Source organism: Diceros bicornis, chromosome 10, assembly GCF_020826845.1.
Source record: "Diceros bicornis minor isolate mBicDic1 chromosome 10, mDicBic1.mat.cur, whole genome shotgun sequence".
NCBI lineage: Eukaryota > Metazoa > Chordata > Mammalia > Perissodactyla > Rhinocerotidae > Diceros > Diceros bicornis.
The window spans coordinates 80,772,378-80,844,466 of NC_080749.1; the positions used below are offsets into that span (position 1 = coordinate 80,772,378).

The 72,089-nt window shown below is 37.8% G+C and overlaps 1 protein-coding gene across 2 annotated transcripts; it reads left to right on the plus strand.

Moving 5' to 3' along the window:
• Positions 1-5,555: 5,555 nt before the first annotated feature.
• On the plus strand, positions 5,556-58,924 carry LOC131411002 (cytochrome P450 20A1). 2 transcript variants are annotated; one of them, XM_058549642.1, is made up of 13 exons: positions 5,557-5,681; positions 11,429-11,478; positions 12,097-12,263; positions 14,643-14,785; positions 27,344-27,511; positions 33,540-33,618; positions 37,916-38,031; positions 38,748-38,802; positions 41,750-41,870; positions 45,519-45,630; positions 46,836-46,900; positions 58,352-58,441; positions 58,574-58,924. In XM_058549642.1, exons 1-13 carry the CDS (start codon positions 5,610-5,612, stop codon positions 58,722-58,724), a joined length of 1,389 nt encoding a protein of 462 aa, XP_058405625.1. In that variant the 5' UTR covers positions 5,557-5,609; the 3' UTR covers positions 58,725-58,924. The 2 variants fall into 2 exon arrangements, with proteins under 2 accessions (XP_058405626.1, XP_058405625.1); XM_058549643.1 differs by lacking the exon at positions 27,344-27,511 and having other exon boundaries at positions 5,556-5,681.
• The last annotated feature ends 13,165 nt before the right edge of the window (positions 58,925-72,089 follow it).

A 72,089-nucleotide genomic window follows, 5' to 3' on the forward strand; every position in this document is an offset into this window, starting at 1 on the left:
AACTATCTACTGGGGCTTTGGGGAAAAAAAGGAGGAGGATTGGCAATAGATGTTAGCTCAGAGCCAGTCTTCCTCAGCAAAAAGAGGATTAGCATGGATGTTAGCTCAGGGCTGATCTTCCTCACACGCACACACAAAAAGAATAAAACAAAGCAAAGCTGATGGCACTATTGCAAAAAATAAAAAAATAAAAAATAGTATATATGTAGATTTAGACATAATACGAGTAAATTGTGATACCAATTCTTCATATTACTGTCCAGACCTAGTTACTGCTCTAAGAGACGGTGAAAAAAATCACAGTATAAGTGATACAACTGTTATGATAAATTTAAACTACTTTATGACAATTCCTACAATTACAGTTACCTGTGGACTTCTTCCTCTACAGCAAGGGTCAACAAATTTTCTCTGTCAAGGACCAGATAATAAATATTTTAGGCTTTGAGAGCCATATAGTCTATTGCAACTCCTCAATTCTGCCATTGTAACATGAAAGGAGCCATAGACAATACATGAATAAATGAGCATAGCTGTCTTCCCATAAAACTTTATTTACAAAAATAGATGGGGCCCTGCAATCCTTAGTTTGCTGACCGCCTGTAAAACAATATGCCAGGTAATTTCTGTCATCTCACCTTGAATAAGTGTGGGCCAATATTGAATCCAGGCTTCAGTTTACTAAACGAGCACATTCAGATCCAATCTCAGGTGCTCAACCTAACATTAAAATCCCAAATCCTGAGTGAGTGAAACTGTGTAAATAAATTTGGCCTTTGCTAGCCTTTATATTCTATTCTTTTTAAACAGATACCTCTAGAATCCACTCCAATACAGCACATGCTTCCCAGGTTCCCTCTTTGTTGGCTCATAAACTGGCCCCTATACACGGAGGGCAAGGAGAGACCAAAGAAAGAGGCAGACCACTCCAAATTGGTAAGTGGCAATTTTAATAAGAAAAGGAACTTACTTACAAGACTTGTCTTGGGTGGTCACAAGAGGAGTAGCTCTCTACACTCACCCACTAAGTCTTCAAAGTTGATACAGAGGCCTTAACTGGGTTCAGTCACATATAGCGTCCCGATGGTCTCAACAACCCCTCACTCTCTCAAGGCTGTGTCTTCGGAACAGCTCCAGCTGTGGGAATGGTTGGCAGAATTTACATTCCAAGGACAGGGGAGGGGGGAAGCCTCTGATTGCCTAGGTCCAGCTCGAGGGTCAACGTGTGGTCATGTCCCCTCGATGACCTCCTCCAACACTCTGATACAAATTGGCAAGGTCTTATTGCTCCTTTGATGGATAAGCCAGTGTTCTGCCCCCTGTCCAGCCAATAAGAGGGTGCATTGTGTGTAGAGGATTTTACCAACGAAATGTCTTCTGCTTTTTACTATCACCATGTGCTGGCAGTTGTAAACAAAGTCAGTGATAAACCACTCCGCTCTGCAGGGGGCGCTCCCTCACCTACCTTACCTTCTCTTTCTTAGAATGCTGCTGTTAGGGTATTTCCTCCAAGAACTGAACTGGCAATTCTCTCCATGGGCCATGAGGAGCTTAACTCTTTACAGGCCTGGAGATAATGAGGAGAAATGGGAGTTCTTCTTCCAGATATTAGGCCTTTTGTTGTGAAGTAACTGACCCAGGAGAAATCTCTGAAAGGCTTTTCTGTGAGGGAAGCTAGCTTCCTCAGACGGAACAAAGACCTGCTTCCATCAGCAAGGGAGGTTCAGAGAAACTGGGGGTTCATCTCTGTTGCTCACTCACTAAATGTCCTGATCTTCCTTTTCAAACAGGGCCCTAACTTTAGAATAAGAGACTGGGCAAGGTTGTGATTTTCACCGTAACTCTACAACCTGCACAGTTAGAGTTGGGGCCTGGAACTCAGCCCTATCAGCCCTGCAGCTGCACAAGATAAGGGATTCTTTTGATGCCGCCATAGAAGCCTTCTGGTTCTTTGTCAGTCCCTTATATCGAGAATTCAAGGCCTTAAGCTTATTTTTTTCCTTTGACAAGATCTATAACGCAGTTGGAAAGAGCCATGCACTCCACAATCTTTTGGAATCCCCATTGTTGCCATCAGGAGTCACTTGACGACCCAAAGTTTTGTCCTTGACTGGCATTCCATCCCATGCCTCCACCAGTGTTAATTTGAATAATCTGGTTGCCATTGCATGCGAAAGACTATCAAGGATGGACATCATTCACGAGGTCATCAAATATGTGTTTAACCTGGTCCAGAATTCCATCTTGTTTCCAGGAGCCACTCCTGGTGCCAGCTAGAAAGGGCTAACAGGAAACAGCATCTAACCCAGATGGTTCAAAAGACTTTAATGAAGGAACTAGACAGAGACGTATGGGCAGGGGTAAGGGCACCAACAAGAGATGCTGAAGCATCCAGAGACTAGCAACAGGGGAAACCATTATCACTCCTGGGTCTGAAGGGCCAAGGAGAGAAAATAGTATTATGGCTGCTTAGAGAGGATTGGAGGATCATAGGAGGAGCCTCTCCCTCAGAAGCTACAGGAGTAGAAGGATATAGCCCCTGCAGGATAATATGGCTCAGAGCTGAGAGGGAGCAAAAGGAAGCTTCTGAACCTGCTTTCTTCTAGCCTCAGCCTCCTGATGCCTCCTATTGGTGGAACCCAACCAGAGCGAGCTCACAAGGGAGCCCGGGGAGCGGTCTGTAGGAATTAGCTCCAGCTATCACAACAGAGGGGAGAGAATGGATCTGATGGTGGGGGGGAGCTGTGGGAGAAGGGAGAACAACCAGCACAGAGGTTTCCATTTCCAAATCTTTATTTTCAATAAAATGGAAAAATGACCTAACTGACATGAGAAAGTGAGGTAACAGACCATTAAATATAAGTCTAATTATAGTTAATCATATATATATAATCATAGTTAAATCATATTTTATATATACATAAATGATTTTTGGCCTGTATCTCAAAAGGACTGCGAGAAATTAAATGATGTTGCTGTAATAATGTCCCATCTTATTATGTGAAAAAGGTTTTCCAGAGCTTACATTTATTAAAACCAAAAACAGGAATAGAATTGATAATGAATCCTGGCTAATTTTAGCAATAAATAATATTCATTCATAAATACATGAACTAATTGAAAAAAGTGCCCTTCCATCTGAAGAGATGCATTTCCAATAAAATTTTACTTATATCTACTATTTTACCAAATTCTGTAATTATTTATTTTTTGATCAATTGTGTAATAAAATTGTAATAACTTGATCCTGAAGAAATATTTAAGAGTTTTAAAACTTTAAATACTTAAAATTTTAAAATATTTCATTTAAATCTTTTAAAAATATTTAAAAATATTTCATAGGACTTTTAAAACACAGGAGTTTTAGAGTCACAGAATTGAAAAATATTTTAAAATTCAACATGTGTACGTGTTGAAGTATGACAGGTGATGAAAAAATGACTTTCAAGGATAAAAATACTTTAGGATAAAACTCTGTGGGATAAGTGAAATGGAAGTAAGTTCGGAAAAAGAAACCACAGAAAATTTCCGACTGTTCACAAAGAGTTTATGTATTTAAAAAAAAAGCTTGATGATAGTCATCATATCACTATGGTATTTAAATTCCTTTTTAAACATTTAAAAGAGAGATATAACAACTTCAAAATGTGAATATTAACAACATACCAGAAATCTAATCCTTTAAGGTCAAGATGAAAATTTTAGATGTCAACACAAAAATGTGTGAAAGCATACGGATGTATGGTTTTTCAAAATACTTTTAGGGAATATCTGAGCAAAAGGTTGAAGAACAAAGAAGAGGTATTTATACAGTTTTAGAGACTTAATCTCTAAAATATTGTGTCCTGCTCAACCTCTGTAATTTTTTTCTCTTTTTCACAGATTCTCACAATTCAGAGGGTCTGAGGTCAATTTAGAACTAAAAGAGGAGTCCTGCAGATATCCTGGAGGGTTGGTGCCAAGGGTTACTGCTATGTAGCTACATCAGGCATTTAAAAATCCAATGTTTACTGTTATGAAAACCTATTTGGAACACGATTTTGTGGGAAACGTATTTAAAATTCTAAACAAGAGATTTAAAAATGCACCTTTGAGGGCCGGCCCCCTGGCTTAGCGGTTAAGTGCGCGTGCTCTGCTACCGGCGGCCCGGGTTCGGATCCCGGGCGCGCACCGACGCACTGCTTCTCTGGCCATGCTGAGGCTGCGTCCCACATACAGCAACTAGAAGGATGTGCAACTATGACATACAACTGTCTACTGGGGCTTTGGGGGAAAAAAAGTAGGAGGATTGGCAATAGATGTTAGCTCAGAGCCAGTCTTCCTCAGCAAAAAGAGGAGGATTGGCATGGATGTTAGCTCAGGGCTGATCTTCCTCACACACAAAAAAATAAAAATAAATAAAAAATAAAAATGAATCTTTGAAACACACCTATAAGCAGAGAACTAGAGTTAAAATGACAATTTCTGCCAAATTAAATATGAAATAGCAGTGTTTTGTTACCTTCGCTATAGATGTCAAAAGATTTGGCATTTTCAATGAGATGTTTCATAATTACGTAATGTCATTTATCATAGACGCTCCAAAATGCAATCTGGAATGATTTCTCTGGCCGAATTGCTGCCTTTTTTCTTTTTTGACACTTTATATTATTAAACTATATAATCTATCATTTCTCTTCGGACCCTTTCACTGAATGGAGCACCAGTAAGTAGCCGGCCTTGTCTTACATTATTCATGTCAAAACTTCTGAGTCACGTGCAATGGAAGAGAGATTCTAGGGTATTTTTATGCACAAAACAACTAATGCTAACAAGAGCTGTGCTAAGTACTTTTCATAAAATATCTAATTTAATCCTACAGGCAACTCTGTGTGGTATTATTTCCCCCGTTTTACATAGAAGGAAATGGAAGTTTAGAAAATTCAGTTTACTGAATCTCTAGCAGAGCCAAGAAATCATATCCACCACTGAGCAGCTTGCCGCCTTCAGTCACCAGACAAGGTCAAGGAATCACATTCACCACCTCTTTTGCGAAACAAGGACCACCTAAGGGCGCTTCACTCAGACCCTCGCCATCCAGGTGAGCTCTGGTCAACGGTTCTCACTGCGTTGACCGGCTTTGTTAAAACGCAGATTGCTGCCCCCCGCTCCCCCCCAGAGTGTCTGACTCCGTAGGTCTGGGGTGGGATGGAGAATCTTCATTTCTAGCAAGCTCCCCGGTGATGCTGCTGCTGGTCCCGGGACCACACTTTGAGATCACTAGTTTAGAGGTTTGGATCTTAAGTCCACCGGAAAAGTGTTGGTCGGGGCAGAGCGATGACAGCGCCTAAAGTTTCTAGAAGCCTGGGACCCGCTCCCCGAGGCACCTCAGTCCAGAGTCGCGGACGTGTCCTGCAGTCGTGTCCACCGCGACCCCGCCCCCCGGGTGGCGGCGCTCCTCCGCGCGCCATCGCTCTCCCCGCCCTCGCGCCGCGGCGTGGCCACGCCCCCAGCGGCCATTGGCTCGCAGGGCCGGGCCACCGCCCCCGCCGCCCCTTCCCCGGGGCCTGCCAGGCTGAGGCGCTGCTGCCCGAGCGCGGATCCGAGCCGCGGCTCCGGGCGGAAGGGCCATGCTGGACTTCGCGATCTTCGCGGTGACCTTCTTGCTGGCGCTGGTGGGAGCCGTGCTCTACCTCTACCCGGTAAGCGCGCGCTCGGCCCTCAGGGGCGCCGGCGCCGCCCCAGCCCCCGTCCTCCCGCCGCAGCCCCCGCCCCGCGCGGGCACGGCTCCCGGAGCACGTGACGCCGCCGGCGCGCGCACGGCCCGCTGGGAGGGGGCGGGCGGGCGGCAGGACGACCCCTTAGGCTGGGGGCAGGGCGGGGGTCGGGCGGCTGGCTGTGGGGCCGCCGGCGCCGGGCAGCCGCGGAAAAGCTGAGGGCTGGGCCTACGCGTCCGGCCTGCCGCGCCCGGCGTCGCCACGCCTCCGTTACCCGGCGGCTCTGAAGTGCTGTGGGTGGCTTTTTGGCCCTAACCGCCACCCCACACTCCGTTCTTGAGCGTGTCTGGGAGGAAGCTCCAGGGCGCTCCCTCCCCTCTCCGTTCCCGAGGATTCTCCCAGCCTCTTTGTGTCGTCTGCCTTTCCTTCTGTCTTCTGATCTCTCCCTACCGGAACCCAAAGTCCTCAGGGTCCAGATTCACCAAAAGTGAATTTTTGATCATCTTTAAGTGGGACTGTCCTTTGATTAGCTAATAGAAGCGACACTGTATTCTTTCAGCCAGTTGTGTGCCAGACACGGTTCCATGTGCTGGGAATACAGCATTGAACAACCCAGACAGAAAATTCCTGACTCATGGAATTTATATTCTGGTGAGGGGAAACAGGCAATATAAACAAATGACGTATGTATAGTACGTTAGTGTGAAGTGTTATGGAGAAAAGAAGTGTTCGGGGTAGGTAGGATTGTTATTATAAAGTAGGATGGTCAAGAGATGAGAAATTTGAGCAGAGACCCAAAGGTGATGAAGGAGCGAACCATTCAGATATTTGAGAAAGCATTCCAGGCAAAGAGAACAGCAAGTGCACACCTTCAGGGGGAAGCACACCTTCAGGGGGAAACACGCCTAGTGTGTTCCGGGAAAACGAGGGGACCAGTGTGGGTGGAGTGGAGTAAGTGAGGAAGAGCCTAGGTGCAAAGATCAAGTTAGAATGATGGGGAGGAAGGGCAGATGTGAGTTGTAGGCCATCTTATGGACTTGGCTTTGACTCTCAGGTAAGCCACTGGAGTTTCAACAGAAAAGTGACATTCTAATTTTAAAGGAATTTAAGTTTATTAGTTAAATTTTAGGAAAATCATTTTGGCTGCTATGTCAAAAGAATAGACGTTGGGCCTGGGACAAGGGTGGAAGTGGGCAGAGTAGATAGGAGGCTGTTAGAATTTCACTGAGAGATGGTATTGGCTTGGACCAAGGTTATGGTAGCAGAGATGGTGAGAACTGGCCCATTGTGAAGATAAAGCCAATGGGATTTCCCAATGGATTGGGTGTGAAATGTGAGAGTAGAAGGAAAACACCAGACTTTTTAGCCTGAGTAGCTGGAAGAATGGATTGACTCCAGGGAAGATCAGGGTTTTGTTGTTGTTTGTTTTTGTTTAGTTTTATTTTGATGGGAAGTAGTGGGAATTCATAGAGATTGGAGTTTGGTTTTGGATATGCTAGATTTGAGATGCCTCTTAGACATCCACGTGGAGATGGTGAACTGGATGTATAAGTCTTGAGTTTAAGAAAAAAGTCCAGGCTGGAAATATAAATTTGGGAGCTGTCAGTGTAAAGATGGTATTTAAAGCTAGGAGACTTGAGGAGCTAGGAGATGGAGTTGCCATCTCCCAGGGAGTGTAGATACAGGAGAGAAGAGGTCCAAGGACCCAGCCTGGATTCTCCAGTGTTTAGAAGTTGAGGAAGAAGAACCGCAAAGGAAACTGAGAAGGAGCAGCCAGGTAAATGGAAGGAAGCCAAGTGTTTTATGCAGAAGAGAGTAATCAGCTAAGTGAAATGTTGCAGGTATGTCAAGTAAGTTAAGACTTGAGAATTTAGTAGCATTGATAATACGAACAGTTTTAGTGAAATGGTGGGGGTGATAAACCTAAATGGAGTGGGTTCAGAGATAGCCAGTATAGACAACTCTTGAGAGTTTTGCTGGAAAGGGGACTGGTAACTGAAGAGGGAAGTGAGATGAAGGAAATTTTTTAAGGTGGGAGAAATGACGTTATGTTCATATGCTGATGAGAACTGTCAAGTCATGAGGGGAAAATTGATGTAAGAACAGAAGAGAGAATTGCTGGAACAATTTTCTTGAATAGGTGGGAGGGGATGGGATCTAGTGCAGTGTGGAGGGATGGGGGGGTACATTTCCTTTGGAGCACAGACAGTTCATCCATAGTAATAGGAAAGGTGGAATATATGGGCACTAATGTAGGCAGATAGGTAGATATGGTGTGGAAGTTATCTGCTGATTGCCTTTATTTTTTCAGTGAAAGAGAAGCAAGGTTATCAGATTAGGAGAGTGATGGACTAGGGAAATGTGAGTTCCAGGCAGCTCCCTTGAAGTTCATGAAATTAAAATAAGACTAGTCAGCATGGCCATGTTTTTCTTCAGCTGTGTGGGTTCAGGGGTGGTTGACAGAAGGTTGGATTTAGTCAGAATTGGTGTTTTGCTGCATGGTTATGTTAGAAGGCTACAGGGCAAAGGAGTGGTTGTGATGACTGACCGTGGAATCTAACCTGGGTAAAGTGGAAGATTAGTATATGAGTGGGTGAGTTAAAGGTCTTTTTGGGGTAAAAATAGTTTTTAGAGTCAAGATATTAAAAATAGTGAGAAGGAAAGAGAGGAGGTGCTTAGAGATTTGGATGCTTTATGTTAAAACTCTGGAGATGTTGAAGTTGTTGGTAATGTCCAGATCTAGTGTTTGACCATGGGAATGAGTGGCTGAGGTAGGGTGGAGGTTTGAGTCGGGGAGAGATGGGTCAGGAAAGAGGATTAACTTCTGTAGGAATAGGAATCTGGGGGATGAGGGAAGACCTGGGGATGGTAGTCCTGGACTTGGTGTGGTGTCTAATGTAGGTAAGGAAAAAGATCATAACAACATTATTCTGGATAGTCTCAAGGCGGATTGGTAGTGGTGAGGCTATGATTATCAGGGAGATTGAAGTTTTGTGGGGTCTTTCCAGATGCATGCCAATTTTGGGATCCCTCTCATCATTTTAGTTATTTGGGATATGTGGTTATAGTAAAGGGCAGGAGAACATTTTACCTGGTGTTCTGGGCTCACTCTTCGTTTCTGCTAATGAAGTGTGGAGGTTGGTGTTGGAGCCATCTTATCCAGAGTACACAGACTTCTGAGGCTCCCTCTTCATGCCCGCTGATGGAGCTGTGGAAGCCAGGATTAGCGGGGTGGAGAGGGGTTGTACTTACTATTTGCACATTGTTAGAGACTATTTGCACTTTGTTAGAGTTTATTCACTGCTGCCTATCAATAGTTTTTCCCAAATGTTTCAGCATTTCTGTCATAACATGACTCAGTGAAGTCATCCAAATATTCAAAGACTTCAGTTGTATTTTCTTTCCCATTAAACTGTTGTTTCTGGAGCTCTCCATCATCCTTCCCCAGTCAGTGCTGGTTACCATCTTGTTTGGCTGCATAGCTCTTGTCCTTTTACTGTCATTGTGGGTATTCTCTTCACATGGTTGTATACCCTTTTTCCTGGATGCCGTATGATTCTCTCTCTCATTTTTTCTTTCACTTCCTTTATTTGCTGCAGTGTATCATTTTCCGGTAGCTTCCTAAGAAAATGTGCATGGAAAATACATTTTATGAGATCTTGCTTGTTTGGAAATCTTTCTGTTCTAGCTTCACATTTGAATAATAGTTTGGCTCGGTATAAAATTCTGGGTTGGAAATAATTTTCCATAGGATTATAGGGGCCACTACCCCTTGGCCTGTTGTTCTTGAATCTAAAGCCTCAAGATCTCCTTCCAGAAGAATGGTAATCACAGGAATGGAGAAGGATGCTCTGGGTGTCTAAGGGATCTGTATACTGACTTATTACTAATTGTTAAAGTCTTGTGTCTTATCCTGCCTGTCTAATTACTGAGGGCAAATCGGATTGCTTCTTGTAGGAGTCCTCCTCTGTAGACCCTCAGAGGAGGCCTCTCAACCATGTCAGTTAATCACTCCGCCAATAGCTAACACTTTTGAAAAATTGGTTGAGTTGTTCATCCACTATTGTCTTCTCTCCCATTCTCTTTGTGCTTGCTTCCTTCTTTCTTATTTCTTCACTTGCATTTGAATGGAATTTGAGGAGGAAGAGATAATAGATGTATGTTATCAATCTACCTTGTTTAAAGAGAAATTAGGAAGCTTGTTTCAGTCATTAATAATTTTAGCCTAGAAAGTAGAAAGTAGGATTTTTTATACCATTGACTTTATCTTTTTATAATTATGGAGTGCTTTCCATCCTTTTTTCCCACTGTTTATAATATTAAACTTGACAAGTTTCCATTATTGATGAGATTGGCTTAGGACAAAATTATACATTGTAGGTGTCATTGTCATCAGTTAAATGAGATTTACACATACTATTACCTAGATAACATTCTTGTAGAATGTAAAACTCTTCAGTTAGTACCATTCAACCTCATATTTCTCTTTTGGCATACGTATCCCAAAGGAGGAAAAAGTAAACTTGTACAAAGATTTTCATGGAATTACTTATAATAATGAAAAAACAAAAGAAAGAAAAGAAGTAGCCCAAATATTTTATAGCAGCATAGAAGGAAAATGATTAAGCACTTCCAGCTATGTGATGGAACACAGTTTAGTCTTTATTTATTTTTTATTATTTTTTTGCTGAGGAAGATTCACCCTGAGCTAACATCCACTACCAATCTTCCTCTTTTTGTATGTGAGCCGCCACCATAGCATGGCCACTGACAGGCGAGTGGTGTAGGTCCGTGCCCGGGAACTGAACCCAGGCCACTGAAATGGAGTGCGCTGAACTTAACCACTAGGCCACTGGGGCTGGCCCACAATTTAGCCCTAAAATGTTCAAATAAATAAATAAATACTTATTCATTTATTTATATAGTGTTAAGTAGGAAAAAAAGGGCAAAATGCCAAGTAGATAAACTCTGATACTAGTCAAAATCATTGACAAAGTTCAGAGTTGATTCTGAAGTTGAAGGTTATTTTAGGTTATTTTTTCTATAAATATTTAGTTTATTTAAAAATCATTTTATAAAAAATCTTATTATAAAAGTAATATGCTTGTTGTAAAGTAAAAAGTAATACTGACCCCAAAACACAGCAACTGTAAACCCAGTACAAAATTGTGAAAAATTAAAATTCCCCAAACTTTTCCCCAGTTCATTCCTTAGAGGTTGTCACTTTACAATTTGCTATGAATTATTTTGTTATTTATTTTTAAACCAGATACCTCACTGACTGTATGACACTGATAATAAAGACTGTGTTAAAGCAAAAGATGAATACCATATTGTATTTTGGTAAATTCTTTGACTAGAAAGACGAGAACTATTTTAGGAATGAAACTGTTATAAACATGACATTGATTTTTTTTTTAAACCAAGCCAGATGGGACCATATATAGACTCAGAATAAAGAAAAATGTACTTGATTATGTATTAATTGATGTAGAATGGATATTAAATTCTTCAAACACTTAGTTTAATTGACACAGAGGAAGAATATGGGGATAGTTCTTTTCAATACAAAGCACTCAGGTTTTGTATTTTAATTTAGAAATAATTCCTGAGAGTCAACCAAATTGGAAAGCTATCATTTAAGGTCCTGCAGAAGTCTTGGCAAAACACATCTGACTTATGGGGTATATGATAATTCCTTATACTAAACTATTTTAAAATTTTTTCTTAAGGCTTCCAGACAAGCTGCAGGAATTCCAGGGATTACTCCAACTGAAGAAAAGTGAGTAGTTATTTTTTTGGAATCAAGTAGAGTCAACTCTTAATTTTTGATATCAAAACTAAACCATATTTTTAGGTTACTCAGCTTATTTAATTCCTTTGTTTACTCTAAACTTTAATCTCTGGGCATACAATCTAAACTTTGTGAAGAACAGAAAGGAGGGTTGTATAAATCAAAACCTTTGATTGCTTTCACTTCCCCTAGCCAGAGAAAGTTGAAAGTAGAAAGACAGAGTTAAGACAGAAGAAAAGAAGAAAAAAATTGCCATAGGTGATCTGATGATTTAAATCAGCCTATGATGATGTATGTCTGTTGCTATCTCAGAATGAGGTGCTGCAAAAATTGGATAGTTTTCCAGTGTCTAAGTCAGATGTTCCTGTGTAGCTTTCTTATTTGGTTTGAAGTGTTATGAATTCTCAAAATATCAGACAATCCATATCTAAATATAACTACAGAAAGTGAGAAGTCAAATATAATTGAGTTTTGGATTTTCCAGTAATTTGAATTTCATGTACCTTTGCTCTCATCGGTTGACACAGTTAATTCAGAATCAACTATTGTTTTTCTGATTTTTCCAAGTTAAATTGATTATTTTGTCAAATGTTGCTCTTTCCTCAGAGATGGTAATCTTCCAGATATTGTGAACAGTGGAAGTTTGCACGAGTTCCTGGTTAACTTGCATGAGAGATATGGGCCTGTGGTCTCTTTCTGGTTTGGCAGGCGCCTTGTGGTTAGTTTGGGCACTGTTGATGTACTGAAGCAGCATATCAACCCTAATAAGACATGTAAGTTTAATTTTCTTTCTAATTAGCTGATCCTTATCTTTTAAGAATAGAAGTCTATAGATGAAGACCCATGCATTGTTCTTGGGTAGGAATACCTAACATGTATTGAATGCCTTCTACTCTGTGCTTGGCATTGTATTGAAGTCTTTATATTTATTACCTCATTTAAGACACAGTATTGTAAAATGGTTATTTTTTCCTTCAGTTTATAGGTATATACAATAAAATCCCAGTGTAAATTCCAGCAAGATTTTTTTGGGAACCTGAAAAAATAGTTCCAGGGTATATCTGGAAGAATAAAGGTAGAAGAGTAGCCAAGAAACATCTAGAAAAGAACATTAATAAGGGGAAGATTTATACCATCAGATAGAACAGTGTATTATAAAGCTAGATTAATTTAAAGAATCTTGTACTTTGACATGACTAGACAAATTGATGGAATAGAGTGGGTAGTCCAGTGGACAAACCAAGTAAAAATGATAAAGAGCATTTTGTAATAAAGGGGAAAGATAATAAATGGTTTTGGGAAAACTGGTTAGCTATTTGGAAAAAATAAATCTTAATCCCTTGCTTACTCTTTATATCAAAGTAAATTCCAAATGATTAAAATTTGGAGTCATAAAAATAGTAGAAGAAAATATGGTTACATACTAAATTTTTTGAGGGGGTTTTGAGAAACCCTTTCTTACTGTGACATGAGATCTAAGAGCCATTAAGCACAAGATGAGTAAATCTGTCTACATAAAAATGAAAAATTTCAGTACACTAAAAAACACCTTGAAAGAGAGGTGGGAAAATGTTGGCCATATATTACTACTCATAATGTGAGTAGTTGATTACTGGATTTCTGTAAAATAAAAAGGTACCACGAAAACGTTTAGAAGAGAAATGGGGAATTTACCACCCATATATATAAAGTAAATAAAAACTAATAATTAAATAAAAGTAAAACACAATTGCAGAAACAAGGTAATTAAGAAAGAAGAAATACAAATGGCCAATAAGCAAATGAAAAGATTTCAACCTCACTAATAATCTGTGGGATGCAAATAAAAATGAGATTTTTACCTATTTGACTAGAGATGAAAAATATCAGCAAAATTCGTTGTTGATGAGGGAATGGAGAAACATGGAATGTAAAAGTTTTACAAACTGTGGAGAGAAAGTTGGCAGTGACTTTTGACTTACCAATAATATCTGAAGGAATTTATCATAAATTGATAATCACATATGAGAAAAGACATATTAGTATTATTTATAATAAAAATTTGAAGCAAACTTAAATATCTATCAATGGCTGAATAAAAGAATACATTCAGGCCTTAGTATAGTGATAGAGACAATTTATTTTGTTTATCAAATACTTCTTTAGCAATTACTATATGTCAGCACTATTGTAAGCCTTTTACAAATATTAACTCATTTAATCCTCAAAACAACAATATGAAGTAGGTATTACGATTATCCCCATTTTACAGAAGAGAAAACTGAGGCAGAGAGGTTGTCGTTTGCCCAAGGTCACACAACCAGTTAGTGATGGAGCTAGGGCTTGAAGCTGGGCAGCCTGGTCTGAGTTCCTGCTCTTAATCGCTGAGCTTTCCACAACATGGAAGCATGGCTCTGTCAGGAAATACAATGATGCGTGAAACCAGACTTGGTCTCCGCTCCTATGGAGTTTATAGTCTAGTATTGGGGAGTGGGGCAAGCGTGTAAACAGTGTTCAGAGGATCACACCAATGAACTGAGAGAAGTGCTCTGAAAGAAAAGACTGTAGTTTTTTGTGAAATCTGACAGATTTTTGTCTGTTTCTCTCTGTTAAGAAATGTTAACAGCTGCTAAAAAATCTCAAAAATGTTTAACTGTGAGTATCTCTGTGGTGAGATTTAGATGAATTTTATTTTCTTTGTATTTTACTGTGTTGTTTTGTCTACAATAAAAATGTATTCTTTTGTGTGAAAACAAGATAGTCATTAAAGAAACACTTAAAAAATGAATGAAGAAAAGAAATTTTTGAACTCAGCTAAATAATTTTAATTGTAATACTTGACAGTTATGCACAAACATCAATTTTGTTTTAAAATCAGTGGAATGAGATTTTTTAAAAATCAAAGATATTGTTGTCATATAGATAGAAAATTTATGTAAGTAATAATGATTTATGGTGGAATTCCCAGTCAGGATATTGTATTCTTGCCAATTTTTATTGCCTCTTGAACTGATCATATTTAGGAAAGGCAGTTAAGGGAGTTGTGAAAAGAAGTTGCCATGCTCTCAGCTACAATCTCATACCTCCCTGATATCTTTGTTCTTTTGCTGGAGATTTCTTTTTTTTTTTGAGTAATTGCTTTGATTTGGAAATGTTTAATTTGTCTGTTTCAGCGGACCCTTTTGAAACCATGCTAAAGTCGTTATTAAGATATCAATCTGGTGGTGGGAATGTGAGTGAAAACCACATGAGGAAAAAATTGTATGAAAATGGTGTGACTAATTCTCTGCAGAGTAATTTTGCTCTCCTGCTAAAGGTAAGGTGATAAGTAGTTTGGTCTGGAGTTCCATAATACAGATAATAGTATATTTTTTGACTATTGGTGTGTCTTGTCTTTGCTACTCTTTTCTTACCTGTCTTTCTAAACTGATTTTTATTCTGAAATTCTAAAACATTCTAAATTCTAAATTCTAAAAAAAATAAAAACAAAACAAAGATCTTAACACCTAGACTCCCTATGTAAGTCAGAACGATGGGAGTGGAGAGAACCTGAAAAAATTTCTTTCTTTTTTTTTTTTTTTGTGAGGAAGATCAGCCCTGAGCTAACATGCTTGCTAATCCTCCTCTTTTTGCTGAGGAAGACCAGCCCTGAGCTAACATTTATTGCCAATCCTCCTCGTTTTTTTCCCCCAAAGCCCCAGTAGATAGCTGTGTGTCATAGCTGCACATCCTGCTAGTTGCTGTATGTGGGACGCGACCTCAGCATGGCCAGAGAAGCGGCGCGTCGGTGCGCGCCTGGGATCTGAACCCAGGCCGCTAGTAGCGGAGCGCGCGCACTTAACCGCTAAGCCACGGGGCCGGCCCTGAAAAAATTTCTCTATCGATAGATTTGTTCTTTGTTTTCAGGCCAGACTCTAAACCAGTGTTTCTTAAAACATGGTCTGAGCTCACCTGAAACACTCCCTCACTAAAGATGCAGATTACTGGGGCTCTACTTGGACGAACTGAATCACTAGGAGGGGGACCTGATGTTTTTGAGACACTCCACAAGTGACTTACAAAGTTTGAGAACAGTACGAATCCATCTACTTGCTTTTTTTTTTTTTTTTTTGTGAGGAAGATCAGCCCTGAGCTAACATCCATGCCAATCCTCCTCTTTTTGCTGAGGAAGACCGGCCCTGAGCTAACATCTATTGCCAATCCTCCTCCTTTTTTTCCCTTTTTCTCCCCAAAGCCCCAGTAGATAGTTGTATGTCATAGCTGCACATCCTTCTAGTTGCTGTATGTGGGACGTGGCCTCAGCATGGCCGGACAAGCGGTGCATTGGTGTGCGCCCGGGATCCGAACCCGGGCTGCCAGTAGTGGAGCACGCACACTTAACCGCTAAGCCACAGGCTGGCCCCCATCCACTTGCTTTTTGTCCCTGAAGCTCCTTAGGTGAGCCCAGTGTGCTGTGTGACAGTTCTCTGTCCCCATAGGACTGTTCCAGACCTTCACCCGTGTTGTGGTATTGCCAGTCCTGCCCAACCCCTTTTCTTGATGTCCTAGCCTCCTGCTTTGCTGAGACTGTAGAGTCCTGTATATTTGACTCCCCCAGTATCCTATTCCCCACCAACAAACTCTGTCCATCTCAGTCCTTTGTTGTTTCTTCTCATTTTAAATATTAAAGAATCTTTCCTTCTGTCCAAAGCTAATCCATCCATTTGTGTCCTTTAAAAATAATGTAATTTATAAAAGTAATATGTTGCTGTAGAAAACATGGAAAATCGGACAGTATAAAGAAATCACTCATAATTTCACTATAGATATATATATGGTTTGAGATCATACTGTATGTAAAATTTATGTACTTTTTCACCTTAAAACATATCATAAACATTTCCCCATGTCATAAAATTCTTCTAAAATTATGCTTTTTTCTGAGTTATTTTACAAAATATGGACAAATTTAGAAAAGTCCTAAGTAAAAAACACTTTTAATACTATCCATTACTCAGTGGTAACCATGTTTAACATTTAAAATACTTTCTGTCATTCCATTCTTTTCTATGCACAATAGAATTTTAATCAGCATCATACTATATGGATAGTTTTAGACTCTGCATTTTTGATTTACCATTATATTGTAAGCATTTTTATAACACTAAATATTCTTTGAAGATTATATTTGAAAAGAATCTCTAATGTCAGTTTTACCTCCTAAATACTTTTTTGTGTGTCTGTGTGTGAGGAAGATCAGCCCTGAGCTAACATCCGTTGCCAGTCCTCCTCTTTTTGTTGAGGAAGACTGGCCCTGGGCTAACATCAGTGCCCATCTTTCTCTACTTTATATGGGACACCACCACAGCGTGGCTTGACAAGTGGTGCATCAGTGTGCACCCGGGATCCGAACCCCAGGCCGCAGCAGCAGAGTGCGCGCACATAACTGCTATGCCACCAGGCCAGCCCTGTACTTTATAAATTGATCTACTTCTCCCCATCAGCAAGGCCACTGTCCTAGTTTAAGCTTCCATTTTACCTGAATTCCTTGTTTCTCTACCTTCTCTCTGCTCTTCTCCCCCATCTGTTTTCTACCATCTGCAGGAATTCTTAAACTTTTTTAATGACATATACCCTTTGGCAGTTTTGGTGAAACCTATGGGCTCCTGAGAATAACATTTTTAAATGTGTAACTACAAAGGAAACCAATATAGTTATCAAAATGTTATTTTAAAGAAACTTGTGATATTGTACTATATGTGCTTCATTATTAATGCATTAAATAAGATCCAGCAGTGCTTCCAAAAACAATGATTTTTTTTTTTTTTTTTGGTGAGGAAGATTGGCCTTGAGCTAACATCTGTTGCCAATCTTCCTCTTTTTGCTTGAGGAAGATTCGCCCTGAGCTAACATCTGTGCTCATCTTCTTCTGTTTTTTTTTTACATGGGACATACATGCACAGCATGGCTTGATGAGCGGTGTGTAGGTCTAGACCCGCAAACCCTGGGCTGCTGAAGCGGAGAGTGTGAGCTTAACCACTATGCCACCGGGCCAGCCTCAAAAAAACTTCATCATTTTAAAGGAATAACATTATTAGGGATAACACCATTATTTTGAGATTTTTGCAATAACTGTAATATGATGTAAACATATTTGAGATTTGTATTGGTGATAAAGTCAAAGGGCCTATATTCACAATGAAAGGAAATGCTAAATTTTATTTAGAGGTTAGTGAAAAATAAAGGTTTTTTTCCCCTCATCCAAGTTCACAGACTCCTGGATTCTATGCAGAGACCCTTTGGTATCTGTGGACTCAGAACCCCTGAGAATAGATACTTTGAAAATGTAAACTATTTTATCACTCCCTTGATCAGAAACCTTTACTGACTTCCATTTGCTTCTGGGACAAACTCCAAAATCTTTGCTGTTGTCTTAAAGACCAGGCGTGATGGCCTGCCGACTTTCCCAGCCTCGTTTCCCACCTTCTCCTTTGTGTTTACCCTCCAGCTGCACTGGTCTTCTTTTAGTTCGCTACCTTGTTCTCTATCCCAAGCCTCCATATCTGCTACTCCCCTTACCTTGACTGTCTCCCCTGACCATCCACACACCTGGTTAATGGGTGCTCATTCTTCAGCTTTTAGTTTAAATGTCACTTCCCCAGGGAAGCTCTCTCTAATCATCCCACTATCCCTAGGTAGGTCCCCGTTTAGATGCTGTCATAACACTCTGCTTTTCCTTCACAACACTTCCCAGTTTGTAATTACATATTGTGTAGTTCTTTGAATTTCTGTCTTCTAAATTCTATGCTCCGTGATGGGAGAGACTATTCTATTTTGATTACTATACATGAGTCTTGGTGTAGAATAGGCCCTCAGTAAATATTTATTTCATCAGTGAATGAGTACTGACCAAGTTAAAGTTCCTCAATTCATTGTCTCCTCTTTTGTCTCTATGGGTCTATTCTTGCTATTTACTCCCCAGAAATATTTTTCCCACCTTGCCTGGCTAACTCCTCTTCCAATCTCCAGTTTAATTTGCTTCCTTCCCCATGCACCCTCGCTGAACTACCTTAACATCCTGGATGTGCTACATAACAAAGTCAAATCAATTTTCTTATCTCTCTCCTTTCTTAGATTGTGTTTTGCTTCCCCTTTTCCCTAATCTTTGTACTTCAAACAAAGCTATTTATTTTGTTGTATGTTTAATGTAGCTCCTCGGGGAAGAGATTGTTGTATAGTGCAAAGACTATTAAGCTTGGGCAAGAGGTTTTGTGTCTTGCTTCTGTCATTTGGTGTTTGCGTGGTTGTCTGCGTGTTACTTGGACTTTGTGAGCTTTTATTTCCTCATCTTAGATTGAGGATAATAGCATCCACATTACAAATTTGCTATGAGGATTCTATGAGATAAGGATGTAAAATACCTAACAGCAGGTCTTAGAACACACTAACTACTCAAGAAATACAGTTCCTTCCCCTTTCCTTGATAAGTAGATTTTCCTGTCATTTGTTTGCTGCTTTTTTCTCCCACATTCTTCTGTTCTGTTAGCATTTCTCCTTGCTTATGTTTTTCCTGCTCTGCTGAAACTGCACCTCCTTATCAGTGTTTCCAACTTGGCTAATGCATTCCCTCTCTCCTGCAGGGTTTTGATAGGTGATGGGCCTATATCTCTCTCATTTGGAGGGTTACATAGAAGTCCTTTCTACTCTTGGAGATTAAAGCCACATTCACTCACAAATGCACAAACACGCCCCAGGTCCCACTTACTCTCATATTATGTAAACTAAATAGTTTTTAAAATCATGGAAAATTTAAAGAAACATAAATAGAGCAGAGTAAAATGACCATCTGTGTCCTCATCACTAAACTTTTAACAGTTATCAAACTCAATCTTATTTTATCTGTACCCCTGCTTTCCTCTCCTGTCCTCTGTCTGGATTGTTTTAAAGCAAATTCCAGACATCATACCAACAAGGACATGCTTTTTAAAGGGCCTAAGAGTGTTTAGGGTATAATAGCCCCTTGGTTAGTTTTATTTGGAGTTATCACCCCAAAATAAGTTGTATACTTCATATTGACGCAATAAACCTTTTGCCTTTTTTTTGGGGGGGGGGGGGGTCTAGGTCTGAGTTCTGTGTTCTGATTCTTCTCTAATCCTCTTAAACCCCTACCTATGAGTTCTGGCTCCTTTTTGCCCTGACCATCTCTGCTCCGAGACAGTGTGTAAACCTCCACTCTAATTCTGTGAGTGTAACTTCTCTCTTCTATGTGCTTCAACCCATATACTTCTGTGACTTTTGGGCTAAATTCTGATGTAATAAGGTTTTCTGGATTTTAAAATTTATAACTTTTGTACAAAATCTTCTTAACTGACAGCTTAGTAATAATGTTAATAGCCAAAATTACTGAGTTCATCGGTTTAATGGCCTGTATGAACTCGTTTAATCCTCACAAGAACTTTATAGGTGGGCACTGTCACTTCCCCCTGTTGACGGGTGAAGAAGCTGCGGCTGCGGCAGTGACTTGTCCAGCGTCATACGGCTGGTGGATGGAGGGCCTGGGATTCCATCCCAGTCGTCGCGCCCATCACTTCTCTGTAGCTTGGTTCTGCTACCCTGGAATGTAGTTTTGCTTGCTAGTTTTTTTTTCTGTTTCTTTTTTTTAATGTTTTTTTGAGTATTGCCGTCACAATAATATTCTAATTCCACCTAATGGTGGAATTAAAAATCATTTGCTTCTCTGACCTTCTAATAATTTCACAATAATTACTGAATAATTACCAAAAGACGTTTTTCAAAAGGAAAGTTTATATTCTTTCTGAAGAACTGATATGTACTCCAGAATCTTACTTGTTGAATTGTAAGTCTGCCTCCAGGTAGAATTTTATCTCAAGACTTATTTTTCTGTAATATAATTTTATGTTAGTTGAAATTAGCATGTTATTTTAATATGAACATTCTGAAGAAGTCTATAAGTTATATTGTATCTTATTCAGGACACACGATAAGATTAATAGTGTACATTTGTTGGGTCTTTACAGTTTATATATCATAAATATGTGATTTATATGTCATATAACTATAGCTGGTAAAAGAATATTTCAGCATAGACACATTCTTGTTATTTAACCACTGGGTAGTTTTGTCTTTCATGTAAATGTACATCTATCACACATGACAAAATTGGAAGGGCTATTCGTAGAAATCTATTAGGAATGAAAGCATTTATCGTAGATTTGGACATTTCTACCAATAGTAAGTCAATATGTAATACTGTACTATCAATGAAACTCATCAACAGATTGTTAGAATTCCCACTCAATATAAACTAGTCAAGATTCACAAACTAAAAGAGATTCACATAATCCTCTAGCAGATCTACTTGATATGCGTGCCTAGAGAAAAATCCTGCATGAATCATTTATAATATTTGCATTGTTTTGTAGAGTACTGTGCAAAACAAGTGGATTAAGCCATGAGCAAATCACAGTGCAGTTGTGTGATACAAGTGACAGTATTGGTAACAGAATTTTTGTGGTCATGGCTGAAAAAAAAAAAGACTTTACCAGAATAGGCTGAAAATATTTACTCTGTTAGTTAAATAATCAGCAGTAATCTGATACTGTGGGGAGATACTCACAATAAAATCTGAGTGACATATTGTCTTAATAGGTTTTTAGGAAACCATTTGAGTCCCAAATTTGGTGTTTGGGAATACCGTTTATGGTTTTTTTTTTTTTAAATGTGTATTGTCTTACAAAGGAATGGTCACCAGAGAACTGTTTGACTACCTATCACTCAGAACTGAAGGAAGGTATACCCTGGATTTCATTTAAAAACCAGCTATGTGCAAAAAGCTCTTACACATTATTAAGAAAAAGATATAAGCCCCAATAGAAAAATAGCTAAAGGAGTGAACACACAGTACACTGAGGAAAACATGTGAATAGCCATTAAATATTTAAATTTGTCTAAACTCTACCAATAGTTAACAACAAAGTAAGACAAAGCAATGTTGAGATATTTTTTACCTGTTAGACTGACAGAGTTTTTTTTAGAATGACAACACCTAGTGCTGTCAAAGGTGTGGGAAATGGGCACTTTGATTTTGCTGCTCGGAGTGTAAATTGGTACATGCTTTGTGCGGGGAAGCACAGCAATATGTATCAAAAGCTTAACAAATGGCTAATTCTTAACTCAGCAATTTTCATACCTCAAGAAACCAAACAAATAGATGCATGTACAAAGATGCCTATTGAAGCATTGATTGTTGTAGTGAAAGTTGGAGAATACTTAAATGTCCAATAGTAGAAGATTATTTAAGTGGATTAGAATGAAAACATTAAGAAAGATGGCAAAGACGTTTGTTTATTGACATGGGAAGATGATTTTAAGATTGTCTGTTAGTTTGCTAGGGCTGGCATAACGAAGTACTACAAACTTGGTGGCTTCAACAACAGAAATTTATTGTCTCACAGTTCTGGAGGCTAGAAGTCCAAGATCAAGGTGTCAGCAGGGTTGGTTCTTCTGAGGACTGTGAGGGAGAATCTGTTCCATGCATCTTTCCCAGCTTCTGATGGCTTGCTGGCAGTCTTTAGTGTTCCTTGGCTTGTAGATTTATCACCGCAATATGTGTCTTCATGTTTATAAGGAGGTCTCACTGTGTATGTGTGTGTGTCTCAGTGTCCAAATTTCCCCTTTTTATAAGGACACAGTCATATTGGATTAAGGCTCACTCTGCATTGTTGAGTATTTTTTATCAGATTTTTTTCTTTTTTAAAAACCAAAAACTTTGTAAAAAGCCAAATTTTATAAAGTGAAATATCTAATGTTCAGTGACTTTACATATACAGTTATGACACACATTACTAGTAAGAGAGAATTGAATATTTAAAGAGGTATCTAATGATAACTTTTGAGAGAGTTCTTATTCTCTGTCAGAAACATAACTTATTCTTTGAATAGAGGCAGGACAGTCATTGTGAAAAAGAGCATTGTTAAATTCACTAAATATTTATTGAGTACCTAAGATTTGCTGGACACTGCTAGGTAGTAGAATTACCAATATAAAAAGCTATCCTTCAGAAGGTTTATGTCTAATGGTTATCAAATACTAGGTCTTTACCAAATATTATAGTTATGCTCAGTAAAAGCATTCCTTCTGTTAAATGTTGGAACCCGTCTCAAACTCTGAGTTTCTCATAGCAGACTTTTTACTACTTTGTATTTCTTACTCCTAAATCTACTCTTGGCCCACATATTGACCCTTAATCTCAGAACACCTTCTATTTTTTTTTCCCTCTCCAAACCCCTAGTACATAGTTGTATATTCTAGTTGTGAGTCCTTCTAGTTCTTCCACGTGAACCGCCACCACAGCATGGCTGCTGACAGATGAATGGTGTGGTTCCATTCCTGGGAACTGAACCCGGGCTGCTGAAGTGGAGCATGCCAAACTTTAACCACCAGGCCATCAGGGCTGGCTCAACACCTTTTTTTGTATGGTGAGAAAGATTCACCCTGAGCTAACATCTGCTGGCAGTCTTCCTCTTTTTTTTTTTAGCTTGAGGAGGACTACCCCTCAGGTAACATCCATGCCCATCTTCCTCTACTTTTTTTTTTGTGGGATTTGTATGTGGGATGCCTCCCCAGCATGGCTGATGCAAGTGGAGTAAGTCCGTGCCGGGGATCCAAACCCACGAACCTGGGCCACTGAAGAGGAGCACACAGAACTTTAACCACTCGGCCATAGGGCCAGCCCCTCAACACCTTCTGTTTTTGAAGTTCATCAGTCTTCTGGTTGTAGTTTCCTTCTTACCCGACATGAACATAGTTGGTTACCCTGAGGATATATTTTCTTATCTTCCTTACTTATGTAGAGAGAGGCATAGTGGTTGAGAGCTTGGGCTCTTCGTGGGACTGCCTGTGTTGGAATAGGAACTCTGGTTTTTGTTGTGTAGCCTTGGGCATGTTACTTTTTTTCTGTTGACACATTTCCTCATTTGTAAAATGGGGATAATAACAGTTACTTGTCTCATAGTATTAAGGATTAAATGAATTGGTACGTTAGTAGGTGATTCCAAACACTTTCCACAGTGGTTTTACCATTTACAGCCCCATGGCACTGGATGAGAGTTCCACTTTTTCTGCCTCCTCATTGTTCCTTGGTCTTGGTAGATGTATAGGGGTATCGCATTGTGACTTTAATTTGCATTTTTCTGGTGGCTAATAAAATTGAGCATCTTTTCATTTGTTTATTGGCCAGTCGGAAGTTCACTTTGGTCTGTTTCAAGTCTTTTGCCTATTTTTCTTTTGGGTTTTCTCTCATTAATTTTTAAGAGGTTTTTAAAAATTCTGAATTAAAGAACTTTGGAAATACACACACACACACACACACACACACACACACACACACAGACACACACGTGTATATTGTAAGTACTTTCTACTGTGGCCTGTTTTGTGTGCTCTTAAGCTTGTCTTTTAATGAATAGATACTAATTTTAGTGTAGTACAACTTATTTTTTTGCCTTTATGGTTACTGCATTTTGTGTCCTATGTAAGAAATCTTTATTTATCCTAATGTCATGAAGATATTCGTCTAAGTTTTGTTCTGAAAGTTTTACATTTTACCTTTCACACTTGGATCTGTAATCCATTTGGTATTTATTATTGTGTAAAGAATGAGGAAGGGGGTTAACATTCATTTTTTTGCATATGGTTATCTGGTTGACCCAGCATAACTTATTGAGAAGATCATCCTTTCTCTCTTATACTGTAATGTTACCTTTAGTTACCTAAACCAGGTGACTGTGTAGCTCACTTGATTTGTATAAAGTTACCTTTACCTATTATGGAATCTTCCAATCCATGAAAGAATACCCTTCCGCGTATCGTGGTCTTTAGTTTTTCTCAATTATTATTATTATTTTTTTCTGAGGAAGATTGGCCCTGAGCTAACATCTGTTGCCAATCTTCCTCTTTTTGCTTGAGGAAGATTCTCCCTGAACTAACATCCAAAGATGTCAGGTCTTTCTGTTGTCTGCAGTGCGGTTGGCTTTTGGCTGCCATGCTCCTGAGCTGCGGAGAGAAGGGAGATGGAAACATCGCAGACTCCACTGTCTTACTGAGGTTCAGTTGTTTCTGTTGGATTGACTTTTCTCAGTGGGTTCTGAGTTTTGGTTAATTGCATAGTACTGAAATGGTTGATTTTAGTTGTTTGTTTTCTTCTTTTTTTTTTTTTTGTGAGGAAGATTAGCCCTAAGCTAACATCTGTTGCCAATCCTCCTCTTTTTGCTGAGGAAGATTGGCCCTGGGCTAACATCCGTGCCCATCTTCCTCTACTTTATATGGGATTCCGCCACAGCATGGCTTGATAAGCCGTGTGGTGGTCCCTGCCTGGGATCTGAACCTGCGAACTCCGGGCCGCCGAAGCAGAGCATGTGAACTTAACCCCTACATCACCAGGCTGGCCTCCTGGTTTTAGTTGTTTCATTATTTTGCACATATTTTCATTGTTTTGGGGGGAGAGCAAGATCACCAAGGTCCTCACTTCACCATTCTGGAAGTCTTTTTCTCTTCCGGATCATTTTAAAAGAGAATAGTAATAGGAAACATTATAAAGATAAAATAAATTTTCAAAACTACGATAGTGGCATATGTGTAGATCAACGAAATAGACAATGTTCAGAATTAGTCCCAAATTCATATAGGACTTCAATGTATAATGAGTGGCGTTTCTAATCTGTGGAAAAAAGACGTGTGTACTTAATGATGAGACAGCAATGTAACCATTTGTGAAAGTTAAATGAACAAATTAATCAATGGAATGCACACTTTAAAAATTCTACCTTAAGCATAAAGATCAAGGCTCAGCATTAACGTGTGGTACTTGGAATAAATTCTGACAAATGGCTCAACACTAAGGCTGTAAATGCTGAGGGTGCCCGCTTATCGCATGGCGTTAGGCCTGACGACTTAGAAAGGCCTCTGTAGAGTCAGACATTCAGGAGCAGAGGGAGGGATGAAGAAGGGAAGGTCTGGCAGCTCAGTATCTCAGTGAGTGAACACTGACACTCGGTTGGGCTTCCTGTTTCTGTGCATGAAGGTGAGATGGTTGCAAGTTATGTATTTTTCTTAGAATTGTTTTGAGGCAAAAATCCCATGCATTAAGAAAAATAATGTTTTCTGAAAGCAAATATTTAGAAATATTTAGAGAAGGGGCCGGCCCTGTGGCTTAGCAGTTAAGTGCACGCGCTCCGCTACTGGCAGCCTGGGTTCGGATCCCGGGCGCGCACCAAGGCACTGCTTGTCCGGCCATGCTGAGGCGGCGTCCCACATACAGCAACTAGAAGGATGTGTAACCATGACATACAACTATCTACTGGAGCTTTGGGGAGAAAAAGGGGGGAAAAAAAAGAGGAGGATCGGCAATAGATGTTAGCTCAGAGCCAGTCTTCCTCAGCAAAAAGAGGAGGATTAGCATGGATGTTAGCTCAGGGCTGATCTTCCTCACCAAAAAAAAAAAAAAAAATTTACAGAAAGGAAATCTTATGGGTTTATCTTATATCTGTTAATGTTTTATTTTTTTCTACAGGAAGGCTTTTTTTTCCCATTGTTTACCTTCACATTCAGAACTCTGTTGTTACCTATAGGTAGAATTTATATTGGCTCTTCTGTTTTTACCTAGAAATAACCTTGCTTTAATGGTTTGTTTCCAAAATCTTATTTTAATCTTTTAGTATAAAGGAAGCTATGTGACTTCATTAATAACTATAGAATTCTAACTTTTTTTAAAGTACGTGGAATTATTTTGTTAGTAACACAAAAGTAACTTTTTAATTATATATTTATGTTCCATTTTAATCATTATTTTCCTGTTTTCTTCATACTTCACCCAAGTCTCAGAGTTCTTTTAAAGTATATTAACTGGCTCAATTCATTAATCTTCATACTGTGGAATCATTAAGGCTTCCTTTCCTTTCTCCAAAAAAAAAGTGTTATATTCCATATACTTCGCTTTAAGTAGGTGTAAACCTATGCAGTGCTAATCTTTTCATTTTGATTGTTTATTCTGTTTCTCACAAAATTTAATTTTAACCCTTTATACTGTGTCAAAACTTTCATGGAATTGATATGGGAAAGGAACTTAAATTTGAGTTCCTAACATGAAAGGGGCATTATATATATTACCTGACAAAACCGTTACTGCATTATGTGACATGGGTATAATTATCCCAGCAACCATGCAAGGTACGAGATGTCATCTCCATGTAACTGTTGAGACACCTGAACCTTGGAAAAGTTAAACAAATTGCTCAAAGTCACATTTCTTCTAAGTGACAGAGCCAGAAGTAAAACCAGGGTTTTTCTGACTCCAAGCTTTTGATCTTTTTACTACGCATTGTTTTTATTCCACAAGGGATTTAATAAGTGTTTGTTGAATGAGAGGATGACCAAGAGACCCTGAGAGGTTTCTGTCACTGCAGTATGTCTAGGACTTTTATATATTCGTATGTTTATTGATTGTTTACTGAATCGTAGGCACTCTGTGGTGAACCTTTACTATTTTTAATTAGATACTAAGATTTTAGTCTCTTAATTTCCATTAGGTTTAAGGTGTTTCCAGTCTGTGATCTGTTAATTTATTTTTCTGTTTTTATTGTTGTGGTTGTTCATTTTGCTTTGCAGTTCAGCCCTTTCACAGACTCTGAACCTGAGCAGTTGAGGATGTAGGTATAGGTGGAGCCGTGTTAGCCTGACAGAGCAAGTAAACACCTGAATGCTTACTTTGATTACAGAGTTGAACTGTGTACTCTGAAATGAATCTCTTTGCTGAATTTTTTCTAAGATTTAGCGAGGGGAAATAGTAAATCATTGTGGTTTTCTGTTGTCTTTCAGCTTTCAGAAGAATTATTAGATAAATGGCTCTCCTACCCAGAGTCCCAGCATGTACCCCTCTGCCAGCATATGCTTGGTTTTGCTATGAAGTCTGTTACACAGATGGTAATGGGTAGTACGTTTGAAGACGACCAGGAAGTCATTCGCTTCCAGAAGAATCATGGCACAGTAAGTGTAGGGCCAAATTTAAAATTATTCTTTCATCAAGTTGGATAGTTGAATAATGTAGACTTTGCCTCTCAAGAAGACAGTTTAAGATTCTGTAGTACAGGGCCGGCCCATGGCTTAGCGGTTAAGTGCGCGCGCTCCGCTGCTGGCGGCCCGGGTTCAGATCCCAGGCGCGCACCGACGCACCGCTTCTCTGGCCATGCTGAGGCCTTGTCCCACATACAGCAACTAGAAGGATGTGCAGCTATGACATACAACTATCTACTGGGGCTTTGGGGGGAAAAATAAAAAAAAAAAAAAAAAAAAAAGATTCTGTAGTATAGAATTTCCCTGTTTTGGGCTAAAAACAACAGTGCATGCAAAGATAATTGTTGTCTTTTTAAAAATTTAAGAAATAAGTCTTTTAAGCAATTACTTTTTTTTTTTTTATAATTTTATTAATTTTTTCCCCCAAAGCCCCAGTAGATAGTTGTATGTCATAGTTGCACATCCTTCTAGTTGCTGTATGTGGGACTCAGCCTCAGCATGGCTGGAGAAGCGGTGCGTCGGTGTGCGCCCGGGATCCGAACCCCGGGCCGCCAGCCGTGGAGCATGCACACTTAACCAATAAGCCACGGGGCCGGCCCAGCAATTACTTTTTGAAATTTAAAAACTGCATGACTAAAGAAATTTTCTTTTAATACTTAGCAAATATGTTATAATACTGAATTCTAGAATAAAGAAAAAAACTGTATTTAATAGAACTAGACTGTGTCCTATATAGAAAGAAGTTAAACAAAGCCAATGGAGCATTAAAATGCTAATAAAATGAATGTGATTTGAAGAAAGCCTAATTCAGTCTAAAATTGATTTACTGTTTGCCTTTTCTAGATTCACATGTGGAATTTATTTATTTTCTATTTTTATCAAGCTTAACATTAAATTTGTTTGGTTCAAATCATACTTATGTCATTTACTGTGTTTTGAATCTCTGAGAAAGTTATTCCTTATTTTATTCAAATGTGTAAAAACAAGTTAAATTATCAAGATAGTGTGTTTAAAATGAAAATCACTAGAAACTGTGGTTTAACAGCCTGTCACTGTTTAATATTATACTTTTTCCCATTAAAATGATTTTATTAGTAGGGCTGGCCCGGTGGTGTAGTGGTTAAATTCGTGCGCTGTGCTTTGGCAGCCCGGGGTTTGCAGGTTCGGATCCTGGGTGCGGACCTATGCACCACTCATCAAGCCACGCCGTGGCAGCATCCCACATACAAAAAAATAGAGGAAGATGGGCACAGATGTTAGCTTAGGGCTAGTGTTCCTCAGGAAAAAAAAAAATTTTTTTTAGTTCTGTTTGATGATTAAAAAATATACATTTCTTATAAAACATTCATATATTCAGGAGTGTAAAAATAAAAGTGGAAAAATCACTCTAAGTTCTACTTCCTAGAGTAAACTACTCTTTGTACGCAGGTGAAATAAATTGGTTAAGGAATTCCTAAAATGTCTTCGTATTTTAATGAAGAATCAATTTTTGACTCAGTTGATATGTGATTTTTTTCACGTTGGTGAGAGCATTTTTTAAAACAAGACCTTCACTGTCGTTTCCAAGATTTTATTCTACCCTGCTATCTATACCTATTTTATGCTGGCGTTTTCTTTCTCTTCCTTTTTCTTTCCTTCCTTGTAACTTCAAAGTAGAAATAATTTCAAACTTACAGAAAAGTTGCAACCAGTACAAGGAACTCCCATTTCCCTTTACCCAGATTCTGCAGTTGTTTACATTTTGCCTCATTTGCTTTTGTCATTCATTGTCTGTCTGTCTGTTCATCCATCTGTCCATCCATCCGTCTACCCGTCTAGCTATTCATTCCTTCCCCCATTATGTGAACCATGGGAGAGTAAAGTGGAGATTTTGCCTCTTTCCCCCTAAATACTTCAGTCTCTTATTTCCTAAAAACAAGGATATTCTCTTATATAGCAACAACATAGTTTTCAAACTTGGGAAATTTAACGTTCATACAATAGTATTATCCAGAGCTCATGTTCAGATTTCTTTACTTTTGGTGGTCAAAATTCTTTAATGTGGAACAGTTTCTCGGCTTTTCTTTCTTTCTTGACCTTGACTTTTTTTTAAAGTACAAGCCAATTATTTTGTAGAATGTCCCTCAATTTAGGTTTGAGTAGATTCAGGTTGTGTATTTTAGCAGGAATCTGCTATTTTCTTAATGTTACTAGAAGTTATTAAAGGAAAGTTTTCAGACCACAAACCCCACGGCTGTGGCTTAAAATCCTTCCTGAGATGATCTTTTAACGTCTGAAGCACCAAGGAGTTGCTGTTGTCCAGTCATGCACAGGAATAATAACCAGTTTGTGAATGCAGAAGCAGTGACAGCTGCGTCGTGGCTGCTGCCTGGCTGACAGCAGTTGGAAGATGTCGTCAGTTGTAAGATGCATATTGACCTCACAGTTGTTAAACTGTGAAAAAATGTACACCCCACATTTGGTTGCGTACTGAACTGCCCTCCAAAAACATTGTCTCAGTTACTTTCCCACCAACATTAGTGTGCTCTTTCCTTGTGCTTTTGACATTGAGAATTATTGATCCTTTAAATATTTGCCTATCTAATAAGTAAAAAATATTTCATAATCAAAACTTTCAATTCTTTTGGGGCCAGCTTGGTGGCACAGCGGTTAGGTGCTCACACTCCGCTGCGGTGGCCCGGGGTTCACAGGTTTGGATCCCGGGCACACACCGATGCACCACTTGTTGAGCCATGCTGTGGCAGCGTCCCATGTAAAGTGGAGAAAGACAGGCATGGATCTTAGCCCAGGGCCAGTCTTCCTCAGCAAAAAAAAAAAGGAGGATTGGCATCCAGTGTTAGCTCAGGGCTGATCATCCTCACACACACACAAAAAACTTATAATTCTTTTATTGTTTGTGAGGTTAAACATCATTTAATATTTTTGTGGAACACTTGTATTCATGTCCTTTGCCAATATTTCTATTGTGGTGTTTCTTTTTCTTATTGATCTGCAGGAGCTCTTTATTTTTATCTCTAGTTTTCATTTGCTTTTGTTTTTATGTATAGTGCTTTTTTTAAAAGACTTTATTTTTTTAAAGCAATTTTAGAAAATATAATTGAGAGGAAAAAAAATAAAATTGAGAGGAAGGTACAGAGACTTCCCATGTACCCCCTGCTTCCACACATGCATAGCCTCCCTATTATCAACATCACTCACCAGAATGGTACATTTTTTGCCAAGGATGAACCTACATTGACAAATTATAATCATCCAAACCATAGTTAACCTAAGAGTTCACACTTGGTGTTGTACATTCAATGGGTTTGGACAAATATATAGTGACAAATATCCATCATTATAATATCATACAGAGTATTTTCACTGCCCTGAAAATCCTCTGTACTCTGCCTCTTCATCTCCCCCCGCCGACCCCCAACTCCTGGCCACCACTAATATTTTTATTGTATCCATAGTTTGGCCTTTTCCAGGATGTCATATAGTTGGAATCATACAGTATATAGCTTTCTCAGATTGGCTTCTTTCACTTAGTAATATGCATTTAAGGTTCCTCCATGTCTTTTCATGGCTTAATAGCTCATTTCTTTTAGCACTGAACAGTATTCCATTGTCTAGATGTACTATAGTTTATCCATTCACCTACTAAAGGACATCTTGGTTGCTTCCAAGTTTTGGTAATTATGAATAAAGCTGCTAGAAACATCTGTGTGCAGGTTTTTGTGTGGGCATAAGTTTCCAACTCCTTTGGGTAAATACCAAAGAGCACCATTACGGGATCATATGGTAAGAGTATGTTTAGTTTTCTAAGAAACTGCTTTTGAGGATTCTATTGATAGGTCCTCTAGCTCAGAGATTCTTTCCTAAGCTGTGACGGAATAAGCCTACCGAAGACATGCTTCATTTCTGTTACAGTGTTTTTTGATATCTAGCATTTCTTTTTGCTCCTTTCTTAGGATTTCCATCTCTCTGCTTGTATTGCCTATTTGTTCTTGCATGCTGTCTACTTTATCTTTTACCTAAGGATACTTTAGAGCCCTTATTAATATTAATCATACTTGTTTAAAATTTTAATTTAACTATATTAATCACAGTTGCTTTAAATTCCTGGTATGAAAATTCCAACATCCCTGCTACATCTGGTTCTGATGCTTGCTCTGTTTCTTCAAACTATGTTTTTTGCCTTTTGGTATGCTTTGTAGTTTTTTCTTGAAAGCTAGGCATGATCTACTGGGTAGAAGAAACTCGTGTAAATAGGCCTTTAGTGATGTGGTGGTGAGGTGTGGGGAAAGGGGAAGCATTCCGTAGTCCTGTGATTAGGTCTTAGTCTTGTAGTGAGCCAGTGCCTTTGGACTGTGAACCTCACAAGAGTTTCTTTTTTTTTTATTTTATTTTATTTTATTTATTTATTTTTCCCCCAAAGCCCCAGTAGATAGTTGTATGTCATAGTTGCACATCCTTCTAGTTGCTGTATGTGGGATGCAGCCTCAGCATGGCTGGAGAAGCGGTGCATCGGTGCGCGCCCGGGATCCGAACCCGGGCCACCAGCAGTGGAGCGCGCACTTAACCGCTAAGCCACGGGGCCGGCCCTCACAAGAGTTTGTCAGTTTTTTTCTCCCCTGTTAGGTGGGACAAGATGGCTAGAGTAGGCTAGAGTTTGGTATTTCCTTTCCCCCACGTGGAAGGCCAGGCCTGACTGGAGTTGGATGTTTCCCTTCCCCAGGTCCATTAGGCTCTGATAATACCCCAGCAGGTTAGGCTCTGGCTAACTACCTTCCTCTGAGGGCAGGCCTTGTTAAGAGCAGAGTGCTCTGGCTTATTTCACATTGGTTCCTTTTTCAATCCCCCTGCTGGAAGCCCAAGGGGATTTTTCTTCAATATATATCATGGGAACCTGGTCAAGCTCCTGGAGGTAAATCTCACAATATTTTGGGGAGCCCCCCATGACTGGGTCCCCCAGGAGTTTTTAACTCTCAGAGTTGTATATTACTGAACCTCCAGCAGTTCGTCAATACAGTTCAGGTTTTCCCACCCCAGCACTGGTTCCTAAGGTGGTTGTCGCTTGTGAGTCTATTCCAGTAAGACGTGACTCCCTGTTTTTTCCTGTCTCTCCAGTCTTGGGGGCCTCAGTTTGCCCCGAGTTCTCCCATGTCTTAGCGGGCCAAGAAGAGTTCTTGACTCCTTCAGTCTGTTCAGCTTTTTGTTGCTGTGTTGGAGTAGCTAAATGAATTCAACTTTTCGTTGTGAATTTTTGCCCTGATCTCTGTGTCATGCTTAGAAATTCCTTTCTTGCTTTAAGAGTATTCCTAATATAAACATTTACTATACCTTTTTACAGTACTTTTATAGTTTAATTTTTTACATTTAAGTCTCTGAAAGGTTTATCTGTGTTAGGTAAGAGTTGAGGACTCTGAACTCTATTAATGATTTTTCAATATTTAGCATTCATTAATAAGTGTTGTGTTCTTTCCCCAAGTTCTTTCAGAACTTTTGAATAATAAACAAGTTAAAGTTTTTTCAGGGGCTAATTACCCAATTTTGAAATAATTGGAAGCCTATTCTGTTGTTTACTGTGTCCAAACCTTGACTAATTTTTAACTTTTTTCTGGATCTCAGCCAATGCTTATCAGTATCACAGGTGAAGTAAAAATTTGGAATTCCTTATGAATTTTATTTATCCACTGGTGCAATTATAATAAAAAATTGAGAATTGACTCTATTGCCATGTTCTTTTCCTCCCCATTCATGCTCCTTTTAAAGAAAAGGAACTTTTGACTTTCCAATTATAATTGATTTGGAAATGCCTTCACTGAAATTATTAAAATATATTTCTGCCTTATCCTCAGAGACGATGGAATAAATGAGTATGCAGCCCACTTAAAAGGGAGAACTTACTTCTCAGATCTGTTGGTGAGACAGGAGTTCCTTAATTATTAGCTTAGATTGCTCGGTATTATTTAGAAAACCTACTTATTGGATAATAGATATGTTTTCCTATTTTCAGGTTTGGTCTGAGATTGGAAAAGGCTTTCTAGATGGATCCCTTGATAAAAGTACAACTCGGAAAAAACAATATGAAGATGGTAAGTGTCGCCACTCTTAATTTTTCACAAGGACAAAAGAATATGTGCCCCAATTTTAATAGGGTTATCTCTGAATCATGAGATTATAGGTCATGTATATTTTTTATTTGTGTTTTTTTTCCCTACTTTTCCTATAATCAAAGTTTTTCTTAAATAAAAAAGAAAAAGCAGTGAGTTAGTAAATGAAACTCCAGCACTCCCTGCAGAATGAAGGTGCTGTAGAGCTGGTATAGCCTGCAGGGTTAATGGAAAGTGTAAGAGTGCATCCTGGGAAAGCAATTTGACAATACATATAAGAGTTATAAATAACAGATGAAATTATCTAAAAGAAGAAAATATTCATGAGTATTTATTTTTTTTTTCCCCCAAAGCCCCAGTAGATAGTTGTATGTCATAGTTGCACAGCCCTCTAGTTGCTGTATGTGGGACGCGGCTTCATCATGGCCAGAGAAGCGGTGCGTCGGTACCCGCCCGGGATCCGAACCCGGGCCACCAGCAGTGGAGCGCGCGCACCCAACCGCTAAGCCACGGGGCCGGCCCTCATGAGTATTTTTGATAGTGCTATTTCTACAAGTAGAAAACCAGAAATAATCTAAATGTTCAACAATATAGAAATTGCTAAGGAAATAATATCAACATGATTATTGTATAGATATTTGTAAATGTAGCAACATAAAAAATTTTTGCCATTTTAACATTGAGTGAAAATATTTTCAAATTGTTTGCATTGGTTACAATGTTATAAAATCTACACAGAGAAATAGCAATCTTAGTTTAAGATGCCTCCCAAAAATTATTGTCTCTCGTTTCTTTTTGTTCTATATTTTCTGTCAGTAATTTAATGATTGTGATGCTTTAATATCTTTATTCTGAGCTGCTTCACTTTCTTTTTTGGAAGTAGGCAGGGTAAATTAAAATACATAGGCTACATTGGGATAGTGGATTATTTTCCACATATAATAGTATTACTTCCCAGGATTCTCTTCCTTTATTCTTTCAACAAATATTTATTGAGGCCTATCTGTGCTAGGCAGTATTCTATGTATAGGAGACAAAAATCCTGTCCTCATGGGGCTTCCCATTCTAGTGATTCCCTTGATAGCCAACATAAGTCCAGAATAACCAATTTAACTGATACATTTTCTGCTATCTCGTTTTCATTACCATTCTGATTATCTTGATGGATGCATTTGGATTAATTCCCCTTAATAAAAAATGTTTTACAAATATTGGTTCAATTAGTATAAAATGAAAATTTAAATTTATATTCTTTGATTTGAATTGAAAGTAGATTATCTAGCATGATATGTTCCTTGGGCTGTAACATGGGCATAGATCAAATTTGAGCTTTTATTGAAAATGATTATGTTTTGGTATTTATATGAGTGGAATCCCATGGCTGGATCAGTGCTTCCTTTGTTTAAGTGAGTAATTCTCAACCTGGTGTGTTCATTAGAATTGCTTTGGAAACTTAAAACAAAAAAACTGGAGATCAGGCTCTACCCTAGACCAGTTTATTTGGAATCTGGGATAGAAGTGCCCTTGCATCAGATATTTTTATGAAAGCTCTCCACATTATTCTGATGTACTTAAGGGGTTGAGAATGTACACAGTAGTTCCCAAACTTTGCTACACATTGCATCTTTTAAAAAATATTGAAGCCTGGCTTCCACTCCTAAGTGTTTGGATTTGATTGGTATGAGGTCTGACTTGTATTTCTTATATTTTACAGTTTTTTTAAAAAAAGCTTTGTAGCTAATTCTAATGTGTAGCAAAGTTTGGGAACCACTGTATTACAGTATTAATAATTTCTCATTTTAATCACCAATGTGTTATTATATTCATTCAGTAAATATTTAGTGAAGATCTGTAACATCCTGGTATGTTTTTGGTGCTTGGGAGATGCCAGTGAACAAAACAAACAAAAATTCGTGTCCTTGTGGCACCACATTCTAGTGGGAAGAGGCAGACGATAATCTAAATAAGTAAACTGAATAGTGTGTTAAAAGATGAAAAGTACTATGGAGAAATTAAATCAGGAATGAGGATGGGGCATGTTAGGGGTCGGGAGGTTGTGATTTTCAGTAAGGTTATTAGGAAAGTCCTCACTAAGATTAGGTGACTTGAGCAAACACTTGGAAGAGATAAGGAAACCAGTTAGTGCAGATCATGTGGATATCGGCATGTCCAAAGGAAGAATATTCCATGTAAAGAAAAAGTAATTGCAAAGTCCTTGAGGTGGGATTCTTGCTGATGTATTTGAGGTACAACAGGGAGCTGTATGGCTGGAGTGAAGTAAGTCAGAAGAGGAGTAGAAAGAGATGAGGCCAGAAAGATTGGGGTGGGGGACAGACTTTGTAGAGCTGGCTTGTAGATCATTGTATGACTAGGTTGTTCCTATGAGATAGGAAGCCACTGGAAGGTTTTGAGCGGAGTTATGATCTGAATTCTGTTTTTAAAGGATCATTCTGGCTGCTGTGATAGATTATAGGAGCCCAGAGCAAAAGAAGAGAGACTAAGTAGGGAGCTTTTAGGGGCTTGGACTAGGTGGCAGGCAGCAAAAAATATAGAATGAGAAAAAGAGTAAAGGAGAATAATTCTGAATTTTAAAGATAGAACCACCAACATTGGCTGAAAGATGTGGGGTATAAGAAAGGAGAAGACACCAAGGTAATTGGAAAATGAAGTTTTAGGAAGTAAGATGGGGCAGACTGTGGGAGAATCCAGTTTTGGGAGGAAATATCAGGAGTTAAATTTTAGATGTGTTATGTTTAATATGCTTCAGACATCCAAGTGGAGATGCTGAGTTGGTTTTTAGATATATGAGTCTAGAGTTCAGGGGAAAGAGGTCCTGCCTGGAAATACAGATTTGGGAGTGTTCAATACATAGATTGTATTTAAAGCTTGAGACTGGTGATCCCCAAGGTAATGAATGTACATAGAAAAAGAGAAGAGATCCAGGGCCAGCCCCATGGCTTAGCGGTTAAGTGCGCGTGCTCCGCTACTGGTGGCCCGGGTTCGGATCCCAGGCGTGCACCGATGCACCGCTTCTCTGGCCATGCTGAGGCCGCGTCCCACATACAACAGCTAGAAGGATGTGCAACTATGACATACAACTATCTACTGGGGCTTTGGGGGGCAAAAAAAAAAAAAAAAGGAGGAGGATTGGCAATAGATGTTAGCTCAGAGCCGGTCTTCCTCAGCAAAAAGAGGAGGATTAGCACGGATGTTAGCTCAGGGCTGATCTTCCTCACAAAAAAAAAAAAAAAGAGAGAAGAGATTCAGAAACTGAGCCCAGACTTTGGACATTCGATTGTTAAGAAATTTGAGAGATGAGAAGGAATCGACAGTGGAGACTGAGGATGAGCAGGCAGTAAGTCGGAGGAAACTGTGACATCCTGGGAGCCAGATGCAAAAGTGTTTCTTGGAGAGTAAGTGATCAACATCGTCAAATGCTATGATACGTCAAGTAAGATGGGGACTGAGAAATGCTCTTTGGGTAATTTTTTTTTTTTTTTTTGTGAGGAAGATCAGCCCTGAGCTAACATCCATGCTAATCCTCCTCTTTTTGCTGAGGAAGACCCGCTCTGAGCTAACATCTATTGCCAATCTTCCTCCTCCTTTTTTTTTCCCCAAAGCCCCAGTAGATAGTTGTATGTCATAGTTGCACATCCTTCTAGTTGCTGTATGTGGGACGCGGCCTCAGCATGGCCGGAGAAGTGGTGCGTTGGTGCATGCCCAGGATCCGAACCCGGGCCGCCAGTAGCGGAGCGTGTGCACTTAACTGCTAAGCCACGGGGCCGGCCCTCTTTGGGTAATTTTATTGACTGTTGGATATCAGTTTATTCTGTATCCTTTAGGTTTCAGAAATTTAGTTTTGTGATTGTTTCACATCTACTTCTGACCCTAAGTGAGTGATGCCTGATTTGGGAGATGAGTGGAGTTAAGAGGACAGAATTTAGAAGGAGAGTGGATAATATTAGGGCAGCGGTCTGTGGGGGTGGGGCCTCTAAGGTGTTGGCATTGTTCTGCTTCTTGACTTTTCCTTCCTTTATAATTATTCCTTAAATTGTGCATATAATTTGTTTTTTTGTTTGTATGTTAAATTTAGCAGAAAGGAGAAGGAAAAGAAAGTAGATGTTTTAAACATAAATTAGCTTTTTTAAAATTGTTAGTTACTATTCTTTTCTTTTGGAAGTTTTATTCTGCACATAGTAACATTGTACAGAAATATTAAAAATGTTCAATCTTCACAAATGCTTATATTCTAAAATGTTTTTTTTTGTTTTTCTCTAAGCCCTTATGCAACTAGAATCTATTTTAAAGAAAATCATAAAAGAACGAAAAGGAATGAACTTCAATCAACATGTTTTCATTGACTCCTTAGTACAGGGGAACCTTAATGACCAACAGGTGATGTAATTGTTAAATGTTTATCAAATAAAAGATAATCACACATGTATAGAATGTGCTTTTTATTCACTTAATCCAGATGCCCTCACAATTCAGTGGCTTTCTTCTCTTTTATTGTACCTCATCCATGAATAGTACAAGATTTAGTTCCTGTTATTTAGCTCTTTGAAGCAGCTGTATATTATTTAATGTTTGGGTAAGCAAATATTGAACGAAAATTCTCTGATCATAAGAGAGGAGGACTTGTATAAGCTTTATCGACTAAGCTGCTGTGCCTCCGTGACCAGGTGTGGCAGCTTGGCTTGTCGCCAGTGTGTGTCTCTGACCCCAGCACACCACTGTTTGTGGTGGTGGTAGGCGAAGGACAGGGCGGAGCCATTACTGCCACCCCGTCTGTTGAATCAGGCTCTTCTCTGTTCCTGCGGCTTCGTTGCTGCACCAGGCCAAGCCAGAAAGATAGGACTGAGCCAGTTTGTTTGCAAAAATGTATCATGAGCCAGTAATATTACAATGTTTACTGCATCTAAGAGGCAATGCCGTATTTAGGTTGGTTATTTACATTATATAGATGTTTTTTAAGTGAAAAACATCGTAAATAAATAATATACTTTTTTCCTTTCCTTGACCCTAATTCTATACTCTAGATTATTTTAGTGTAGGGCCTAATACGGGCCACCTTACATTTCATCCTTTCTAAACTTAGTTTTGTTTCCTAGATCCTAGAAGACAGTATGATATTTTCTCTGGCCAGTTGCATAATAACTGCAAAATGTAAGTATAAATTGATTTCTTTTTGAGATAGATTATAAAATATACAAAGGGAAAGCTATTCTAAAATAAAGGTAACACTGTTTGCAAGACCTCTTTATAATTTCCCTTCCTCTCTTTTTCACTCTTTGTCTGAAAGGCTTTTTCACACGGAGACCTTTTTTTTTTTTTTTTTTTACCCCAGGTGCTCTGTGCCACCTCTGAACATTGCCATAAGTTTCTTGACACAGTTTATGGATTCCGAATTCTAGTTAGTGCCTTTAAAATGAACTGCTATTGACACCTTTCCAACCGGAGCAGGGAGCTTTTCAATTTCCTGCTGTGGCTTTTCACTTTGACTCCAATCCAGTCTGCTATTGTTAAGGTCTGCCAACAGAGGATATAGGCCACAGAAATCATGATTTAAAAGAACTCCTCTTTTGGTGGAAGTGAAGGTTATTTTTATTTAAAATTCTAAAATGTATGATATGCTTCTTAAGTTTCCTTACTGGTTTCTAGTTTAGCAGAGTACATTCTTTCATATAGTATTTATAAAAATTTGTGTATATCCATAAAAATATACTAATATAAAATGCTAAAGGAAGTGTTAAAACATGAGTTTAAAATCTAAAAAATTTATGTTCATTTGAAGGATTTCATTTCCAACTCTTTCTGTTTAAGGAAATTTTCTTAAAAACAGTGAGTAAAATGTAAACTTCCCATAAATTTTTCTTCTTTGTAAAATTTTTGCCATCTACAGATGTTAAGACATTATAGATTAAATGGAATTTAGGTAAGCATGTGTCAAAAATAATGTATTAAAGCTTTTAAAGAAGAGATTAACTTGTTTAAAAAATTTATTACATTAGAATACATCTTTGCAAAAGACCTTCAAAAAGTCTGAATCATGTGTGCTCTGGATACCATAAAAAGTGATCATTTCCAAGGTTGAGTTAATATTTTAATCTTATTTGCAGTTTTTGGGGGGAATTTTCAGAGTATTGCTATTTCTTTGCGTGTGGGTTGGTTGTTGTTTAAGGCACTTCTGAAGTTTTTGAGAGGCAGATAGCAGGAAACCTTAATTAAAGTCTCTCGTCTGCTCCTTGTTAGCTCTGAGCAAGATACTTACCTCTGCATTTTCTCCTTTTCTGAAATACGGGTTTAGCTCTAGACGACTGCACGGTGTCTTTCAGCTATAAAATTGTGTCTTAGTTCAGTGTTGTAATTAAAGAATGTTCAACGGCTTAAAATCACATTTTTAAGCTATCCCAGTCAAGAACCAATGTTTGAGTTTATTAAGCTTGGACAGTTATATTAATTTTAAGTGATAATATAGTCAAGCAGGGTATATGAGTGTCTACTGTATGCAAATCCTTGTGCTAATCTTTCAGTGTTGTATATTACGATATATTGTTGTAAAATTGCATACATTTACATATTGTACACTGCACAAGTTTTCACATCACTCCTTGTGAAATAGAAATTCTACAGTTCACTCAAAAGCCATAATAAAGAAGCATGTGTAGGAAAAAGTTAAAAGACAGGTAGTTACTCATGTGCTTTTTATGAACTCTGATAATTTACTCAAAGTAAATTATCATAATAATTGAGTACCAGGTAGCTATTGATTTTATTGATAATAATATTTAGTGCAGAAAGTGAATTATATCCAGGCATAGGAATTGGATAATATGTGAATTAGGCAAACATTAAAAAAAATTAACTTTGAAACAAATTTAAGTCAGCACTTAGTTCAGGAAAGAGGTAATTAATAAGTAGAGATAGAAATTACTAAACACATTTTAAAAAGTACTTGGTGTAGAAAATGTAGATCTGTAGATAGAGTCATCTCAAGCATAATCTAGAGAAAGAGGTACTGTATATCTGGATGGTTCCATTCTGTGTTTTTTTTTTTTAAGATTTTATTTATTTATTTATTTATTTTCCCCCCAAAGCCCCAGTAGATTGTGTATGTCATAGCTGCACATCCTTCTAGTTGCTGTATGTGGGACGCGGCCTCAGCATGGCCGGAGAAGCGGTGCATCGGTGCGCGTCCGGGATCCGAACCCGGGCCACCAGCAGCAGAGCGCGCGCACTTAACCGCCAAGCCACGGGGCCGGCCCAAGGATGGTTCCATTCTTTGAATAGTTGTAGTCCCAGTGGATTCCTAAAGGAAATATAACTACTCTATTTCCTCTGTTTTATGTTGATCATGTAATTTTCTTACCTTTTCATTTCCTAAGTGAATATAATCCATAAGCCACTTTAAGCAAAAGTAAGCCATAAGCTAGTGATCTTCCAATTTTGGTGTTCATCAAAATAATTCTGTTATTTGTTAGAAGTATGGGTGCCTGGACCTCACCCTAAACCTACTGAACCAGAATCTGTGGATGTGGTGTTGTGCCATCAACCAACTCCCAGGTGATTTTTGAGAACCACTGTCCTAAGCAATAACCAGTCCCGGTTCTGGAGCCAGTGTATCCACCATTACAAATAAAAATTTAGAATATTGATTTATAGGTAAATCTCCTGCTACTTTGATTGGTATGAAGCATTTAATTAGGGCTCCTGAATGAACTGATACATCAATTTTTTGATTTTACAAGGTTGAGTGAAACAGACAATCCATCACAGTTATCAACATTTAAGACTCCCCTAGACGTAAAGTTTATTTATTATCATTACTGTTTTACCTAAGGTAAAATGCATTAAGTAGCTTAGGTTACTTGCTAGTTTTAAGAAAGAAGTCTTCTAAACTGCACTATCTCTTTTAGTATTCTGTAAATATGCATGTTCTATTTAATGAAGTACAAATCCTGCGAACAATCTTGTTTTATTTTTTGGTAGAATTTATGTATCTTCTGTATCAGAAAAAAAAGAAAATAGCAAAAAAAAAGTAAGATTTTTCTTATTCTGCATTCAAATTATGAATTAGCTATTTTCATTGTTATTAATATAAATTTTCACTTAGTGTGCACCTGGGCAATCTGTTTTTTAACCACCTCTGAAGAAGTTCAGAAAAAACTATATGAAGAGATAGACCAAGTTTTTGGGAAGGGTCCTATTACTCCAGAAAAAATTGAGCAGCTCAGGTAAGAATACAATAAAAGGAAGAGGAGATCATTAAAAAGTAAATTTGAACTTGTTTAACTATCTAATTTAAAGCTAATACTAATATCTAGGAAAGCTAAATATTTTAACAGTACTTAAAATATTTACATACAGATTTTAATGGGTAATTTAATTTGCTTTTTAAAATCATAAAGTAGTTGTGGGAAACCTTTGCATTAGCCTGTGTAAAATAGTATCAGTGATGTCAAGTAAGTGGAGCACTCATAACTTATTGGCGGGAGTGCAAAATGGTACATCCTGTTGGAAAACCCTGTGGCAGAATTTTATAAAGTTAAACATACACTTACCGTATGACCCAACAGTTCTACTCCTAGGCATTTACACAAGAGAAATGAAAACATATGTCCACACAGAGACCTATGCAAACGTTCACAGCAATGTTATTCATAATAGCAAAAAACTGGAAGCAGTCCAGATGTTCATCTGGTGAATGGATAAACAAATTGTGTATCTGTGTTATGGAATATTACCAGGTAATAAAAAGTAACACAATATCAATACACACAATAACATGGATAAATCTCATTATGCTAAGTGAAAGATGCCAAACACAAAGACTGCCTACAATATGATTTCATTTAGGTGAAATTCGAGAAAAGGCAAATGTATTGTGATAGAAAGCAGATCAGTGGTTGTCTCAGGCCAGGAATGGGGAAGGGATCAAACTACGAAGCAGTACGAGGAAAGTTTTTAGAGTGAGGGAACTGTTCTATATCTTGCTTGTGGTTGTGGTTACACAATTGTATACAATTGCTAAAATTCACCAAACTGTACAGGTAAAATAGATGAATTTTTTATATGTAAGTAATGCCTTAGTAAAAAGATTTAAAAAAATAGCAGCTGTGAATGTTTAGAGGGTTGGAGTCTGAGACTGAGTAGCAAGCAACCCTACCTTGGAGCATCTTGCAAGTAGTATAGAAAAGAAGATAGGGAGACAGCCATTGGAAAGAATTCGAAGTCATGGGTTTCGCAGGGAGACTTCTGTTACAGGTTCTTCACAATGTTGGAAGTTTTATTTATTAAATTGAATATAATTATTTTTAATTTTAAAAGTAATACTTGTCTTTTGAAGTTTTTATAATACAGAAGTTTATGAAGTAGAAGGTGAAGATCCTTTGTAAATGTACCTTAAAGAGAACTATCTTTACATATTTTTCCAGATTTTTTCTATGCATATATACATGTGTTTAAAAGAAAAAAATTAAAAACATTTTAAAATATAAAACATAACTCTTCTATAAATTCCATTTTTTGTCTAAATATTTTTGTGGACAGTATTCTTACATGTAGTAACTTTACCACATTCAATCAGTGATCAAGTTCTATTGATACTAATCTCCAAACAACTTCTAGTTGGAAGTTTAGTTCTAGTTCTTTTCATTGCCCCCATTCTATCCAGACCGCCATCAACTTGCCTGGCATATTTCACCAGCCTTGGATCTTGGCGTTCTCCAGTCCATTCTCCAGATGGCTACTGCAGCCTGTGACTGCACGCCGTACTCACTTTGGGTGCTTTAAAAATACAGATAACCTGGGACCAATCGCAAACCAACAATCTCTGGGTGTGAGAAGGTGTCAGAAGCTGCTCAGGTGATTCTAATGTTTAGCTCAAGTTGAGAATCACTGTGCTAGTGATCTTTCTATATCTGGGGAGTCACATCTAATCAGATGACTCCCCAGTTTAAAATCCTTCAGTGATTTCCTGTTGCCTTTAAGATAACATTTAAACTCACTAACATAGCTTACGAGGCGTTTCGAGAGCTAGGCCTTGCATTCCTTTCCCACCTTATCCCTTGTTACGTGTCCCTCTTCATACCCTTGGATTCGGCTCTACTGAAATTCTTTTGTTTCTTTAAAGGTGCAGAACTCTTTTTCTTATCTCCTGGCTTTTGCAGACACTCCTTTATCTAGATTCTCTCTTCTGTCCTTTAGCTAACTCTAGTTTTTTTCCGCAGGTCTCATCCTAAGTGTTTGCTTCTCTGCCAAATCCTATCTCTAGTGAGGTGTTCCTGCCATGTGTTCCTTAATGCCCTGAACTTCTGTAGCCTCACAGCTACTGTGCTTTTTAAATTGTTCATCCTTGATGTCCCTTCCTCTCTCCCTTCCCTTGCCAGCTAGACTTTGAATTCCTTTGAGGGTATCTGGTCTTGTTCACTGTTGCAGCTCAGTATCTAACATAGTAGGTACCCAATAAATATTTGTTCAAAGAGGAAAGGAAGGATGTTTCCTCTTTTATTTTTAGGTATTATAAACAATCAACATTCCTATGCTTACATCTTTGCTAATATTTCTAATTATTTCTATTAATAGAGGCCTAGAAATGAGATTATTATTTAAGGATATGTGCAATGGTAGAGTGTTTATGCTTAGGGGCTATGAACTAAGATGGACCTGGGTTTGAATCCTGTCAACACTACTTACTTGCTATGTGATCTTAACTGCCTCATTTTTTTAAATCTGTAAAATTAGAATAACAGCAGCATCCATGAGGTTCTTAAAAGGATTAAGTGGAGAGATACTGCATAGAAGGTATTTAACAGGACTGACTCATGGCAGGATTTCAAAACATTTAGCTTTTATTCTTCTCATTGTGATGCACACTTAATATTTTTATATATATTGCCAAGTTACCCTTCAGAAAGGTTGTACCAATTTATACTTCCACCAACTGGATATGAGTGTGTTTTTTTTTTATCATTTTTCATTAATATTGTCTATTGTCATTCTTTTTCATCTGTGCTACCCTGGGAAGTAAAAAAAATTGCTTTGATTGCTGGTCTTTCCATTGTTAATGAGGTTGAGTATCATTTCGTATATTTCTAGGTCATTTGTATGTTTTTTTGTGAATTGCTTTTTTTTCTTTTTTTTTTTTTTTTGGTGAGGAAGATTGGGCCCTGAGCTAACATCTGTTGCCAATCTTCCTCTTTTTGCTTGAGGAAGATTGTCCCTGAGCTAACATCTGTGCCAGTCTTCCTCTATTTTGTATGTGGGATGCTGCCACAGCATGGCCTGATGAACGGTGTGTAGGTCTGCACCCAGGATCTGAAGCTGTGAACCCTGGGCCGCTGAAGCAGAGCATGTGAACTTAACCACTACACCACCGGGCCGTCCCTGTGAATTGCTTTTTTATATTCTCTTTCCATGTTTCTATTGGGGTGTTTGATTATTTTAAGTATAGATTTTTAAAGAGCTTTTTTACATTAAGGATATATTTACTGTAAATATTTTTCCTAGTTGTCTTTTAATTTTACTTCTGATGATTGCAAATATGTAAAGAAAAAATTTCCCTAGTCAGATTACTTGTATTTTTCTTTATGGTTTCTGGCATTTAAAAATAAAGGACTTTCCTACTCAAAAATTATAAAAATATTGTTTTGAGTTTTCTTCTGGTACTTTTAGAGATGTTTTTATTTGTTTAGATCTTTACCCACGTGGACTTTATATATCTCTAATATATAACATATCTTTTTTCAAGCAAATAAGAATTATGATGTGATTGTTTCAAATTAGGAAGGTTATGAAAGTTGTTGAATGACATTTTAAAATGTATGTACCTTTCAAACTGCCTCTTCCAAAGTAAAGATCTTCCAAAAATTTTTTTAAAACAGATATTGTCGGCAAGTGCTTTGTGAAACTGTTCGGGCTGCCAAACTGACCCCAGTTTCTGCTCGGCTTCAAGATATTGAAGGAAAGATTGACAAATTTATTATTCCTAGAGAGGTAGGAAACATTTGGTATATTTAACTCATTCAGTTATTCTTTTCAACTCTTTTAGTGTATATTTTTAAATTTTATTGTTTAAAGTGTCCAATAAATGCTACCTATTATTAAATCAAAAACACAATTGTTTTAAATGACAAAATAATATGTGCTTGTTTTAAAGTTCAAACAATATAAAAGAAAGGCTCCCTTCCCCATTAGTACTACTGTTAATACTTTAGTATGTATTTCTGTAGATCTTCTGTGTTTGTATATTACTCTGTGTGTATGAGTATACACATACATATGTATGTATTTTAAAAACCGAATTTATATGTGAAAGGTTTCTCTTCGTATGTTGTCCTTTAATTTTCTTCTTTTATTGCATGCATCATGGCTGTTAATATAACTGGCACTTGATACAAATCCAACTCATTATTTTTTATGGATGCATAGTATTTCCTTGTATGAATGTACTATAATTTATTTAAGTAGTCCCATTGATGGAAATTTAGGCTAACATTCATTTTTTTCTTATTACAAATTATATCTTGTACAGGTATTGGGTAGAGCCTTAGAAATGGAGTTTTTGGGTCAAAGTGCATATGTATGTTCAATTTAAATTGCCCTCTAAAAGGCAGTTTATATTTTTAGCAACAATGTATGAAAATGCTTTTTCTGTCCATATCCTAACCACCTCTGGATTTATAAATCTTTTACATATTTTGTGAATTTTATATGAAAAATTATCACATTATTTTAATTTATTTTTCTCTGATCATTGGAGAGATTGACAAACTTTTCATACATATATTAACAGTTTCTATTTCTTCTTTTGTGAATTATTTGCTTGTAACTCACTCTTTTTTCTAATGAGCTTATATGACTTTTTGTATATTATATATACTAACGCTGTCAGTTATATGGCAAATATTTTTTTCCTGTCTGTTTTTATCTTTCACTGATGGTTATGGTATATTTTATTTTGTTTTGTTTTTAATTTTTATGTAGTTAAGTCTGTGATTCCTTTATGGCTTCCAGATTTTGTGACATGCTTAGGGAGGCCTTCCCCACTGTAAGATCAGCAAAGTAACGGTCTTTGTTTTCTACCCTTATTTTATATTTTTGTTTTGTATTCATTAAAAGAGCATGTAGGACGAGTTGGCTCTCTGGGAGTCATTTTGTCTCTGTTAGGCCTTGATTAACTAGGGTAATTTTTTTTGCAGACCCTTGTCCTTTATGCCCTTGGTGTGGTACTTCAGGATCCCAGTACTTGGCCATCAGCACACAAGTATGAAATATCTGCAATTGTCTTTGTGATTATTGATTCTTATGTGTTTGCATGTTTTGCGTTCCTTTTCTAAGTTTTGAGGAGAAAATTCAGTATGTGACAATGTTACAACAAAAGAAAGCCATTACCTTCCCTTTATGGCTTCTACTCACTACTTTTTCTTTCATTAATCTGCTATCTGCTGCTCTTTGTCTCTCCTATTACCACTTCTATCCTACGATCTGTTTAATTACCTGGTCTATACAGCTATCCTTTAATGTCAATGGAATTTTGGGATTCTTTTGTTGGTAAGTAGGTATTGCTTATGCAGTTTCTTTGTTTTCCTGCTGTTGGTCTCAATTACTAAGCTCTTTAGTCAAATTCAGAAAATAGATGTGTATATCTGTGTTATATCTGAGGATGGCAAGGGAGGGGAAAGATGAAGAACAAAGCTACTGTTGTCTGCCTGCTAGAGGCATCTAGTGAAATTTGCTTTAAAGAAATGGGTTAAGATTTACTGCCTTGGAAGCAGATTATATACTGAGTTGATTGGGTTAAGACAGCTGTGTGAAATGCAGGGGGGAAAAGTTTGTAGCGTGGTTGAAATACTAGGAAACCTACTTCTGGAGGATAAGGATGGGGCTTATTAAGTGTTCCTATCGTTTTAGTTTTTATATTACAATGATATTAAACGAAATCTATTAACAAATGAAACAGATGTAAATTGGTGGAAAAATGTATGCTTATAATTATGAAAACCTAAAATTTCAAATTTTAAAATCTTTAAAAAAAATTCTCATGTGGAAAAAGGCCAAGTTTTTGATAAATTTTAAGTGTAATATGAAAAATACAAGAACTTTGCTGGAACTTTTGACACTATTCCTATCTTCAACACACTCAGAGAATCTAGGTTACAAATTGAAAATACTGAAAAGAATATATGCTAAGATGTGGAAATCATTTGCAGGACTCAAATGTAATCAAATTTAGGAAATGTTAGTAATAATATTATATGCTAAGGAAATGCTTTCTGAAGTCGGGTACCTCCTTACCCGTTCCTTGTGAAAGGTCCAGAGAGTCATTTTTTTTTGTTTTTTGTGAGGAAAATCAGCCCTGAGCTAACATCTGCCAATCCTCCTCTTTTTTTGCTGAGGAAGACTGGCCCTGAGCTAACATCCATGCCCATCTTCCTCTACTTTCTATGGGATGCCGCCACAGCATGGCTTGCCAAGTGGTGCGTCGGTGCGCGCCCAGGATCCAAACCCCTGGCTGCCGCAGCGGAGCGTGCGCACTTAACCGCTTGTGCCACCGGTCCGGCCCCCAGAGAGTCATTTTTGTCAGCACCTTGTGATGATCCTTGAGAGTCAGTTCACAGTAACAAAAATATACAGAGCTCTGAGATAGACCCCATAGAGATAATTAACCAATTGTCAACATCCTATGTTGCATATCTTTTTATGGCTGAATAGTATTCTGTTGTGTTCTATTGTATGGATGTACCAGAGTTTGTTCAACTTTTCACTCACTGAAGGACATTTGGCTTGTTTCTTGTGTTTTGCTATTATGAATGAAGCTGCTATGAATATTCGGGTACAGGTTTTTCTGTAAACATACGGTTTCATTTCTTTGGGATAAATGCCCAAGAGTGTGATTGCTGAGTCATATGGTTAGTGCATGATTAGTTTTGCAAGAAACTGCTGGGCTATTTTTCAGAGATTCTCACCAGCAGTGTTTGAGAGATTCAGCTTCTCTGCAGCTTCAATAACATTACCTATAATTGCTATTTTTTATTTTAGTTGTTCTAATAGGTAGGTAGTGATAGTTCATTGTGTTTATAAGTTTTCTTTTTGAGTAACTGACATTAACTTATTCTCCCTATAGAAAAATGTCTAGATATGATTTATTTACAAAAATAAATGCATTTGCATTATTACTATTACCATATTGGCAATGTTTCAGAGCAAGAAACCCTGGGTCAAATTCTATGATTTAAATGGATAATAATGTAAAAGTTACTCTATACTAAATGATGAAATATTATCAGCTTTAAAAACCAGACTAAAATAATATTCTCAGCTGAAAAGAATAAGGCAAACATCAAAAACCTCAGTATGGGTTTTTGGGACCAAGATGGTGAGATAGAAGGCTGCTGAATTTCCCTCCTCCTGTGGACACACTGAATGTACAGCTACACAGGGAACAATTTCCTCTGAGAGAAATCCGGAAAGTAGCTGAGTGACTCCTATACATTGGGCAAATGAGAAGATACATTGAAACGGGTAGAAAAGGCTAAGACATACTCTTGACATAAACCCCACCCCCAGCATAGTGCCATACAATTGAGAGGGAACCCCAAACTCCTAGCTTCTCCCTGAGGACCAACGGGTTTATACTGCACATTTATTGCCCCAACCTTGAAGACTCCCACCTGATTGATGGGCTCCCAAAACCCTAGCTCTGAAAGCCATCAGGGCTTGTTGGGGCTTGCATTCATGAGGCCCACAGGACTGTAGCAAACAAAAGCAGCTCTTAATGGGAGCACAGTGGGAGCATGAGTGCTTTCTATGGCTTTCCTCCAGGGCTCAGCACAGAGGGAGCAGACAAAAATGCCCATCTCCCAGTCTTTCCCTGGATGGTTAACTGCATACTTTACAAGCTGCTGCCTGAGGGTCCAGCTTCTCTTTAGCACACATCTAGGTATTGGCTCTGATCCCCCTGGAGCCTGGGGGAGCCAGTGGGCACGTCCCCCACCTTCTCCCTTGACTCACTCCAACAATAAAACCAAGTTGTCAGCATGTCCCTTGTGCACACATCTAGTGCCCCAACTTGTATGGCTGCCATCCAAGGGATATGCCCCAAATCACCTAGCTCTGATAGCCAGAGGGTCTTGCATTCATAAGTTCCACAGTACTAGAGAAAACAAAGAAGCAGTTGTTAACGAGCAAGCAGGTACTTACTGTAGCTAGCCCCCAAGGTTCAATGCAGAGGGACCAGGCAAAAATGCCCATCTCCCAGTCTTTCTCTGGAAGGGGTTTGACTGCATACCTCACAAGCTGCTGGCTGAGGGTCTGGCCTCTAATTACTGCACATCTAGGTGCTGACTGTGATCTTCCCCAGAGCCTGAAATAGCTAATGGGCACTTCTCATGCCTTCTTCCTCCTCCTTGCCCCAACAATAAAGCCAACTTGCCACTACCTCTCAGGAAGGAGCTTGTCCATACATCTAGCAGTTCAGTTTTTACGGCTGCCACTGAGGGATGGACCCCCATCACCTACATGTGATAACCAGCAGGACTTGCATTCACGACCACAAGACCGTATAGCAAACAAAGAAACAGTTTTCAAATGAGTGTAGGAGCACCCCCTGTGGCTGTACACCCAGTCTCAGCACAGAGGGAACAGACAAAACACCCATCTCCCAGTTTCTCCTTGGAAGGGGTTAAACTACATACTTTCTCAGCTTCTGCTTTGGCAGTCCATCTTCTAATCAGCCTGCCTCTAGGTGCTGACTGTGGTCCTCTCTCTTTGGACACTGACAGGTCTTGGCATACCTTCATACTGGGAGCCTCCATGAACAAAGACAGCAGCTTGGACAATCACAAAGGTTTGAGAGGCAGATAGGAGCTTGGGCTAGGCTAATTAGTAAGGTTCATCTTCTACACAAGACTGCTGTCAAGACTGGAAGAGGTGGCTGTTTTATCTGATAGGAAGAAACCAACACAGGGAGTCATGGAAAAAGAAGAAATGAAGCAATATGTTCCAAACAATAGAGCAAGATAACTCTCCTGAAACTGATTGTTCTGGAATCGAGATAAGTGATTTACCCAATAGAGAATTCAATATAACAGTCAGAAAGATGCTCACAGAGGTCAGGAGAGCAATGCATGAACAAAGTGACAATTTCAACAAAGAGAGAGAAAATATAAGAAAGTACCAAACAGAAATCACAGAGCTGAAGGATACAGTAACTGAACTGAAGAATTCAATAGAGGGGTTCAAGAGCAGACTAGATGAGGCAGAAGAAAGGATCAGTGAACTTGAAGACAGGGCAGTAGAATTCATTCAATCAGAGGAGCAAAAAGAAAAAAAATGAAAAAGAGTAAAGATAGATTAAGGAACTTATGGGACATCATCAAGCAGACCAATGTACACGTTATACATGTCTGAGAAGGAGAAGAGAGAGAGAAAGGGGCAGAGAAAGCTGATTCAAAGAAATAATGGCTGAAAACTTCCCTACCTGGAGAAAGAAACAGATATTCAGATTCAGGAAGCCCAAAGAGTACCAAAGAAGATGAATCTAAAGAGACCCACACCGGGCCGGCCCCATGGCTTAGCGGTTAAGTGCGCGCGCTCTGCTACTGGCGGCCCAGGTTTGGATCCCGGGTGCGCACCGACGCACCGCTTCTCCGGCCATGCTGAGGCCGTGTCCCACATACAGCAACTAGAAGGATGTGCAACTACGACATACAACTATCTACTGGGGCTTTGGGGGACAGAAAGGAGGAGGATTGGCAATGGATGTTAGCTCAGAGCTGGTCTTCCTCAGCAAAAAGAGGAGGATTAGCATGGATGTTAGCTCAGGGCTGATCTTCCTCATACAAAAAAATAAATAAATAAAGAGACCCACACCGAGACACATTATAATTAGATTGTCAGAAGTTAAAGACAAAGAGAGAATCTTAAAAACAACAGATGAAAAGCAATATGTTATATACCTTGGGAACTTCCGTGAGACAATCAGCAGATTTTTGAGGAGAAACTTTGCAGGCCAGAAAGGAGTGGGATGATATATTCAAAGTGCTGAAACAAAAAAAATTGCCACCCAAGAATACTCTGCATGGCAAAGTTGTCCTTCAGAGCTGAAGGAGAGATAAAGACTTTTCTAGACAAACAAAAGCTGAAATGTTAAAGAGAGTTCTTCAAGCTGAAACAAAAAGATGCTACTTAGTAACATAAAAAGATATGAAAGTATAAAATTCACTGGTAAATATATACTTAACATGAATACTATTGTATTGGTGGTGGGTAAATCACTTATAGCTGTAGTATAAAGGTTAAAAGACAAAAGCATTAAAAATAACTAAAACTATAATAATTTGTTAATGGTACACAATATAAAAAGATATAAAAATGTGACATCAGAAACATAAAATGTCAGGATAGAATGTGAGAATGTAGAGCTTTTGTATGTGTTTGAAGTTAAGTTATCAGCTTTAAATAGACAGTTATAACTATAATACGTTTTATGTAATCCTCCCGATAACACAAAGAAAAAATCTATAGTAAGTACACAAGGTATAAAGAGGAAGGAATCAAAGCATCTCACTACAGAAGATCATGAAATCACAGAAGAAGAGAGCAAAAGAGGAAGAAAAGAATAAAGGAACTACAAAACTGCTAGAAAACAAAATTGCATTAGTACATCCATACCTATCAATAATTTCTTTAAGTGTATGTGGACTAAATTCTCCAATCAAAAGACATAGAGTGGCTGAATGGATAAAATAACAAGACCTGACTATATGCTGCCTACAAGAGACTCACTTCAGCTATAAGGACACACACAGGCTGAGAGTGAAGGGATGGAAAAAGATGTCCCATGGAAATGGAAACCAGAATAAAGTAGGGTTACCTAAACTTACATCAGACAAAATAGACCTTAAGCCAAAAACTGTAACAAGAGATCAAGAAGATCCTCATATGGTGATAAAGAGGTCAGTTCATCAAGAGGTTATAACAATTGTACATATTTATGCACCTAACATTGGAGTACCTAAATTAATAAAACAAATATTAATAGATCTGAAGGGGGAAATAGATAGCAATACAATAATAGGGATTTCAGTACCCCACTTTCAACAATGGATAGAGCATCCAGACAGAAAATCAATAAGAAAACATTATACTTAAACTATACGTTAGACCAGATGGAACTGTCATATGCAGAACATCCTATCCAATAGTAGCACAATACACATTCCTCTCACATGTACATAGAACGTTCTACAGGATATATATCATGTTAGGCCACAAAACAAGTTTTAATAAATTTAAGATGATTGAAATAATATCAAGCATCTTTCTGACCACAAGGAGGAAGAAAAACCCAGGAAGAATCTCACTGAAAAAACAGCTGTAAATATAATGTATATTTGCAGAGAATTGTATTTAACTAATATTTTTGTATATTTAAATTTGCTCACAGTGGTTTGTTACAGTTAAACTGGATTCTTATTTGCAAAGTGCTGTAGCTTATAATGAACTCTTAAATGTTGATGTCTTCATAGACTTTATTTTCTTAGTGTATAAACAGATAATTGCTAGTATTAAGAGTGTGTCAAGTTTGTAAACCTAACTTTTAAAAAGCCAGATTCTTTTTTGATTACATGTTTCAAAATCCTGGAAAAAACATTGCTTTTTTTTAATTAAGTAACCAAAAAAACTTCCGTATGAAATGGTAAATCAATTACAAGAAGAAAATGGGGAAATTCACAGATATTTGAAGATTAAACAACATGCTACTGAACAACCAGTGGGTCAAGATCAAAGAAGAAATCAAAAGGGAAATAAAAAAATATCTTGAGACAAGCGAAAATGCAAACATAACATACCAAAACTTACAGGATGTAGCAAAAGCAGTTCTAAGAGGTAATTTTATAGCAACAAACACCTACATTAAGAAAAAAGATCTCAAATAAACCACCTAACTTTATACCTCAAGGAATTAGAAAAAGAATAACAAAGCCAAAAATTAGTAAAAGGAAGAAAGTTACAAATATCAGAACGGAAATAAATGAAATAGAGGCTAACAAGACAATAGAAAAAGATCAGTGAAACTAAGAACTGGTTTTTTGAAAAGATAAACAAAACGACAAACCTTTAGCTAGACTAAGAAAAAAGAATAAAGGCTCAAATAAAATTATAAATGAAAGAAGAAACATTACAACTGATAACATATAAATACTAAGGATAATAAGAAATTACTATGAACAGTTATATGCCCACAAATTAGATAGCCTAGAAATGGATAAGTTCCTAGAAACATAAAACTTACCAAGACTGAATCATGAAGAAATAGAAAATCTCAGCAGACCAATTACTAGTAAGGAGATCAAATCAGTAATCAAAAACCTCCCAACAAAGAAAAACTCAAGACCAGTTAGCTTCCCTGGTGAATTGTACCAAACATTTACAGCAGAATTAATACGACTCTTTCTTAAACTCCTCCAAAAAAATAGAAGAGGAGGGAACATTTCCAAACTCATTTTATGAGGCCAGCATTACCCTGTAGCAAAGCCAGACAAGGATACTACAAGAAAATAAAACTACGGGCCAGTATCCCTAGAGAACATAGATGTAAAAATCCTCAACAGAATATTAGCAAACCAAATTCAGTAGTACATTAAAAGGATCATACACCGTGATCCAGTGGGATTTACTCCTGTGATGCAAATCAATAAATGTGATATACCATATTAACAGAATGAAAAATAAAAATCATATGATCATCTCAATAAATGCATAAAAAGCATTTGACAAAATTAAGCATCTTTTCATAATAAAAACCTCAACAAATTGGGTATAGAAGGAATGTGCCTCAACATAATAAAGGTCGTGTATCACGTTTATTACAGCTAACATCATACTCAAGGGTAAAATGCTGAAAGCTTCCTCTGAGACCAGGAACAAGACAAGGATACCCATTCTCACCACTCTCATTCAACATAGTATTGGAAGTCCTAGCCAGAGCAATTAGGCAAGAAAAAGAAATAAAAGGTATCTAAATCAGAAAGGAAGAAGTAAAATTATCTCTGTTTGCAGATGGCATGGCATTATATATAAAAAAAGCCTAAAGATTCCACCAAAAACTGTTAGTACTAATAAATGAGTTCAGTAAAGTTGCGTGATACAGAATCAATAATAGAAAAATCAGTTGTGTTTCAATACACGAACAACAAACTATCAGAAAAATTTAGACAATCCCATTTACAATAGCATCAAAAAGAGTAAAATACTTAGGAATAAATTCAACAAAGGAGGTGAAAGCTCTCTACACTGAAAACTGTAAAATATTGATGAAAGTATTGAAGGCGACTCAAATAAATGGAAAGATAATCTGTGTTCATGGACTGGAAGAATTAATATTGTTCAAATGTCCTTACTAGCCAAAGCGATTTATAGGTTCATTACAATCCCTATCAAGATCCCAATGTCACTTTTCACAGAAATAAACAACCCTTAAATTCACATGCAATCACAAAAGATGAAGAATAGCCAAGGCAGTCTTGAGAAAGAAGAACAAAGCTGGAAGCATCACACTTCCTGCTTTCAAACTGTAAAACAAAGCTAGAATAATCAAAACAGTGTGGTCCTGGCATAAAAACAGACGGATAGATCAGAGACACAGAGACTCATAGAACGTAGAGCCCAGAAATAAGTCCATGCATATATGGTCAATTAATATGCAGCGAAGGAGGCAAGAATATGCAATAGGGAAAGGATAGTCTCTTCAGTAAGTGGTGCTTGGAAAACTGGATATTCACACGCAAAAGAACAAAACTGGACCCCTATCTTATACCATGTACAAAAATCAACTCAAAATGGAATAAGACTTGAATGTAAGACCTGAAACCCTAAAACTCCTAGAAGAGGGGCTGGCCTGGTGGTTGAGTTCTCGAGTTCCACTTCAGCAGCCTGGGGTTTGCCGGTTCGGATCCTGGGTGTGGACCTACTCACCGCTCATCAAGCCATGCTGAGGCGGCGTCCCACATAGAAGAACTAGAAGGACCTACAACTAGGATATACAACTATCTACTGGGGCTTTAGGGAGAAAAAAGAAAAGAAAAAAAAAAGAGGAAGATTGGCAACAGATGTTAGCTCAGGGCCAATCTTCCTCAAAAAACAAAAACAAAACTCCTAGAAGAAAAACCTAGGGGGTAAGATCCTTTATATAGGTCTTTCAATGATTTTTTGGGTTTGACACCAAAAGCAAAGGCAAAAAAAGTCAAAGTAAACAAGTGGGATGACGTCAAACTAAAAAAGCTTCTGTGCAGCAAAGAAGACCATCAACAAAATGAAAAGGGAACCTCCAGAATGGGAGAAAATATTTGCAAACCACATATCTGATACAAGGTGAATATCCAAAATATATAAGGAACTCATATAACTCAATATCGCAAAAAAAGAAATAACTCAATTAAAAAATGAGCAAAGGACAGTTTTCCAAAGAAGACATACAAATGGCCAACAGGTAAATGAAAAGATGCTCAATCTCACTAATCAGAGAAATGCAGTTCAAAACCACAGTGAGATCACCTCACATCTGTTAGGATGTCTGTTATCAAAAAGACAAGAGATGACAAATGCTAGTAAGGATGTGGGTAAAAGGGAACCGTCGTACACTGTTGGTGTGAATGTAAACTGGTACAGCCACTATGGAAAATAGTATGGAGGTTCCTCAGAAACTTAGAAAGAGAACTACTGTATGATCCAGCAAAGCCACATGTGAGTATATATCCAAAGGACACAAAATCATTATCTCAGAGAGATAGCTGTACTCCCATGTTTATTGCAGATTATTTACAACTATGGAAACAACCTAGCTGTCTGTCAACAGATGAATGGATAAAGAAGATGATGTATATATATACAGTGGAATGTTATTCAGCCCCTAAAAAAGAAGGAAATCCCACCATTTGTGCAACATGGATGAACCTGGAGGGCATTATGCTAAGTGAAATGAGCCAAACAGAGAAAAACAAATATTGCGGGATATCATTTATATGTGTAATATTTGAAAAAAAAAACCTAACACTTAGAAACAGAGTAGCATGGTTGTTGCGGGGGGGGGGGGGGCGGGACGGGGGGGGCGGTGGTGGGGAAAATAGGGAATGGCTGGTAAAAGGGCACAAACTTGTAAGTTTGTTGTAAGATGAATAAGGTGTGAGGAATAAGGTGTGAGGATGTAATGTGTAACATGGTGACTATGGTTGGTAATACTATAATGTATAATTGAAATTTGCTGAGAGTAGAAATTAAGTGTTCTCACCACACACACAAAAAATGTTAACTATGTAATATGATGGATGTGTTAACCTTGAGGGTGGGAATCCTTTCACAAGGTGTACGTATATCATCAAATCATCATATTGTACACTTTAAATACATTATAATTTGATTTGTCAGTTATACTTCCAGAAAGCTGAAAAAATAAAAATAAACAAAAAAACCCCCTCAGTATTTGAGATTAAATTATCTGTTTTTCATTTTGGGTTTTTTTTTATTTTATTTTATTTTATTTATTTTATTTTATTATTTTATTTTATTTATTTTATTTTATTATTTTATTTTATTTTAATTTTATTTATTTGTTTTTTCCCCCCACAGCCCCAGTAGATAGTTGTATGTCATAGCTGCACATCCTTCTAGTTGATGTATGTGGGACGCGGCCTCAGCATGGCGGGAGAAGCGGTGCGTCAGTGCGTGCCTGGGATCCGAACCCGGGCCGCCAGCAGCAGAGCGCGTGCACTTAACCGCTAAGCCACAGGGCCGGCCCTTATTTTATTTTTAACCCTTAAAATTGTGAGATATTTTATAAAATAATTGGAAAAATCAAGTTTGATTCTATCTTTTAATGTGAAAATACGTAGATATCTTCAGGTAAACATTTAGGGTCTCAATTTTCAAGATAGTTTATGAAAGGAAAATGTGATTAAATTTGATATAATTTTTCTATGGATTGTTTATGTAAATATAGTATTTTCAAAAGTTGAAAAGGTAATTTACACTTTTTTAAAACAAAAGGAAAGCAGAATTCTTTTTTTTCCTTCATAGTAGAGTTTAGATCTTTTAAAAACATTTGTTTTTGAGAGGAATTTTTATGCTCTATGGTGAGTGGGTTGTTTTGTGTAAAATATCCATTTATCCAGTAACTTTTTACAGAGTGAAACTCGGTACAATTAAAAACCCTTCTTAGCCTCTTCATTTTCCTCACTTATTAATAATCCGGGTATAATGTAATTGATGAATATAATTTTAAGTCTGGTGTCTTCAATTTTAAGAAATAAATTTTAATTGAAGAGGCAATGTAAAATGCCTCACATTGGTCAGATGACTTTATGTAACATATATTTTGAACACTCTTAAATTTAAATATGCATTATGTGGTTTTATATGATTTATCCTTATATCTCATAAAATGATGTAAATGATGATGTTACAATTTCATTCCTTGCTGGTTCCAGAGAACTGTATTTTGCATCTATTGTTTAGAAATAATAAAGTAAGCAGAAAGAGACTAAATATGTGTTCAGTAATTTGGGAACATCATAATAGGTGAAATTTAAATATAATGTGACAGTAGTTTCTGTTTTCAGTAGTTTTTAAACTTTATTCCATCCCTGTGTTCTGACAGTGTAAATATATAAAATGCTAGTGGAGCTCTGTTGTGACTGGCCCCACATCTTCTCTCTAGGTTTGATCCAGACCGGTTTGATGATGAATTGGTAGTGAAGACCTTCTCCTTGCTTGGATTCTCAGGCCCACAGGAATGCCCAGAGTTGAGGTGAGATGATAAAGAGAGTAAAGTGAAAGGACAGATGCCAGACTTTGTACTTATAATTGGATGATCACTGTTGATGAGAATGAGCAATCCAGTTGTTAACTTCAGTAACCAGTTGACTTTCTTCCTGACTAGGTTTGCGTATATGGTGACCACAGTACTTCTGAGTGTATTGATGAGGAGACTGCACCTACTCTCTGTGGAGGGACAAGTTATTGAAACTAAGTATGAACTGGTAACGTCATCCAAGGAAGAAGCTTGGATCACTGTCTCAAAGAGATATTAAAATTTTATACACTTAGCTTTGTTGCGGAAAATGACCATGTAGAAAATCTGTATTTACTCCTTTTATAAACCAAGTATTGTTGTGTAATATAAACACCTGTTAGTACTTCATTATGTAAATTTGGATTTTTGTATATCAGATTTTCTTAATGCATGATATACATTTATACTTATTGCATCAATATAGTGATTGTTTTAATGGGAAGCTTTCTACTTTTACTTTTTGTTTTATCACTTTCTGTGCAATTATATTCATATTCTTTTGCTTAGTTTGATCTCTAAAATTAATATTCTGGAAGAGAGAAGTTATTTTGCACACTTTGGTGAATCATATTTTGTGAATATTCATAAAAGAGAAATATAGTCCTAATTCCTTTATGTACTTCCAATAAATCACCTTAAAGGAAAACAAAAGGACTTCCCATAATTTTATGCCTTGGATTAGTATTTTTATTCTCTGACTATAAATTGGTTTGTATTTAATCATTGTTAGTAGGTTTGAGCACTTCACTGGGTAGCCTGCATTGTATTTGCTATTTTTATGCCTTTCCAGACAGTAGTGTGCATTTCATGACTTACACAAGGCTCGTGATTTTGAACAGTTCTGAATCATTTGGAAAATAATATAGTTGCTTTTTAATGTGTTTCGAAGTGTCCCTCCTAAGTGACAAGCTAAGATTGAGGCTTGTCTTTTTTTTTTGCTGGAAATCTTAGCAGCACTATACTACTCCACTAACTATCATTTGTGGAGAATACAGAATTCCTAAATTTATTATTTATTATTATGTCATATACTAAACATAATGAACTTATGATTAAAAAATGAGAGAGCACTAAGCAAAAACCAAAACCAAATTAAAAAAAAAAAGAAAACAAAGATGGGTGAAAGTATTGCAAAATATATGACAGACAGGGATAATATCCTTATTACATTTAAAGAGCTCATACAAATTGGTAAGAAAACATACAATAGATAAATGGACAAAAGACATGAGTACACAGCCTTTACAGGAGGAAACAGCTAATAAACTTTTAGAAAAATGGTCAGTCTTACTGGTAAGCAAAGAAATATTGGGCCTATTTCAAAATATTTTAAGTATCATTCAGGATTTACACTTTAGTAATGATAAGTTTTATATTTAATACTTGTTTTATTGATAGCATTGTATTTTAGTCCACCTTTTTTGGTTACTCTGTTCTTGAAGAATTCTTTTTTTTTAAAGACAACAACTGAAGGAAATATGCCACGTGCAGCTTGAGAGGAAAGGAAGAAAAATGATAAATGTTTGCAAGTGGGTTTGTTTTTTTTGTTTTTTTTTGTTTGTTATAATTTTATTTATTTATTTATTTTTCCCCCCAAAGCCCCAGTAGATAGTTGTATGTCATAGTTGCACATCCTTCTAGTTGCTGTATGTGGGACGTGGCCTCAGCATGGCCGGAGAAGCGGTGCGTCGGTGCGCGCCCAGGATCCGAACCCGGGCTGCCAGCAGTGGAGGGCGCGCACTCAACCGCTAAGCCATAAGGCCGGCCAGTGGGTTTGTTTTTGACACTGCTGAATTTCACTTGTAGTTTTAGTTTTGTGAATGCACCCTAGTTACTAATTGAGTGATTTTATGCTGTGTTTATGGTCAGATGGCTGACATTGTAGACCTACTTATGGGTGGTTAACATAGAATTTAAGTAATTAGATGCAACCTTTATTTCTGAAAAAAAATATTTAATTTATGGAATAATTTAAATCCTGAAACTTTAAGTGAAATGTATTCTTAGTTGCTAGCATCATATTGTTTCTAAAAAGGCACTTGTTAAATTTATTCCCTCTCACCTATCATTTTCTATGGTTTGCATAGACAGAGCATGTTCCTTTGTTATCCAGGTACCTTAATTGGTTTAGAAACTGGCAGTGGAAGGTTAGAGTGGGCAATTGATATGTAAACCAAGTGTCAGTAAAATCAGATGAGATAAGTGGAATTTTAAAGAAAGTGAGACCTGATCAGCAATGACCAAGGCAAAACCAGCAGCCGAGCCAGCGAGTCAGGGGGGTGGCATGTTGCCAATAAATGAGGCAATGTGTAATTACTAATAATGCTTAGAATCAAGGGAAATAGAGGATAGAAGAATCAGGTGAATAAGCACATTTTATGCATAGTTACATGACTAACTTAAAGCATTAAAAAATAAATCATCTTCTAGAGAATTTTAAAAAAATACAAATACTGTTAATCATGTATAAAATAAGTTATTCGTTCCTTGTTGTTCTTACTTGGCCCTGTGTATTTATCCAATGATGGAAATTTTAGTAGCCTCAGTGTCACTGATGGCTCGCAGCAGGACTCCAGCAGGACTCTCTAAGTTTTATAGCTTTTTGGTTTTCTTCAATCTATTTCTTCACTGATTTTGATCTGCATTCTTTTTGATAGTTTGGAAGTTTATTGTTAAAAACATCAGCTCAACACGTTTTTTATGGAATGAAAGGGCTCTTCTACACTTTGTGTTAGTAAAATTCAAGGCAGAATTAATTCTGTGCATGTTTGGGAAAAATGAAGAGCTCACGTGCTGTTTATCTGGCCTGCAAATGTGCTGTTCCATTTTTTATATAAGTAGCTTCTATCTTATTCATAGACCATATGTCAAAATTTGTTTTCTTTATCTTAAAAGTTTGTATTTTAAAAACAAAATTTTGTTTTTTTTGTTTTTTGTGAGGAGGACCAGTCCTGAGCTAACATCCAATGCCAATCCTCCTCTTTTTTGCTGAGGAATACTGGCCCTGGGCTAATAGCCGTGCCCATCTTCCTCTACTTTATATCGGACGCCGCCACAGTGTGGCTTAACAAGCGGTGCTCAGGGCGCGCCTGGGATCCGAATCGGCCAACTCCGGGCCGCTGCAGCAGAGCGTGTGCCCTTAACCGCTTGCGCCACCGGTCCGTCCCAAAAATTTCGTATGTTTATTATGAAAATTATTTAGGTTTATTGTAGAGAAATCTAGGAAATACAGAAACACAAAAATAGCAAACTCAGTCACCTGTAGTCCCAGTACTTGAAGTTAGCCTGTGTTAAGCTTCTGAGGTAGATCCCTGTAGTCTCTTTTTTCATCCACATGTAATTTTTACAGACATATTATACAAACGTTTATGTATAAACGTTCATTTAATATATTATGTTTTCTACAATTGGAACATCAGTACTTTTCTCACTCAGAATGTAAGCACAGATTTTTGTCATTCTTACTTTTTCTCTCTTTCTCTTCTCAGATATTCTTTTCAACTTTAAAAATGGCCTTACTTCTCCATCTGTTTTATCAAAACAATTATATATTTGTACATCTCAGTTGCTCAAGTCATAGAACAATCTAGGTGTTACAGTGGGCATTTAAGAAATGAAATTACTTAACAATCCTAAGAAAAATCTTCAGTATAATTAAGTTCAAATTGAGATGGCATTTCAACTTTTAAGAGGCAATCTTAAGAATCCTTATTGTTTTTGGACTTTGGGGCAAACAAATGAAGATTTGTCCCTGAAGACATCTTTATTTTTTTCTCCAGATTCATAAAAAGCACTGTTAACCCATGAAATGTACTTTTTTCACATGTGGTTATGTTGACATGGTGAAAACCACTTAAAAAAACACAATTCTACTGGGTTTGTAAAACTGAGGACATGCAGTGGCATCAAGGAGTAGTTTAGTAGCTGTGAGAGAAATGGACACTGTTTTCAAGGGCAGGCTTTTATAATGTCAACAAATTGATCCTAGTGACTTATTTTTCTTCTTAGCCAGTCCTATGCCTGTTTCCTCAGTAACTAAGACGAGTGATTAAGGTAGAAGGGGAGGAGGTCGGGGGTGTGACAACAAAGCAGTTACTGTTACTGCAGAAGTCAGAGGACTCAGCACAGCCAGAAAGGGTAACAGTGTTGCCTCACACCCTCATGAGTGCCCTGCACTGATAAAAAGGGTGAGACCGAACCTCCAAGTAATAGTTGAGCTGAAAGGAGAACACGGGACTGGAGCAAGCATTTGTCACAAACCAAATACTTTATATACCTATCTCATTTAATCTTTAGTGCGTTAACAGTAGGTTCAGTGATAAACTAAAATAGTTTTTCATTCCTGCTAGAAGAAGTACTGTAAATGAAGATAGGCAAATACTAGCTAAGAAACAGTACGTAAAAGATCTAAACTTCAGATTATCTTAATATCTTCAGTGGGGCAGGCCGGCCCCGTGGCTTAGCGGTTAAGTGCACGTGCTCCACTGCTGGCGGCCCGGGTTCGGATCCCAGGCACGCACCGATGCACCGCTTCTCTGGCCATGCTGAGGCCACGTCCCATATACAGCAACTAGAAGGATGTGCAACTATGACATACAACTATCTACTGGGGCTTGGGGGGGGGGGGAATAAATAAATAAATAAATAAATAAAAATATCTTCAGTGGGGTTTACTGGTGTATTTTGTTCTATTTAAGAGGGAATCAGGGGCCGGCCCTGTGGCTTAGTGGTTAAGTGCGCGCGCTCAGCTACTGGCTGCCCGGGTTTGGATCCGGGCGCGCACCGACGCCCCGCTTCTCCGGCCATGCTGAGGCCGCGTCCCACATACAGCAACTAGAAGGATGTGCAGCTATGACATACAACTATCTACTGGGGCTTTGGGGGAAAAAAATAAATAAATAAAATTAAAAAAAAAAAGGGGAATCAAGCAATAATTTCAAATGACGTACTGTTCATAATAGCTAAAGAAAATGCTTAAAAGAGTAATATAACAGCAGTATTAAAAGAAATCTTACAGAAGAAAACTAATCCTGCTAACTCAACCACATTTGTACAACTGTTTAAATTTTTTCCTGTTTCCGTGTACATATATTTTTATATATTTTTGCCACTTGGCAGTCATAACAATATGGTCTAGTTTTCACTTGTTGAATTCTAAACATTTTCCTTTTTTCATATTTGTAAGGGCTTCAGGAAGTAGACGTTTTGAAGGGGATAGGTTTTTAAAATAGAAATCCATTTAATGTTTGGTTTATAGCATTGTATGACACTGAGTGAATGGATAATTGTAAAATTGGAGCTGGGAGCCATTTTGTAAAACATCCAGGGAATAAACAAAAAGGCAGGAAATGAACTTCCTTCTTCCAGTTCACGCCCCTTTTCATTGGTTTACAGTTTGGTGGGTGTCTTTCTGCAGATTGGGAATGATCCTGTTACAGCATGGATAAAATGCCACAAGCAAATGAGTCACAAATATCCTGTTTGGTAATTTAAACAAAGAAACAGTACATTTATTTACATCTAAAATACTTGCAAATTCTTGTTTTAATTAACACAATGGTTGAGAATGAAACTGGTACCTCACTATTGTAACTGTATCGAACATAAAGTTGTCAAGTGCCTGTCTCCAAAAAGGCAATCAATAAATATTTTTGAATAAATGAATGAAATCTTTGTTGAGATTTTCTGTGCATGTAGAATAAATTAAACTATTGAAGTCAATTAATAGTTGAAAAAGATTTCCAGATTGCCAAACTACTTCTAATGGTAATAGTACTTCAGGATATGCTAAGTACCCCATTACAAGAAGTATTTAAGATGTGTGGACATGTTTCAGAGATGCCTTTATTAGATGTGAACATAGATTTATAATAGTCTGCAGTTACACAAAATATCAACCAAAATAGTTGATAAGCACGTAGTCCTTTGTTCCTTCTATATCTTATCACTAGATCATCATTAAACCTTAAGTATTTAAGGATCAGAGTTTCCTATTAGGTTAGTGAGAGCATTATTTCCCAAGTGTGTCTCGTGGAACACTCTCCTGTGAGATAATCTGAGGAAAAGTTTCCTTGATCGTATTCATTCTCAGATTCTCCATACTATATTCTTTCTCAGATACTTATAATACATGTTAATATATTGGAAGTGCTGAGAAGTTCTGTGTGGAAACCTATTTTAACTTGGTTTAACACTGAATGTTCCAGATATATTTGATGAAGGTACCCCTTTTTCTAGTTAGACCTATTATCCTGTAAAACCAGTGTTTCCTGAAAGCAGTGTTCTATAGAACAGAAACTTTTTGTCCAACATGTTCTAGAGACAAATAGGAGTCTCAGGGAACATCTTAGCTAGTTCCTCAAACTATGCATGGTCCAGAGATTCTCCAGACTAGGAATGACCATAGCCTTACAACCAAACGACCTGAATTCCATATTCTCTTGCTCCCTTACCTCTCTTTCTCTGTCAGAGCACAGCCCTCTTGCTCTACTGACTCTTTCCTATACCCCTGTCCTGACTTCCATTCCTATCCAAAGAAACGGGACCCATTTAGTCAGGCAACAGTTTTTTATTGATCACTTAATGCATGCCAGATCTTACACTAGGCACTGGGGATCTAGCAGTGAACCAAACAGACATGACATCATTACTGTGTTGTGTCCTTTCTGTGCTTCACCCCAGGAGGGAGAACCCCAAAGTCTCATGTCCCAAAGCTTAACCTTCCAGTACGCAGAGCTCTCAAGGTCCTGGATTTGGAAGCAGCCCAAGGACTCTTTAGGTTAGTGGCTGAAAGGGACATAGGAAGGATCTTGTAGATGACTACATGACAAAGAACACAGAAGGCTTCAGCTATAGGCTGTAGTGGGGAAGAAGCACAAGGAACTGTTGGGAGTCAAACTATTATTTTTGTTATTTTTAGTGTGTGAGCAAGAGAATTAAACTAGGTGTCTTATCAAGGAAAACTGTTAACATTGATGCTGAGTAGGAATATTGGAGAACTTGCAGAGTGAGAAGAAACAAAGCTAAGAATTGGTGGGACTAGGTTAAAGAGCAATATTTATTACAGTCATTTGTATGAATTATGGTTTAATTATACCACTAGGTGTGTTCAACTTTCATGATTTGTTTCTTATATTGCAAGGTCATCAGCTAATTGATAATTGATTTTTAGAGCTTAAAAGGACCTTGTAGAGATTATATGGCATAGCCTGGTACAATTTAAAAATTTAGAGGGAGAAGCCTCGGACTCCTGGGAGTAGAAGACTAATGTTATTGGGCTTTCACTGTGGAGTTTTCTTGTATCCTGAAAAGATGTGCTTAAGTCTATGCTGCTATTATAGTCATAGGATTTCATTAAGCTTTCAAGGAGATGTAGATTCAGAAGGAACTGGAAAATTACAAAAAAAAATTCTTGATACAGAATGTCTTTGAGGGAGATGCAAATGTGTTTTGAATGTTAAATTTACTTAGATTTAAAAATACATATCTTCAAGCAAAGTTGCCATGACAACCTTTCTTAATGTGTATATAAAATTTATGTCTGTTTCTTTGAGGTTTTCATCTTTCCCAGTACGGGATTTAATCACAATAATTGGGCACTGTGGTATCTTTCTATCCGGGTGGTGCCCTGTGGGAATTATATAATTTTGGAAAATGCAAATCAAGCAATAGGGCAGTTCTGTAGCATGGTGATCCCACCGAGATAAATGACATCTTGTTCTCTCCATGATCAGAGAGTGATCTGGTTTCAAATCCAAGATGAAATTTTCGATTGAAGTACAACCGTGAGTTTGTTTTGAGTTTCTGATTTTTCTTATTTAGAGTATTTATAAGAGAGCCCTCGGAAGTTTGGGAAATTCTGGACCAAATCTCTTGGTGAGCCCCCAAACTGATCCATCCTCCCTGGGATCATCTAAATCCAATCTAGGCCCCATGGCTTAGTGGTTAAGTGTGCGCGCTCCGCTGCTGGCGGCCCGGGTTTGGATCCTGGGCGCGCACTGACGCACCGCTTCTCCGGCCATGCTGAGGCTGCGTCCCACATACAGCAACTAGAAGGATGTGCAGCTATGACATACAACTATCTACTGGGGCTTTGGGGGGAAAAAAATAAATAAATAAAATCTTTAAATCCAATCCATTGTTAATATCATAGGGTGACTCAGAATCACAAGAGACTTCTCTACAATGTACACAGAGGCACTCCAGAGCTGCCTTCTGGCCTGATCTCCAATCCAGCAATGCTAGAGAGATACCATTATCAGACCTCTTCACTTCCTTTTACCTCACTTCAGATACCCTTGTCTATTAAACTCTGTTTTGCGTGTCAGGAGCCAGGAGGAGAGTACTGGGATATTGGAGACCCAAAGTTTAGGAGGAGGGAATTCTCATCCTCAATTCTGGAAATAAGAATTTATTAAGCAATGGAATATGGACGTAGTCACTGGTACCTTTTAGTAACAGTAACTGACTTTTACTTAAGAACTTTTTTTTTTTTTTTTTGGTGAGGAAGATTGGCCCTAAGCTAATGTATGTGCGAATCTTCCTTTATTCTGTATGTGGGTTGCCACCACAGCATGGCTTGATGAGTGGTGTAGGTCCGCGCCTGGGATCCAAGCCTGCAAACCCAGGCCACCGAAGCACAGCATGCCGAACTTAACCACTATGCCACTGGGCTGGCCCCTTAACTTAAGAACTCTTAACATGGATGCCTGAAATTTTGAGATGCTTGCTGAAGAGCTATGTTTTTGTTTTATATTTTAGGTCCTCTGTGGTGCAGTTTAAAAAATTAACATTTTGTAATAATTTAAGAACCCCTGAGGACAGTTAATTAACTAAGTTGAGGTCAGAAGTATGATCTATTAATATATTAGCTTTGATTTACTTTAGTCTTAATAGACTTTGTAAAACTATGTTACATTTAAAAGAATCCGTGGATATTTTCTAATCCACTCCCCTCATATAAGGGGGAAATTAAAGCTGAGAGAGGTTATTTTATATGAGAATTTGCCCAGGCTCATACAATTTTTTTTTTTTTTGCTTGTTCAGAATGATTTTTTTTTTCTTTTGGTTTCATCTTATTCTCTAAAGGAAGAATTTAAAACAAAGAAAAGGCCTTCTAAGCAAAAAGAACTGGCTAAATTAGTATACTATTATTGGTAACTGAGAGAAATAGGATAATAGTCTCCTAAAAACAAACAAACAAAACCCTTGAAAAGAGATGTTCCACAGTCCATGCTATGAAGTTTATAAAGGTTTTCGGGTTTATTTTTATTGTAAGAGGCACAGTCAGGGCTGACTACATAATTTGTGGGACCCAGTGCAAAATGAAAATGTGGGGCCTTGTCTGGGAACAAAGTCTGTCTCCCAACCCGTGGGCCTGCTCTTTTAACCTATGGTGGATGGGTGACTCCCAGGGAATTGAAATTCCCATGCTGGGGAATTACCTGGATCAGGAGTAGTCAAGAGGGCCCCGCCCAGTCCCCTGGTGAACATGCTGTGGCGTGGCCAGCCCAAGGCAGGGATGACCGGCTTCCTTGACGGGCCTCAAGATGCTGCAGAGCAACCGCTTGTGGGACCTGGCCCTCCCCACGCCTGCACCCAGGCTTCCACTGAAGGGTGACCATGGCAGAATGGGCCTCCTCCACCGACTCCCCTGCTGATACAATCCTATTGCCCTGCACAGAAGGCAGCAGTGGTCATGGGCAGGGGTGGGGAGAGGGAGGCCAGGTGGGGCCCACAGCCCCTCGGAACAGGGAGCTGGTCACTGAGAACCTGTCCGGGGAAGGAAAGAGGTGGGCTTTAAGCCCCCTGTGCATGCTCCGTGGTCCCACTGGACTTACAAAACACAAATTCAAAGATAAAATTTTTAAGAGTTTCACTCTAGTGCCCTCACAGCATTAAACTCCAAGCAGAGGGCCCTCCTGAGCAGCAGGATTCTGTGGGACGGCACTGGTCATGGCTGTAGAGCCAGCACACCTGGCCTTGTGTGGCACCGTGCCAGCACACCGGGCCTTGTGTGGCACCGTGCTGTGACTCAGTGGTTTGTGAGGGCTATTCTGCCTGGTTGTATGCAGGTGTTTTTCCAAATACCCATAAATGTCATATTTATGATTTATCATCAAGTGGTTTAAACCTCTCTAGGATGTCTTAAAATTATTTACAAAATAGGCAATTAATAGATGCCAAACTTCGGGAAAAAAAGCAATTTCATAAGAACACATATTTATTAAATTTGCAAAAGTGTTCTAGTACACTAAAAATCTCTTTTCTTAAACCCCATTTCACTAATGGAACTCTTATTTTTCTGTATTTTAATCAGAATTGCTAAATATTTTTCTGCTGGAAGGTAAAATAGATTTTTCTGCTGGAAAGTATAATAGAAATATCATCATAAAATCCTATGAAATATTTCAGTGATATGAGTCATTTACTTATTCATATGGATAGACGTTTAGATAATAGAAGTAGCTAACAGAAATATGTGGAAAATATATTGTTAATTCCTGTGGAGGAGGAAGGAAGAAGTCCTACTGATGTATTTTAAGTGTAGTTACATTCACTGTTCCCTGCCATTTTAAGATATCAAAATTATTCTGTTTGGCTCCTTCCTTTCCAAGAGGCTACGTAAAATTACTTTGACATAGAAAATCATGAATCGTTTTTGTGCTGTTAACCTCTTCTACATTCCATTTCAGGAGCATATCAATCAGCGGTCAAGAATACCCTTATTCTTATCAACCTTGTACTCACCCAAGTGAGACTCATTACCATGCGACATAGTGTTTAGTTAGCAATCTTGTCCAAGTGTAACCTCTTTTCTGTATTACTGAAACTGACGAGAAACAGATTGTTATTTAAAAAGTTGGCATCTTGGGAAATCACACTGTAGGTCGGTTAATACTCAGCATACAGGTTCTACTGGCATTAATGCATAATCAGAAAACTGGTACATTTCAAACTCTTAGCAATTCATGTTATTAAGTGAAGGTCAGTGTGGTTTTCAGTAATAAAAACCCAGTTAATACATTTTGAGTTTTGAAGTTTTGTAAAATCTTTAACATAATTTAAAACAAAGGTATGAACAAAAGTAGCTAATTTTAGAAATCCAGTTTTTGTGAACTGGTGATCTGTCTGCTGTGAGGAAACTTATGTTTATGCTTTAGCTCCGAAATTCACTGTTTTGTTGGGGGGAGATATGTAAAGCCAATTTTAGGAGCAACTAAAGAATTGAAGAATTTTTATTCTTCAAACACATGCCTTTCAAGATAAATTGTCTACCCCATTGTTATACCTATACACAGAGATACATTATCATGAATAATTTCAGGTTTATATTGTCCACTCTCATGGTTTAATGGAAAAAATCTTTTATCTTTCACAAGGAAGGGAGCTATTTTTTTTGTCTCCCACAGGAAACTATTATAGATTACTAAGTATTTAAATATAATCCCTCCAGGTTGTATCTTGAGTATATGGTATTCCTCTCTTTATAAGTGTAATTTCTTCTTGAAAAATGTTTTTTATTGGGTATTGGATAGTATGAAGGGATTCTTGTTGATTTTCTTGAATGTGCTAACAATATTGTGGTTATGTAGCAAAATGTTCTTATTTTTTAGAGATATATAGTAATGTATCATGGGTTAAATGTCATGATTACTGTAATTTTCTTTAAAATTCTTTAGCATAAAAATAAGATAAGGTAAAATAGAAGCTGTTGTTACATCTAATTAATAGGTATTTGTGTATTCATCATACCATTCTCCATATGGTATGTTTGTAATTTCCATAATGAAGAGAGAAAAAAATATGACTTTCAATAAAAAAGAAAAAAATGTATGAGAATTGTGGGCTATATAGCTATTGACTTTCTGAAAATGAGGGTTTTGTTTTTTTTTTACAAACTAATTTTGATGGATGTGTATTCTTTCCAGGAATTTTTAACTTATTTCTTAAAATGTACGTTCATACAGCTGTAAAGCACAGAATGCTCTACTGTACAGTAAGCCTTTTTTTCCCCAAATAGTTTGGTACATTTTTAACCATTATATCCATATCCCTAAAATTGAGACCCAAGTTTATATCACTAAAACTGAAACCAACATTTCAGATGATAACACTTGCCTAAAAATGTAAAGCTTAGATTCCAGCCATTTATCTTTTGATCACATACAGAAAATTCGTTTCAAAAATACATTCAAATTATATGCACTTGGTATGAAAATTTCCTGATAGTCTTAAATCTGATTAAAACCCAGAAATGTACATAAATACTATGAAAATGTTTTGTTCTTAGTGCTGTCAAGTGGATTCGGACTCCTAGTGACCCCGTGGACAGCAGTGCAGAGCCCTGCCCAGTCTTTCTGCGCCATCCTCTCACCTTCCAGCGCTGTACTAGCCAGTGCTCTACTGCTATTCACAGGGTTTTCATGGCCAATTTTTTCAGAAGTAGGTGGCCAGGTCCTTCATCCTAGTCTGTCTTAGTCTGGAAGCTCCACTGAAACCTCTCCACTCTGGGTGACCCTGCTGGGATCTGAAATACCAATGGTGTAGCTTTCAGCATCACAGCAACATGCAGCTGCCACGGCCTGACAACCGACAGATGGGTGATATGGTTTCCCCACCTGGAAACGAACCCGGGCCTCAGCAAGCTCTGAATCTTAACCACTAGACCACCAGGGCTGGCTGTGAAAATATTAATCACTGATAATTATTTTTCTTGTTTGGGGCGAGAAGGAGAACTCAGTTAACCATGTCATTGTTTGAATAAAAACTCTGCTTGCATTTCTCCTGTAAAATCTCTAACAGAAATTTAATTGCACAAAAAGGAATTCTTTTAAAATTCATTGAAATATATGTATTCATCTATATTCATTCATTGAAATATATATTGTTGGGCCAGCCCCGTGGCTTAATGGTTAAGTGCATGCGCTCCACTACTGGCGGCCCAGGGTTCGGAACCCTGGGTGCGCACCGACGCACTGCTTCTCCGGCCACGCTGAGGCCGCGTCCCACATACAGAAACTACAGGATGTGCAACTATGACATAAAACTGTGTGCTGGGGCTTTGGGGAGAAACAGGGAAAAAAAAAAAGGAGGAGGATTGGCAATAGATGTTAGCTCAGGGCCGGTCTTCCTCAGCAAAAAGAGGAGGGTTGGCATAGATGTTAGCTCAGGGCTGATCTTCCTCACCAAAAAAAAAAAAAAAAAGAAATATATATTGTAATATACAATATATATACATATATACCCAATTTGGTATTGCCTGATAAAGCAATAGCAGCCAGAAAACTAGTTTTAAAATTCTCAAGGTGAAAAACGAAAACAGTCCAAAATATCTTCATTAAGAAGAAAGACATTCTTATTTAATAGTTTCCAAGCATTTAATGTAAAACCAGGAAAAAGAATAAATTTGTATGGATATGAAACAGCTGGAATCATTATTTAGGTGCCATAGATGCTATTTGTTCTCTAATAAATTTAAAAATGAATGAGAAAATACAGTAATATTAAATACTAATTGACACTGTTAATAAGGTTGATACTAAAGCTGGTAGGTTGATGTCATTTAAAAGAGAGACTGAAAATTTTGGGACAAAGAGTTAGT

Coding starts and splice junctions, on each gene's coding strand:
- LOC131411002 (XM_058549642.1), top strand. CDS start 5,610: ATGCTGGACTTCGCGATCTTCGCGGTGACCTTCTTGCTGGCGCTGGTG. Junction 38,032..38,747: donor GGAACCTTAATGACCAACAG/GTGATGTAATTG, acceptor TTTGTTTCCTAG/ATCCTAGAAGACAGTATGAT. Junction 41,871..45,518: donor GAAAAAATTGAGCAGCTCAG/GTAAGAATACAA, acceptor TTTTTAAAACAG/ATATTGTCGGCAAGTGCTTT.